This window comes from Canis lupus, chromosome 38, assembly GCF_011100685.1.
Source record: "Canis lupus familiaris isolate Mischka breed German Shepherd chromosome 38, alternate assembly UU_Cfam_GSD_1.0, whole genome shotgun sequence".
Classification (NCBI taxonomy): domain Eukaryota; kingdom Metazoa; phylum Chordata; class Mammalia; order Carnivora; family Canidae; genus Canis; species Canis lupus.
Window position 1 is genome coordinate 13,914,655 of NC_049259.1, and position 72,089 is coordinate 13,986,743.

A 72,089-nucleotide genomic window follows, 5' to 3' on the forward strand; every position below is an offset into this window, starting at 1 on the left:
AAAGATATAACAATCATAAATATATATGGTCCCTCAACCCAAGCACTGAAATGTATTAAGCAAATATTAACAGATCTTAAAGGAGAAATAGACAACAATAAAATAATTGTAGGGGACTTCAATATCCCACTATCAGCAATGGATAGATTGTCCAAACAGAAAATCAACAAGGAAATATTAGGATTGAAAAGCACTTCACGACAAATGGACCTAAGATATATATATATAGAGAGAGAGAGAGAACATTCCACCCAGCAGAGGAAAAACACACAAGTGCACATGGAACATTCTCTAGAATGGATTGTTTGATAAACCATAAAACAAATTTTAGCAAATTTAAGAAATCAATGATCTTTGACCAAATGATATGAAATTAGAAATTAATAAGAGGAAAGTAAAAAGATCCACAAATATGTGCATACTAAACAGCACATTTCTAAACAATTGGGTCAAAGAAGAAATCAAGAGGGAAATAAAAAATTATCTTAAAATTAATGAAAATTAAAATACAACATAACAAATATTGTGGGATGCAGGTAAAAATTGAAAGTTTATAGTAATGAACACATATATTAAGAAGTTAGAAAGATCAAATAGGAGCGCCTGGGTGGCTCAGCGGTTGAGCACTTGCCTTTGGCTCAGGTTGTGATCCCGGGATCCAGGATCGAGTCCTGCATTGGGCTCCCTGCGAGCAGCCTGTTTCTTCCTCTGCCTGTGTCTCTGCCTCTCTCATTCAGTCTGTGCCTCTCATGAATAGATACAGAAATCTTTAAAAAAAAAAAATCTCAAATAAGTAACCTAATTTTATGCCTCAAGGAACTAGAAGAAGAAAACAAATTAAGCCTAAAGCTAGCAGAAGGAAAAAAAAGAAGAAAGATGAATATCCTTCCATTAGGGACAACATGGATAGACTTTGAGCACATCATGCTGGACAAGATCATGACAACACAAGTACTGTATGAAATCACCTATACGTGGAATCTAAAAATGTTAAACCTGTAAGAAAACAGAGTGCAAGGATGGTTATGGGGGGATGGGGAGAGGTGGTAACAGTGATATTTTTTAAGGTGTTTGAAAATCATAACTAGTTGTAAATAAGCCATAGAGATTGTCAAAGGCATAGTATAGTGAATATAGATAATAATATTGTACTATGCCTATGTAATGTGATAAATACCACTACATTGATCATCATATGACAATGTATAATTATATAAAGTAACATACTGTATGCCTTAAACTTACACAATGTTACATGTCAAATTTATTTCAAAAAAACTCTTCACAAAGAAAATTCATGGTCCGGTTTCATTAGTGAATTCTTTCAAATGTTTTGGAAGGAATTAATAATAATTCTACACAAATTCTTTCAGAAATTAGAAGTCAAAAAGTGAACATGCCTCAGCTCATTATGAGGCCAGTATAACCCTAATACTAAAACCCTAATAAAGATATCTTAAGAAAATAAAATTACATGAATATAATAACATAAATATGTCTCCCATGAATATAAATGCAAAAAAGAATAAACTGCTGATATATGCAAAACTATAAAATTCAAAACATCATGTTGAATGAAAGATTTCAGGCAAGATATTCATTTTCTTTAATTCTTTTTTGTAATAAACCTAAGTAAAGGCAAAGCAAAATCTAAAGTGAGAGAAATTAGAACTGTGGTTTCTTATGGGGTGGGAAAAAGAAATGGAGATTGCTCAGGAAGAGGTATGAGAGAACTTTCTGCGATGCTGGGTATGTTCTCTATCTTGACTAAGGTGATGATTATACAGATGTATAGGTATAGAGATATATCATGGTAGATAGATAATAAAAATTCATCAAATCATATACTTAGCATCTGTGCATTTCCGTTTATGTGTATTTGGCCTCAGTTTCAAACATTTATATAGGCAAAATGATCAGAGTCTGGTGGTCAATTGCATATGGCATGCTTGAAGAGAAATGCAATTATGGTTGAGTAGAGATATTCAGGAAGAATAATGGCATTTGAAGCTTTTTCTTGCTTTGAAACTTTAAATTTCTCTACCTGGCATTGTGTCTACAATGGAAGGGATACAGGACCAAATAAGATATGGTCTTAAAGGAATTTAAAACTTCTAAGGGAGCCAGAAACATAGAGTTCTGATGTAGGCAACTGTAATCCATTCATCCTGTAATTGACATACAATCAAGTTCCACAGGAAATGGCGTAGGTTGTTGATATCCTGTGCTTCCAAATCTATTATTCTGGAAGCTTGCTGAAGTCCATCCACAATGGATTGCTCTTGCTTTTCAATGGCAAATACAGGAAGGGGTTTTTTGCCAAATAAAGACACGTACATGGAAAAATGATCACTGCCAAAGAAGGGGACACTAAAAGAACAAAGGGATGAAAATAGCACGGGGAAGCATTGCTTTATAATTCTACTACATACTGATTGATAGAACTGGCATTTTTCAAACCCTGTCACAACTGCATTATAAAGCCGTCACTGCACAGGATATTGATGAATACTTTCAAACATGCAAATAGCAAGAGAGATCATTTTTCACAAAGTTTTGGGTAATGAGAAGGACTTGAGGTCCAGGGAGAAAGAAAAGGGAAAGGTCAGCCTTGCACTCATTCAGAGTAAAGCCATGGCATCCTACTGGGCTTTGGAGGTTATGATGGCTTCCAGGAACTCTGCCAGTGTCCGACTTAGTGTGGGATAGTTATCCACATATTGCCCCTTTGGTTAATTGGAGAACACGTAGACTCTGGTTTAAAGAAAATTAACAATTTTATTCTGTAAAAATCTATTGATGAGTAGAATTGGCTTAAACACATTTGCATTCATGATAGCTTATAGTTTTCTCAAAAAAAAAAAAAAGGATGTATTTCAAGGAAGCTATATCTAGTATCCCATCAATATAGGTAGAGACATGAGAGGATGATATCATTTATTGGCCATTATTTTTGTATATAAAATTAAGGTAAATACAATATTAATTTTTAAGAACATAAATTAAGTCAATGAATTTATTTTGATATCCCCAAATATTGTTCCTTTTAAGTTGATTTTTTTTTAAAATAGTAGACCCAGAAGCAGAAAATAAGATACATATATAAATACATATGTATAAGTTTATATATATAAGTAATATATATACGTATGTACATTTGTATAAATTTCTCCATCATTATAAAATAATGCTCTTTATCTCTCTAAGTTTTTGTTGAGTTAATTTGAATTTTGGATGTAGATTTTAATAATTAGTTTTATGACCTATATATCGTTCAGGAATTATTTTTACATTTACATTTCACCATGTCTGGTGACAACCAATGTGAATGTAACCCCATGCAAATATGCACTGTATAGGTGCTGGGTTCATTACACATTTTACGGTTTCACTGCTCAACACTAGTGTTTATTTGTTTGGTTTTTTTTTTTTTTTTTTTTTTAATTTAAGATCCACTATGGGATCTTAATGATTTTATTTTTTTTTTAATTTTTATTTATTTATGATAGTCACACAGAGAGAGAGAGAGAGAGAGAGAGAGAGGCAGAGACACAGGCAGAGGGAGAAGCAGGCTCCATGCCCCGGGAGCCTGAAGTGGGATTCGATTCCGGGTCTCCAGGATCACGCCCTGGGCTGAAGGCAGGCGCCAAACCGCTGCGCCACCCAGGGATCCCGTTTGTTTGTTTTTTAAGCTAAGTCTTTTCCATTCTTAAGTTCCTTATTATGATTCATTTCTCAAACTTCTACAGTTTTCCTTTGAGATATAGTTTTTCCAGGAAAGTCTGAGAATGGTATACTTTTATTTGGTTCTTCCATGTCTGAAAATCTTTCTAGTGTTTTTTCATGTAAATGAAAAATGGGCAGTATATAGAATTCTTGAGTGATGGTGGCTTTTACCATCAAAGTTCTGGGAGGTATATTTTTTTCTTTGTATGAAATCTATTTTAATTATTTTCGTATTTTTTTTTACCACCTGAATATCCATTAGATGTGTTTGTTCTTTATCCTTTATATATAAACATCTCACCAGCTGACAAAAATGTAGTTCTTTTTTTGCTGCTTTCCTCTAACCCTTAAAACTTTCACGAACATTTATTTATTCAACAAATATTTCTTTTTTTTTTTAAGATTTTATTCATTTATTCAGAGACACACAGAGAGAGAGAGAGAGAGGCAGAGACACAGGCAGAGGGAGAAGCAGGCTCCATGCAGGGAGCCCGACATGGGACTCGATCCCGGGTCTCTAGGATCATGCCCTGGGCTGAAGGCAGCGCTAAACCACTGAGCCACACGGGGATTCCCTCAACAAATATTTCCTGAGAAATGTTATGAGTCGATCAGTGTTCTAAATTCTAAGGGCATAATAAAGAAAAGACAAAAAATTCTGCCTTCATGGAACTCACATTCTAGTGGGAGAGAAGTGAAACTAATAAACAAGTCCTAGATTGTGCTATTATGAAATTAACATTTTTTTTGTAGGTCAAAAAATGCTTTAATACCAGCTACTGCATATGGCTTGACCTATTAAATGGATGTTTGATAAGATGGTGCTAAGTGCTGCAGAGAGCGCTTACACTGGATAACGCGGGTAGGAGGACCTGGGAAAAAAGGTGGGCACAGGATTCTGTGGTTAATGGCCTCTGTATTCTGATGATCCAGGTCAAACCCATGACATGACCAGCAAGCCTTCCCCTGCCCTGACTGCTGCCTACTTTTTTCAGCCTCATTTCAAAATCATTCTCCACTTCTGCTCTAGTCATACTATCCATCCTACTCTGCCTTAAATATATCTATTCTTCCTCTCCTGCTCAGGTGTGTCTTTGACAATTTTTAAGTTTAATCTTCCATTAGCATTTTTTTCTATTTGGAATCCTGCTCTGATTATGTACTTTGAAAATCGATTTGAAACTCTAGTTCCTTCCAGTTCTGAGAACCATTCTTCTGGGTTTTATCTGTCTGGTAATTAACATGTGCCCTGATGGTTCTCAGTCTTGACTACAGATTTTATTCATTTAAAAGTTGTTTAAGAACATCAATCTCTGGTTCCATCCAGGTTAATTAATTAATTAAGTCAGAATGTCTAGAAGTAGAGTGCCGCTACCAATGTGCTGCTTAGAAACTATTCCAGGTGATGCGAATTTGCTTATAATCTTTGAGGAACTTTATAAAATCCCAGTCCCTGAACCCTGTCCCCTAGAAATCTGATTTTTTTAGTTCTGGATTCCAGACTGGGCATTGAGATGTTTTAATGTTCCCATGGTGATTCTACTGTGCAGCCAAAATTAGAGCAACTGGTTTGAGTGGAATTGTTATAGTTGAAGCCAACTGGGACCTGAAAGAATATGAAGAAAAAGAAGTAAAGGATTTGGTAGAGGGGAGGAGTAGAAGAAAGACATGAAATATAGATGGGGAAAATAATAATAATAATAAGGATAGTGAAATGGGAAGCATGCAGTGAGTATGAGGTGCTTTTCTAAGGACCTTGTATATATTCACTCATTTATTCCCCACAATAATGCTATTCAGTTCTCTAATTTATAGACAAGTCTAAGAACATATATATCAAGTATTTTGCTGGAGATCACAAATATCTAAATTAAGTGTAAGAGTCAATATTCAAATCCAACCTGGCTCCAGAATCCACCTTCCCCATCAGTAGTCTAGACTACTTTGCCTATAAGTGGCCTGGAATAGCTCCAAGGATGTTTTGCCAAATAAATAATTCAGGAAGAATTTTTAGTATAACACTAAAAATATTATTTTTAAATTTTTAGTATAACACTAAAAATATTATTTCATTGAAATTGACTTGTATTAAATTAAAATGGGAACAAAAGTACATTTACAATTACCTTTCTGTGTATGGTTTGTATCTAAGACAATCCAATATCACAGCTGACCTCCATGTTTAACCTAAAGAGGATTCTGAAAATGTCATCAAACCCAGAAACAACCTTTATTATGATCCAAGATTATGTTTTCCTTTTTTAAAAAAATATTTTATTTATTTATTCTTGAGAGACACACAGAGAGAGGCAGGGAAGCAGGGACACAGGTGAGGGAGAAGCAGGTCCATGCAGGGAGCCCAACACAGGACTAAATCCCAGGACTCCAGGATCATGCCCTGAGCCGAAGGCAGATGCTCAACCACTGAGCCACCCAGGCGTCCCTTTTTTTTTATTTTTTAAAAGATTTTCAAGATTATGTTTTCTAAAGGTGTCCTTGAAGACAGGGAAAGGGGTCCATGAGATATTTTTCGTATTTTTAAAACTCTAATGGAAATTGTATATGTACCTGGCTCATTTTGAGACAACAGAGGCCAATTATGACATTATATTTGCTTTTGCCTGGAGTTTAGAATTTAGAATACCAAAACTGTTATCTCTACTAATCAAAACTCTGGTTATCAAGTGTAAGCACAATTACTTAAAAATGGGAAAATGATTTCGTTATTACTGGCTGGTTCTGGAGACACAATCTTATACAACGTGGGTACACAGAGGAAATAATACAAGAGAATCTTCTTTGAAAAGGATAGACAGCAGTGATAAATTAATTTTTTACTAAAGAGAAATCACATTAGTGACAAAGCTATTCACAAACTTTGTTCTTATTTCCAGCTAGTTATTATAGTTTCTTTTTCTTCCATTTAGACATTAGTTACATTATAGGAGAGTTGGCAAAAATAGTCTTTAAGGAATTTCTGAGGATGTTTTCATTATAAAGGACAGAAAACAGAGCTCCATCTTGCTTAACCAAGAAAGAAATGTGATTGCTCGTGTTGCTGTGAAGTTCAGGGTCATGCAACTGTGCAACTGTGGCTGAGTCTGGGATATATGCACCCTCACACATTCTTCTCAGATTTGCTGTCTTCTGTGTTGGAGTCACTCTCAGGCAGGTTTCCTCATGTGGTGGCCAAGAGCTTCACTAACCACACTAAAGCCAACCGTTAGGGGAAAAAAGAGCATTTCATTCCTGCGTTCTGCAGTGACAGATTCCAAGAGAGTATGGATACGGCATTCCCAAGTCATAAACCTGGTTTCAGAGCCTGGTAGCAGAGTCAGCCCTACTTGATTCAAGGAGAGGCATTTTCCCAAAAAGATGCAAGGCTGGCCAGAAGGATATGTCTATTAAAAGGAAGAAACTATGGTTATATTAGATGATCTTAAAAGACCTTAAACATCAAGGTTAGTCTAGCCCTTTCCATTAACATTACATTCTGCAAAAAAATTTCCTGTTGACCAGAAGCATATGGAAGCTCAAATGGAAAGAGATTATAACTCAATAAAAGTTCTGTACATCTCGAGTCATATTACTTCAGCTAATTCCAAGTATATTTTTCTGCTCTTTAGTTTTAGAAAATGTATTCTATTTTTTTAAAATCCTTAATCATAGGAAATAAATAGGGTTGCTGGAGGGGAAGGGGGTGGGAGGATGAGGTAACTGGGTGATGGACGTTAGGAGGTCACGTTATGTAAGGAGCACTGGGTGTTATATAAGACTGATGAATCACTGACCTCTACCTCTGAAACTAATAATACACTATATGTTACTTAATTGAATTTAAATAAAAAGATAAATTGCAAAAAATAAAATTAAATTAAAAAATCAAAGTCTTTAAAATTTGAAAAATTGCTTTTGCATTTCACATTATGATCTAGATATTTATTATTCTTTATACAATAGAGGCTAAACTTTGAGATTCAAATATGACCTGTACTGAATCACTTGAACTTATGTATATGAAGATATACAAAGTACTGCTGAGCAACCAGGGTATTCAGACAATCATTTTTATCTGGGTTTAAGATAAGGTAGGTTGAATCTCACTTATTATCAGAGTAAGGTTTTATAAGATAAGACCAGAAACCATGTTGGATTTTGTGTTTCAGCAAGCCAAGTTGAAAAAAAATTGAGATTTAAATCCCACAGTGAGAATTTTTCAATACTTCTCGTTCTTCTGATTTTCTTGAAACTGAGTCTCCCCTGTTTGGAGGGTGTCTTTAACCTTCAAACTGTCCTTTCTCCAACAGCCCTACTCCTTTAGAAGATACATGTTGACTTAGAGAAATCTAATTTGTGTTTTGTTAATGTGTGCTGTCTCTACTTGCTATATTACATTAAACGAGAAATAGAGTTACCAAAAAAAAAAAAAATCATCTTACTTGAAATCATTCATAAGCTATCAACAAGGGAATCCATATGCCAATTTCCTTTTTGCTTTATAACCATCCACAGCACTAACTTGACCTTTACCTAAACAGGACTATAATTGCAGTTAAGATTATATAATTTACAATAACAACAAAAAATTACTTTGGAGGGACTGCTACTGGGCACAAATGTCTCACAGCCATTAAGTGTATCATTCATCTTGAGAAGAAAATTATTCTTATCCACATCGACATTTTTAACATAAACTGTAGTACTCTCTGTTGGCACCTTTTTACGTACCCATTAATCTCAATAGTAAAGCCTCAGTCTCACCCACCTAGTCTCTGAAGTTTGGATGTCACTACTGTGTACAATAAAAATTGTATATTCATGAACTCCATTTGTTTTATGTCCTTCTCTCTGTCAAAGCCTCCCAAGCAGCATATGCTTTGCTCTGTGGAGAATAAAATCAAATTTGTCTGTCTTGTCATATTGTCATCAAAGTGATAGTATCACAATTAGATTAACATTTTGTGAAGGAGCTGAAAGGAGGGAAATGAAATAGGAGCACATTATAATAAAATCCACTTAACCCTTTCAGTCACAAATCCCTTTTGCTCTAGCACCTGGAGGCAAAGGAGGCAATCAGACTCTAAAATAAGTGACACTGTCAAATTATTATGATCTATGTTGGAATCAAATAGGTCAGTTACTAGGCCTGCAAGGTACATTTTCATTTGAAAGGACCATTAAGATTTCGTGACAACAACAATGTTAAGAAGGAAGACACTTCCTGGGGTTCTTTAGACGAATCAGTTTGGGATTAAGTCAGCAAAAATTGGTCAGAGTGGTTGGTGACACTATTTGACCCTTTATATATTAGCACTCATTGAAGTCTTAGGCTCTAAAAAAAGAAACCTCACATCCTATAATGGCTAGGCCCTAGGAAATTTATTGAATTAAAATTTCTGTGTACATCATTGGAATAGTATATTTGTAATTCTGATAGCTTGAAAAAAAAAAAAAAAAAAAAACCATGAGTTTCAAACAGAAAATTTTATGAGCCAGAAGTGAGGCATGAACCAAGAATGGGTTGAAATTGGATAACCATTCTTAGGTCAGTTATTCTTCTCATAAATTTTTCCTTTTTTCCATTGTGTGAAGAACAAAAGAACTCACACATGCCAGGAAGGCATTAGTTGAAATGAAACCCACATCTAGTTTTTGCCTTTGCAGAGAAAAGATTGAACTAGACTTTCAAGACTGCCTAGACACAAGACTGCCTTCTTTAAGGGCTTCCCAGACAGACAGGAAAAACTATTGGCCCATTGCCCACAGACGGGTTGGATGAGAGCTTTCCAGTCCTTGGGGCTGCCACGAGCTTCACAGCCTGCAACTGATGTTGGAGCATTGTGATCTCCTCATGACCTTTTTCCAGAGGGAAGGCATACTCAGCGGGTTGAGTCATAGGTCTTGAAGTCCAGTCAAATCCCAGTCAGAGGTTTAAATGTCCCCGGCTCTGAGCCATCTCTTGCCTTTATCTTTTTTGACATCAGAGGATGCCCTGGTGGCTGAGTCAGTTAAGCACCCAATTCCTGATTTCAGCTCAGGTCATTATCTCAGGGTTGTGGGATTGAGCCCCCATTGGGTTCCCACTCAATGCAGAGTCTGCTTGAGATTCATTCCTCCTCCCTCTCCCTACCCCTCTGCTCCTCCCTGCCCTTCACCCACTCACACACTCTCTCTATATATAAAAAAAATAAATTATTATTATTATTTTTTAGATTTCATTTATGCATTCATGAGAAACACACACACACACAGAGAGAGAGGCAGAAACACAGGCAGAGGAAGAAGCAGGCTCCATGCAGGGAGCCTGATGTGGGACTTGATCCCGGGTCTCCAGGATCAGGCCCTGGGCCAAAGGCAGTGCTAAACTGCTTAGCCACCTGGGGAGCCGCAAAATAAATTAATTTAATTAAATTTTAAAAGCCATTTTTAACAAGTAATCTAGCACTAAATCAGGTATAATATGATATTGTTTTCTAATGAATCAATTGATCTTGCCCACCTCTCCAGCATCATTTCCTACCATGCTGTAAGTCACACTGGCTATTTCCCCTGTCAAAACAGTTGCCTCTCTCACACACTTCTGCCCTTTTACACACACCCCTACCTCTTCTTAACAGATCCTCCCCTTTCACCGTGATTCACATGTCTTCAAAACTAGCTCAAGTGTCAGATCCTTAAGGAAACCTCACATGAACATAGCTCTGAATTTTCGTGGTCCCTGTCATAATTTTCTGATAAAATTATGATGATTATCTATATTTCTTTAGACTATAAGAAATCCAAAGTAATAATTTATACTCATTTCTTTATCTCTAATATATAGGACATTCGCAGGCTCATAAAAGTACTCTTAAAAAATGAAAGAAAGAAAGAAAAAAGAGAAAGAAAAGAAAGAAAGACTTCATGAAAAATTTTGAAACATCTATGAAAGACAGTGATTATCTCTAATATGACATATTCACAGAGGAAAAGTCATATATGATGAAAAGTTATTTCAAGTTTCAACTGGGATTATTTATGTATATTAGGAGAGAATGATGGTGCACCTGTATTTGAGCAACATATGTGACTAGAACTCATTATTTTATTCTTGTGAGAATACGTTGGACCAAGTTCTAGTCCCACCAAATGATTTGTCACTGGCAAAACAAGCAAATTCAAATACTTTTGATTATTAGATCATTGATCCCTGGAAAGGAGTTTGTAGTAGCATGTGGAGTGGCATATGGAGCTTGGTCTTGGTTTTGAGTTCCTCATTATCTTAAATCAATTTATTGAATAATAATAGCAATAATAATATTTTAAATATTGAGAGTTTACTATAAACTTTTTGTGCATTAACTCATTCAATACTTAGAAGAAACTTTGGGTTAGATATTATTATTATCCCCATTTTATAGATGAGGAACTGGGTTGCAATGTGCCTAATGACATACTGATTTTATTTTGAGATTACATAAAGGTGAAATAAGGAGTTATCTATTGGATCATAAAAGCAGGCTTTCAACAGAGCTCAGTAGACTGGAATAATGGATGAAAAATGCAATTACTACAGTATGAGGAGTCTTTGACAGAAGTTTGCTTGTAAAAAAAAAAAGAAAGAAAGAAAGAAGAAACGAAAGCTTTATTAAAGGCTTACAAAAGATCCCAAATAATGGTGCGGTACAACAATAGGGACATTTTCATAAGCTTATTTACTGACTCTTCTTAAGTCTCTGTCACTGCCAATAAAAGCCAGGTAAATTTTCAATATCACTCCTTCTTGGAGATGGAACTCAATAATTTGACACCAGATGCATCAGAAATTTCTGCACACAGAATTACTGAAGCCAATCCAAGTATTATTACAACATTTCATTACCATATTCCAGGATAACCTGCCAATTTCACCTCTTGTCCTTCAACTTTGTCATTTATCATCCTTAATGATGCAGTTTCCCAGTCTTGGAAAGAGCAGCTGCTAGGTACCTATAGGATACCCTCCTCAGTTAATTCTTCTCAGGTGGTGTCTCCTCACTCAAAGTGTCTTAGGGAACTGAGGCAATTTACAGATACCCAGGTTCAATACCACTTTAGTATCATCATTGAGATCATTTAGACAGGAGTATTTGGAACTTTTAGGCACATTTTGTATGGAAAATTGTAGCAATTCTCTACTTCATTTCTTATGAGTAGAAATAGTCTATAAAATAAGCAATTTAGAATAAACTGTACATGTATAACCAATTATTTTTAAAATATGATCCTTCTCACTTATCCCTCTACATGATCTACTGAGTCCTCCAAAAGCCTTATAATAACAAAAAAAAAAGCAGTAAACTTATAACCCACAACTAATTTATGGATTAGGCATGTCTTAAAGTAGTGGCCTTGAGGTAGAGGTCTCAAGCATAGAAGTCTCAAGGTAGAGGTAGAGGTCTCAAGGGTAAGTGGTGAAACAGGGAAAATATAATAACCCTTTTGGAACCATTCTTCAAATTTATTTGAAAAAAATATGATAAAATAATAAATTTTTGCTTTGGCTGTGAAATTATTTATTATTTATAAAACATGTCTCTGATATCTTTTTAATGCAAGTTATTGTTGTATTTCTAAATATAAAAGATTGACTAACTCTTTAAATGATTTTATAAGTAGTATTCTGTATTTTTAAAAATCTTCTCAACTAATTAACCTATAGCAAAATTGCTCTCCTAAGAACTGAATGAAACATTCAACTAAATGAACAATACTATTGTTCTTTCCCCCCCCACCCCAATATTTATCAAAAGGGACTCAAATATCTGTTGTAAGCTGTAACATATTAAGTCAATTATAATATTTAAATAATATTTTAGATATTATAATAACCATACTATCTAAAGGAAATATATCTATATAGATACATATTTATAGATATAAATATACCTAAAGGACTGCTATTGTTTCTTCTTGTATTTTTTTCATAGTTTGTGATTTTCAGGGAATTTATCCATTTTATCCAAGTTGACTAAATTATTGGCATAAAGTTATTTATAATACTCCAATAAAAAAATTAACAGATGTAGAGATAGTACTTCTAGAATGACTCTGTGAGGAGCTTTGTCAATCTTTTCTTTAGTAAAACAATTTAGTCTGTAAAAATTATATTTTTTAAATATTCAAAGTTCTGGAAATTGACCTAAAAGCATACAGTAAACAGAGAAACATTATTCAAAAAATCTGCTATAGCTCAGTAAAAATAAGGGTCTAGTGCATTTGAGTTATGAGCTGTCACCCAGCTCTATTTTGGAAGCTTTCCTTAGATTTTAGTCTATATGGCTTTGGTTTAGCCCTGAGAGGAGCTGAGTACAATGTTTCTCAATCTCCGCACCCACCCTGTAACTATGTATTGCAAAAGCTCTATTTTCAATGGACATAATCCAGAGCCCTGGGCTCCCTTTCTTCACCTACCTTTTAGAACAGATTCTCCATGCTAGCTTCAGTATGCCAGTCAGCAATTGGGGCCAGATTGTTCCCTACCCCATGTTCCTTATCCCAGGAGAGGTAGACTGGGAAGCTCCAGAGCTCCTCCTAAGGAGACTGATTTTATTTAAAATAGAATGTAGAGAATTCCATGCCTTAAGGGAAAGTCAATGGAGATCTTGGTGGAGACCAATTAAGAGGATTCTGGTAGCTCAGTGAAACAAGCAAATCACAGTGCAGCTAGAAATTTAGAAGAGAAATAGCAAAAATATAGCCCTCCTGGGATCACAGTCAACTCTGTGCTCTGGAAGCCTACGTGCATGTTCTAGGCTGCATTCATATAGGACCAATGAGAGAAGGACATGGGACAGGGCTGAAAGCATTCCCCAAGCCACATACAAACTCATTAGCAAAGGGCAGAAGCCTTACAGGCTCAAGAGACTTCTGTACAATCTCTGACCAACCACTGGCTGAACAATAAGTTACTCCAACCCAGGAACATTAGAAAGTTAGGCTTAAAAATAAATCACACCCATCCCTGGCAGCCTGGAAGATTGTATGCATGCCCAAGGCTATACTCTCTCAGGAGTGACTAGAGACAGCACCTCAGAGCTATTAGTTTCTGGATGAATGCAGAGCACAGTCATGAACTTCCTGAATTGTGAAAGCAGTCTGCTAGACATCCAATGGTCAAAGGCAAAAATATTACTGGTTAAGGAGATATAAGAATAAACTTTGACTAATAATGACTTATGCTGACCTGAGGTGATCCCTACAATACTAAAAAATAAAACAAAGGGAAAAAATCTGAATAAGGACATTATAAGAACTGGACACTGTAGGGAAAATAGACGTAATGACAGTAGTCCAATCATCAAAAAAAACAAAACAAAACAAACAAAAAAAAAAAACCGAGTCAAACAAAGAATAATCAGCTCCCAGAGGATAAAATCAGTATCTAGAATTGCTACAATATATTACATAAAATGTTCAGTTTCAACCAAAAAAAAAAAAAAAAAGAAAATGCAAAGAAACAGGAAAGTATGATTCATAACAACATTGGTTTAATGATTGTAACAAATGTACCTTACAAATGTTATATGTTACTAATAGAGGAAACTCATGCTGTCTGAAATTTTTCTGTAAATCTTAAACTGTTCAAAAATAAAGTTTACTGAAAATCAAGTGGACTATGGAGCTAAAAAATACCATAACCTACATAAAAAAATCACTGGGGGGGGGGGGCCTCAACAGTAGATTAGAGTTGGTATAAAAAAAAGGATCAAGAAGCTTATAGATCAATAGTGATGGATTATATAACCTGAAACAGAAACAAAAAAGAGTAGAGAGAAATGAATACTCAATAGGAATTGTGGTATATCATTAACTGTAGAAACATGTACATAATAAAAGTACCAGAAGAGAGACAAAAATGGCACTTAACATCTAAAAAATGGTTGAGAACTTCCCAAATTTGATGAAAAAACTAATCTATATGTTCAAGAAACTAATCAAGCTCTAAGTAAGATAAACTAAAGAACAAAAACAAAACAAAAAAACAATCCATATGTGGCTACCTCGTAGCCAACATGTTGAAAGACAAAGACAAAGAGACAATCTTAAAAGCAGCAAGGGAAAAGTGACTTATCATATACAAAGAAACTGCACTAAGATTAACAGCTGACTTCTCACCAGAAAGCCAAAAGAGAGTGAGAAAACATACTAAAAGTGTTGAAAGGAACGAATAACCTGTCAACCTAGAATACTATGTCTAGCAAAACTACCTTTCAAAGGGTAAAATAAAGACATTCCCAGAAAATAAAAACTGAAAGAATCCATTGATAGGATGGGTGCCATAAAAGAAATATTGAAGGAAGTTCTTCAGGCTGAAAAGAAGTGACATTAAGCAGTAATTCAAATCCACATGAAAAACAAACAACAATAAAGAATGCTGATAAGGATAATTATGTACGTAATGACACAGAACAGGATAATTACATATTTACTTTTTTCTTCACTTAACTTATACACGTATCCTTGCAATCGCCTTTATTCTCCTAGTATATAAAAGAGAGAAATTATATGGGAAAATAATGATAACAATATATTGTTGAGTTTGTAACATATATATTATATATGTAAATATGTATAGTACATGTATACAATTGTATAACATATCATATATGTTAATATATTATACCATATATATTACATACATATGCAACATATTTAAAAAGAATATACAAAAAAGAAAAAAAAAAGAAAGAAAGAAAGCGGTATCCCTTCTTTCATTCCCAGTAATGGTAATTCATGTTCTCTATCTTTTCTGTTTCCTTAAAAACTCTGGCTAGAGGTTTATTAATCTTTTTAAAAAAACAACTTCTTACTGTTGATTTTCTCCTTGTCTTCAATTTTATTGATCTTCATTCTTATCTTTATTATTTTATTTCTTCTACTTACTTTGGGCTTAAATTGAACTTTTCTTAGCTTCTTCAGGTGGCAGCTTAGATAACTCATTTTGTAACTTTTCCAAGATCTAATATAAGCTTTTTAAAGTAATAAATTTCTGCTAAGCATTTCTTAAGATGTTACCTAAAGTTTGATATGTTGTGGTTTTATTTTTGCTCAGTAAGATATTTTTTTAATTTCTCTTGTGATTTCTTCTTTGTTTTATTGATTATTTAGAACTGTTGTGTGTTAACTTTCAGTGATGGGATTATTATGGTTAAAGCTACTTCACCATTATATGAACCTGAGATTTTCATAGTTGTCTTAAAATGTATTTTAAACATTAAAATTGTAAAACATTATACAGTTTTATATGTGGAAACAGGACCAAGTCTTATGACATTATTAAAATGACCTAGAAAGGATACTTCATATTGAACATAGCCTTGAAAGGGACTCAACTAAAACTTGTAAACCAGGAATAGGTCATGGCAGCCTCTTGATTGGCTGAATTTGGTCAAAGTGAGTGAATTTTGAAGTGATATAGACCTAGATTGAAACCGTAACCCTAAAATTCACTAGCTGTGCAAATTTGAATAAGTTCATATTTCATAGCATCTATATCCTAACCTGAAAAATGAAGATAATACTTATCCAATAGAAGTATACAAATTAAATTAATAAATGTATGCAAAGCCACTATTACAGTTATATAATACATGGTGTTAGTGCCCTTCCCTACTATCCAGTATAGTGACCAGTAACTACCACCACCACCACCACCACCACCACAAACTCCTCAGAAAAAGAAGCTGCAAAAACTTTCATGTAATTCAAGGAATTTTCATGTAATTTCATGTAGCAAAGAATGTTAACCCCAAGGTTAGAATTCATCTATTTCAACTTTTACATTTCACTGGTGAGAAAACAAATACACAAATTCACTCTTTAAGTGACTAGAAACCTTAACACAGGAATATTTCTGAGTTCCCAAGGCCAAATACAGTGGATCATAGTATGTTCTGAATAAGCATTTATTAAATAGCAGAATGAATGAATGTGTGCATGTATGAATGGCCATGGATCATATTTACCATGTTCAAGCGGCCCTAAAATGCCATGCATTGTAAGACACATCATTATCTTATGCATCTCTGATAAAGAAGAAACACTATCAACTAAACTATATATGGCACAGAGTCTCAGAGGCATCCTGATTTCACAGATATTAAAATTTGACCAAATGTATCTTTTAGAATCTATGAAATAAAGGGTAGATCAGTGATAGACAGAAACCCAGGTCTCCTGATTCCCAGTCTTTTTTTTGAACAACACAACACTATCTCATTCATTCAATAGAGATATTCAAAAATCATTCCCTTAGGCATTCCTGTAAAGATTTTTCTATTCAAATGAAAATAAGCTTAACTTTAAACCCTTGATGAGATCATATCTAGACATATTTTTTTCAAATGATTTGCAGACCAAAAAGAACAAAAACAAATGCAAAAATTTTATGGATGTAGAAGACAAGATAGGCATTTATAAAAACAAAAGGAATCAGAAGGATACAGTCTGAAGAGAGTTGATAACATCAGGTAAAGGGAAATTGGGAAACTATAAAGAAAATTATCTGCCAACTTAATTTTTCTCCTGGTTGCCCTTGGTTACCATAACTTTTGCTTATTACAAATTCTAGAGCTATGGGAAATTTTTCTTCTTTTTTTGTTTTTTTTTCTTTTAGTTTTTATTGTGGAAAATTTCAAACATACAAAAATGAAAATAATAATATAATGAACTCCTATGTACCCATTACTCTACAATGATTATCAACTCATGATTCACTTACACCCCTGCCCTACCCTTTTGTTCTTCTGAAGCAAATCTCAGACATTATTTCATCTGTAAATATTTCAGTATGTGCCTCTTGGGGAAAATTTTCTTGATAAAAATTATTCAATAGACTAGAGAAATTTGCTCTAAAAGCAGAATCCCTTCTTTTCTTGTTGTTGAAGATTACATGTCATCCATTTTCTTAACTATAGTCCAAAAATATATCCACAGTTTTATGGATGCATAAAGGAATGTTTACAGCAGCAATCATTACAAAATGCTGGCTATAGACTAACATGAAAATATTGCTTAAATGAGAGAGAAATCAAAGTAATGTAAAAAAGTATTTTAGAGGAAAATTTGTATGTATACATCAGAAAAATGGAATTGTATTTATTCATTCAATCTAAAATCAACTTTTATGAAAAACTCAAAAGAGGAACAACACTAGGTAGTAAACAATCAAATGTAGTTAAATCTCAGTCATTGTCTGGGAAGCTCATTCAGTTAGGTGAGCCAGACATGTGGACAAAGAACACATGTTCTAGAACACAAGTTCTCAGAACATAAGAGGGAGGAGTAAGAGTAGACTTTGCCCCCAAGGTGTAATTGAAGCAGAAAGGGAACCATTAATTCTGTATTCCTAGGAACTGGAGTGAAGATTGGTAAGTTTGAGAAAAGCTACAGTCAGGAGGCTATATTCTAGATGCCTCTTGGAAGATGACTAAGCATTGATCAAATGGTCTGGTTTTCAGTTTAAAGTCTGCAGATAAAAAGATGGAAAGTAGAGCATCTGTCTTGTAATGCATACCTTACAATTTTTCTTTACTTTTTACTCCCTTGCTATTATTTGTATTCTTTCCTCTTCCTAGAAGATGTTCAAGTGCTTCAGAAAATCTCCTTGCTTTTCTACTAAGTGCTCAGACTATAACTCCATCTGGGTCCTTGGACTCATTGACCTTCTTATAAAGTAAGACTCTGCCAAGATGCTCTAATAGCTACTGTCATCGCATGGCTCCTCTTGCTTGTATCTCAGTTTCTAGAATCTTGTCTCTGGTATGAACCACTAACTCGATCTGCACCTGAAGTGTTCAAGGACATGCTGTTGACACAGCGGTGTCTAGAAGCCAGATAGACGGCTTCAGGCCAGAGAGATGCTGTGGAAAATTGTCCACATCTACCTAAATGAGAAGTGACAACTAGCCCTGGATTTATAATGTAAGGCTCTTCAGTTTGGAACATCCGAACCTAACTGGAAAAAACAACCACACGGACTGAGTTTTTCTGTTTCTTTGTTTTGCTTTGGGGCACCCTCCTTTAGAAAAATGTCTCTTTATTTTAAAGGAAAATATTTCTGATGTTCAAATGATTAATCAAAAGCAGTTATTCCAATGTAAAGTCCAAAGTGACCTGAATGTAGCCCATGGTTAGTGTTTGTGCTGAAGAAATAGGAGGGTACAAAGACTCTGAAGTATGTTTCCCTCCCACCGAAGCTGTGTATAGCTTTTTGGTCCAGAGAATTTATGTTGTGGGAAAAGTTGGCTATTACCAATCTATAGGACACATTTTAAAATTATTATCTCTTAGTTGATGCTAAAGGTTGGCTATCTTAGAGATAAGATATGACTTTGGTATTAGCCATGTATTATGACTACTGGTAGACCTATAATTAGTTTCCAAACCCTGCCTTCAAAGTGTTTGTGAGAATCCCTCAGATGCGGCAAATAATAATAATACAAGTTTTATTTATACTTATATATAAATTTTAGAAAGGCAATGAAGCTTTACTGATCTTTAATATAGGGATTGACACTGCCTACACCTTTGGTCCTTAGGTGACATATAAAACCTGAAGTAGCCTGACACAGAGGGGAAGAGCTATAACACGGAAGAGTTGACAGCGGAGCCCCACCATCTCCACTTACCAGCTACAATATGCTATAGTTTACACACTACAGGATATTACCAATGTGGTTACTTTTATAAAAATCAGTCCACTTAATAACAAAAAATAAAATTAAACACTTTACTTGCACATTTTATATTGTACAAAATCAAAAACACTTAAGAACATCAAGTATGAAAAGTCATCCTGTCAGTCATGATTCTCACCTCTAGTATTTGTCTTAGAGCTGATTCGAGGTACCAACTTGTTATGGACCCTTCCAGAGATCTACTATGTGTACGCATTAAGCTGGCATAACTGCACCACCACCACCCCTTCTACAGTAGAAGTAGTGGCAGCCCATGTATATTTTGAACCTTAATTTTTTTTTCCACTGGCTATGTCATGGAGACAGTTCCTATAAGCACATAGAATTTTTAGTGTTTTTTTTTTTTATGGCTGCCCAGTATTTCTTTTTATAGCTATGCCATGATCGATTTATCAGTCTCCAAATAATAGATATTTATGTTGTGTCTATCTATTGCTATTGCAAATAAAGCTGCATTGCATAACTCCTTTGTATGTCATTTTAAACACCGTGTGAGTGTAACTGTTAGATAAATTCTTAAGAGGTTGAATATCTGGACCAAAAAGTGTGTGCATTTGCAATTTTGAAAGATACTGCCAAATTAACTTCATAAATGTTGTACCAATTTACACTCCCACCAGCAATATATGAGCATGTCTGTTCCCCATAGTCCTGCCAACAATAAATATCTTTGCATAATTGGAGTTTGGGATTGAAAAATGAGTATCATGATTTAGTAAGATGAGCCAAGAATGAACTTCTTCCATTTGGATCTATCTTTCTTTGTAAGGTAACTGTTTTCCAGCAATGACATTCCTTAAAACTCTGTGCTAAAATAAAGACCTTAAAACCACACCTTCAAATACTATATTACAAAGTATTGAACAACAAATTTTAAAACTAATGAAGCATAGTCAATCACAGTTTATGTTATACGGTGCTTTTATAGCATCAATAAATAAAATTATAGTTAAATATTATTGATTTCATCTTTATCTTAACCCTTGTAAAACTCTGTTTTTGTAGGTTTTATATGCACACACACACCATATACATATGTCTTATGATAAACACACTGTTAGTATATTAGAGTGTTTTATAATTTTTGAGTAAAAATTTGTAGGTATACATTTTTGCTGATGGAGTCCAGGATGAAAACATTTTGAAGACCACTGGTCTATATCATCTAAACTACCTGGTACTCATAAAATAAAGGATGTTTAAAATTAACAAGTATTTAAAATATGTAACTTTTTCCTCTGTTTAACCTCTTTCCACGGGCAACACAATTCAGTCTGGGAATCTGGGTACTAGTCTATTGCCTATGATCTGTAAGACTCCACCCAGAGTGACCTTCATGTATCACCAGATTGCCAGAAGAAAAATATTTTTTCTCTTCTCAAAGAGGATTAGAATGAAAAATCTACATTCTTCACTCTTCCCTAAAATAACAAGTAGAGAAAAGAAGGCTGACCCTCTTCATCTGCATGATACACTCTAGAAGGGATTGGTGATCTCTCTGCTGAAAGCCTTCCTGCATTGCTCCCACCACAGGCATTTCTCTGAAAAGATAAGAAAGTCTTCCAACAGCTGCTCCTGGAGTCTGGCTCTGGCCGGGGCTTCCTTCCCCAGCAGCAAATATTACCCCTCTTGGCAGCAGTTCCCGATTACAGCTCCTACCAGGAACTAGTCTTTCTTCTCCTTGAACAGCTCATGGACTTCCTCAGTTTCTGGACTCCTAAGTACAACCTCTGAGGAGCAGCTCGGAGAATTGACTGCTAAAGGCAACTCTTTGGGGTTACAGCTATTTTAGAAGATTTTTTCCTGACTTTTTTAAATTTGGAAAACAAAGAAAATGATTTAAAAAACGTAAATTAACCATAATAAAAATTTTTAAATTAAGTATAATATTACAATTCAGAGATAACTGCTATTAACATTTTACCACGACTCCTTCCAGTCTTTTCTCCATATAAAACATAGTATTTTGTATACGGGGATACTATAGCATACATAGTTTTGCATTCTAATTTTTTGCTGTTAGTGGAATGCCATGAAAATTCCCATGCCATTAAAAGCACTTTCAAAATCCCATTTAACTAACCCACCATTGTTGGAAGTTTGGGTGGTTTTCGGTCTTGCACTCTAATTGAATATAGTGAACTCATATGATGAGTCTTGGCTAACAATCCTAAATTCAAATTTTGGGTTCTGTCCTTCAGAAGAATTCCTGAAAGTAACCATACTCTATGGATATCTCTTGGGCCACACTCACTCTCCACATTCCCACTAAGAGGTCTGTCCCAGCACACCACATTGATTCACAGCATAGTCACTGCTAATTTAATAGGGGAAAATGGCAAGTTGATGATGCTATAATTTGTATTTCTTTAATCACTAGCTAGATTAAAAAGCTTTTGTATATTTTTCTTAAATAATTATTGTATAATAAGCAGAATCATAATTGTATAATAAACAGAAATTCACTGTAGGATATTTGTTAAAAAGAAAAGTATAAATAAAAATCATTGTAAATTGCACAACTGAGAGAGATCATGGTCTCTCTCCCCATGGTATTAGGGACACCTGGGTGACTCAGTGGTTGGGTGTCTGCCTTTGGCTCAGGGTGAGTCCAGGGATCGGGTCCCACATCTGGCTCCATGGATGGACCCTGCTTCTCCCTCTACCTATGTCTCTGCCTCTCTCTCTGTGTCTCAATGAATAGACAAAATCATAAATAAATAAATGAATAAATAAATAAATAAATAAATAACATCTTATTTCAATGAGAATTTATATGTATTTACATAACTGGATCACAGAGTATATATAATTTAGGAACCTGTTTTTTATTTTCAACATTTTTTCTGTTAAAAATAATTTGAAAATATAACTTGAAAAAGTTTTATTTATTCACTTTAGAGAGAGAAAGAGCAAGAGGGAGAACATGAGTGGGGGAAGGGCAGAGGGAGAGGGAGAAGCAGATTCCCTGTTGAGACTGAGCAGAACTCGATCCCAGGACCGAGATCCTGACCTGACCTAAAGGCAGATGCTTAATGCTGACTGAGCCACCCAGGTGCCCCTGAAAATATAACTTTAAATAGTATATAACTTTCTGTCCATTGAGTATACAAGAGTTTATTTAAGCATTAACTTTTGTTAAGCATCTAGTTAGGATTTTTATTACAAATAATGGTATTTTTGTATTTATTTAGCATTTGTTTGATTACAAATAAAGTTAAATTCCAAAATGCTTACTGGCTGTTGTACTTTTGCTTCTGTGGGTCATTAGCTAGCTTACATCCTTTTGTTCATTTTATAACTGGAATTAATGTTTGATTTATTTGTAACAGCTTTTTTAAAAAGATTTTATTTATTTATTTGTGAGAGAGAGCATGAGTGTGGGGGGTGGACAGAGGGAGAGGGACAAGCAGACATTCCACTGAGTAGGGAGCCTGATGTGGGGCTTAATCCCAAAATCTGGGATCATGACCTGAGCCAAAGGGAAACACTAAACCAATTGAGCCACCCAGGAAATCCTGTAATAGTTTTTTAGAGATTAAAGATATTAATCCCTTCCATTTTGGTTGTTTCACTTTTATTTCCATTCCTTTAACATGGTAAAGCTGTGTCTTTCTGTTTCTCCCCTCCTTTAATACAAGCTAAAGATGTGAAAGGTGTGCTACTATATCTTCTCAGAAAACTGTTCAGACCTCTCTAGTTCCAAGCCAGGCTAACCCTTCATATCATATTTCTCTGCCTTTTTTTTCTATTCCTGAATTTCATCTCACTCTCCCCTTTCTCTCTCTCTCTCTTTTTTTTAAAGATTTTATTTATTTATTCATGAGAGACACACAGAGAGAGGCAGAGACACAAGCAGAGGGAGAAGCAGGCTCCCTGTGGGGAGCTCGATGTGGGACTCAATCCTGGGACTTCAGGATCACCACCTGAGCCAAGGCAGGCACTCAACCACTGAGCCACCCAGGGTCCCTCACTCTCCCCTTTCTTAAAGGTAAACCTTGATGGTCTCTACCATTATATTCCAAGCCATAGAACTCCATCCTAGAAACCATTACTTCCTCTGAGTATCATTTTCAATTATCTAGAGAGTCACTGGCCAATTGAAATATCATACAAGCCATATATTCAATGTTAAATTTCCTACTAGGCATCTTTTAAAAGTAAAAAGAAACAGGTTAGATTGATTTTAATAATATATCTTGTTTAATCCAATAAATGGATCATGTCAACGTGTACTCAACATCAAAATTATTGACTTATTTTACAACCTTTTTAAAACACTAAGTCTTCAAAATCTGATGTGTACTTGACAATTTGATAGTCTCAATTTGGATTATCAGCATTTCAAGTGTTCAAAAGCTACATATGGCTAATAGCTACTGTACTAAATGATGCAGATCTAGAGGGCTTACTAAAAATCCTAAATTCATCATGAGACTCATGTGCAGCTATATTTTCATGTGAGTATTCTGGTTATCCTGGATTCCAACCCAGATTGAAAAACTATCTCCTCAGTGACCACATGCTACACCATTTAAAAAGTAAGTAACAGTAAGAACAGGATGTTGCTCTTTCTTTTTTTTTCTCATCTCCTCTCCTGTGCAATCATTTCCTTTCTCTCCATCCAAATCCTTTAAATTTCATGTTTCCATAATACTATTGCTTTGTGTTGGTAACAGGCAGCCCTGGGCCGGGGACAGTAAGTTAGTCACTGAGACTCAAGGAAGAGAACCCTCAGTGAAAAACATGGGACAAAACAATACTTTCCTTCCTTGGTGGCTTAAAACCTATCCCCCCCCCCCCCAATATGTACCCCTTTTTCAATTCCCAAAGCATAATAGATACAATTTTATTTTTAACCAATATTTGTGGAAAACCCTACAGTTTCTGATTGGTACTTATTTTAGGGTTTTAAGCGTTAGTAAACACTGAATATATGCCTTCCATATAGCTAAGGTTATATGCCTTTGAAAAGGAACATGCAAATGTGGCTTTTGCTGCCATTGTTTTAAAATGAATAGAAAGCTTTCAGTAAACTTTTACATTACTCTGCAACATGTTTTGTTAGAAAAGCCTGTGGTAGTATCTAAAATTGTGTAAATCATCAGTTTTTAATCTGGCAGGAAGTAGATAGTGGCCCATTAAACTTTCGTAATTAAATTTTCCCTGTACTCCCCCATAGAACCATTATCTGAGTTTTCTAATTAACACAAGAGGAGGGAGTCAATTCAGATTGATGGGATCTAGAGCCATCCCCTTTCATTTTAATGACCTTTAATAAACTTTTATGACTATTGATATTGATAATTATAATACACCCTTTAATTCTGCAATGTGATTCTAAGGACCTTTTCAAAAATTGCAAAATTCACCTTTAAAGCTAAAGTAGACGGAATTATTATATTCCCAGATGCTGTGCATTTAAGGCAGTGACTTTAAGTGAGCTGAAGGGTAGATAAGCATCATGTAAATGTCTTTTCTTTTCCTTGATTCACAGTGCAGGACCTCAGTCCTGACATTGCCTCCTAATTTCAGAACACAGCTCCCCTCCAAGAAAGGCAATCAGGCTGAATTGGAAGTTATTTCATGATAAATAATCCACAGGGAGTGAGGTGGAGTTTGCTAAATTTGTTTTATTTTCAATTGGAAAAGGATTGAGACCAGGAGGTCAAGAGGCCCAAGAGGATCAGTCATTAGGCAAGCTAGGCTGGTTTCCCAAAATGTTTTCATGACATTTTGCCAGAGTTTTACATAATCTTACATCCTCTCAGAGCTGCCACGCCTGTCATTGAAACCGGCCCTTCTATGTGAGAAAAAGAATTTGACGACATGGACATAGAAGTGGAGAACACTTCCATTATGACTCATCATTGGCTTGGGAAGCTAGAGGACAAAAAAGATAAGCTACTGGGGTCATGTGTATAGTACACATGGAGGTAGGATTTAGCTAATGCTGTCACTCACCCAGCTACGCTGTCCACAAAATCATGGTTGGACTCCTGGTGCCTTGTTTGATGAAATCAGAGGTTGTAAAGTTGAGATCTATCAATCTTATGGTGTTTAGGGAAGACTGAATGTGATAGTGTCATAATTTCCACATCTATAAAGTCCAGATTAAAATATGTTATTCCATAAGAATGCTGTGAGGATTACATGATATGGGGTACATAACATGCTTAGCATAGTGTCTGTTTCAACAAATGCTTCATCTCATTTTTATTAGAAATATTGTTTTCACAGTCCCTTGCTTGCTCATTATTTTTTTTCTTTTTTGTATCTTACCTGGTTTCTTCTTTTCAAAGTTCAGGTGTTTAGTATTTTGGTATCCTAATATATGCAAAAAATACATATTAAAAATAAAAGTCTAGACTTACCTGAGAGAGGAAATAGAAGGGCATACTCAAGATCACAAATATAATCATCGTATGCAAAGATTTTACAATCTAGCTGCTGCAGTAACCTAAGGAGGAGGTTGTACCATCCTATACTTGTATAATGCAGAAGGCAGGTAAAAGAAAGGAAAAATGTGAAAGATGTTCAAACAGCAATGAGCATGATTAGGTTTCTTTCTAAACTTAGTTTCTAAGAACAATAGACATGTCATAAGAACACTTGGTGGGGAGAAGCTCCATTTCATAACATGTTGGACTACCTAGAACCAAACATACCCTCTCACTGAAAACAATTAGAAAAGTGTGTGGGCCTGGAATAGGAGGAATGTGTAAAGCAATAGTTTTGGGAGAGTGCAGAGCTCCATTAGAGAAAGGAAATGAATAAAGTAAGCCACCCCACTGCCCAAGTTCCTGTCTGGATATTCTTGCAAGGCAGTGAGGAGGTCCCAAAGAGAGTATGGCAGTAAACTCAGTTTACTTATCTGAGTTTTGGAAGACTGAGATGACTGGAGGAGGAAGACAGCTGCGTGGAGAACAAGCTCCAGAAATATTCCTAGGGGTCCCGTGAATCTGTTGCTGAATACCAAGTACACATGCGTAAGGTGAAAGTCCATGAGGCCAGGCAAACAGCAGCTCAAGAGCTGTATAATAAGCTGTTCCTGCAGCTCATGCAGGGCTGAGGGACACCTTCGTTGGAGACCACAAAGATGTTGCATTTCATTAGCGGTGTTAAACTAGTCCTAGAATAAAGGACATTCTATATCAGGGATTGACAAGAATGGTCTAAGGGCCAAATCCAGTCCACAACCTTTTCTCACAGGGACCCCCAGCTAAAGCATAGTTTGTTTAAAAAGTTGCAAAAAGAAGAAAAGAGAGGAGGAGAAGGAGGTTATAGCATATATAGATATTGGATGAGATATGCAAAGCTTAAAATATTTACTATCTAGCTCTTCATAGGAGAAGTGTACTGATCTTGCTCTTGATCTACCATAAGAAGTCTAAAACATAGCCTTTGTAATAGTCAAACTGACCTTCAGTTAATTTATTTTTTTTAAGATTTTATTGTTAAGTAATCTCTACATTCCATGTGAGGCTTGAATTTACAACCCTGAGATCAAGAGCTCTATGCTCTACCAACTGAGCCAGGTAGGTCCCACAAGAAATAGTTAGTTGATCCTCAGTTAATTTAACTTCCAATCAGAACAGAACCCAACTTACACTAATAGATACAATAAAATCTAGCACTTAACGCTTACAGTTCACAAATCTCCAGCATCCAATAGGGACGTTATTACAAGTTATATACAAGGAAGCCATAAAATTCTGCCCATAACCAGAGGAAAAATTGCTCAATGAAAATTGACTCAAAAATGACAAAAATGATAGGACAAACAGACAAGAACTTTAAGCAACTACTGTGAATCTGCTCAATGACTTAAAAGAGAACATTGTGGCAATGAGGAGAGAAATAAGGGATATATAAATGAACCAAATAGAATTTCCAAAAATGAAACATAAAGTATACTATATGAGCTGTTTCTTGTGTGGGATTAATAGTTAATTATATTTTATAGAAAAAAGGATTAATGAATGTTTATACATATCAATAGAAATTACCCAAACTGGAGCATAGAAGAAAAGAAGTTTAAAAAAAATGAACAGAACTTCTGGGACTTATAAAACATATAAAACAGATGAACATATGTGTAATTAGAATCCCAGAAAAGAAGGATGAAGTGAAAAATTAGGTAGGAAAATAATGGTTAGAATGTTCTAAATGTGATAAAAACTGTAAACTTGATGATTCAAGAACCTTAACAGGCCCCAAGCAAGATAAACACAAAGAAACCACACTAAGACATATTGTAACAATTGTAGATACAAGATGTTGTGCATTTGTCAAAAGCCACTGAACTTTCTAGCCCAGGGAGGAAATATTAACATAACACATACACTTGCTAAAAAATCACTTAGGAGGTTTAGAAAAGAGCAAGATGAAATGCACAATGTGACAGGACAATCTAGCTGTGTTACAAATGTATAAAATAACCTCAATGAAGGGGTGGGAGGAAAAAGGCTGACCTTAGTAAATGTAGAAAAAAAGTCTTTAAGATTAAAAAAGGGGATGCCTGGGTAGCTTAGTGGTTGAGCGTCTGTCTTCAGCTCAGGTTGTGATCCCGGGATCCTGGGATCGAGTCCTGCATCGGGCTCCCCACAGGGAGCCTGTTTCTCCCTCTGCCTATGTCTCTGCCTCTCTCTCTGCATCTCTCTCTGCATCTCTCATGAATAAATAAAAGCTTAAAAAAGAAAGACTAAAAAGAAATTGCATGTAAGCACTGTACTCTGGTTGATAAAGTTGTACACAAGATATTAATCTTAACAATTCTGGTCCTTCTATATGTGTATGATGACACTGAATGCCAGTAAATGGAGAATAGAGGGAGTCAGGTTTCTCATGACTGGAGTGAAACTTTATAAAACAGAAAGAAGAGGAGGCTACAGTGATCCATGTGGTGATGGATTAGAGTTGGAGATATCACAGAATGAGCCTGAGGCATCTTGTAGTATCAGAAAGAAGGTGTTTGGGACAATAAAACAATACTCACAATGATGGGGATATGTCATGGAGGAGAAGGATTTGGGCAGCAACATAGCCATCAACAAATAAGCTCTTCGAAAAATAGAGGAGGAATTCTTCCTAAATTATTTTGTCAGATAGTATTATTCCAAAACCAAAAGCAGACAGAGATATCACAAGAAAAGGAAATTACAGACCAAATCCCTCATGAGTACAGATGCAAAAATTCATAACTAGATAGTATTCAATCAAATCAAGCAATATGGAAAAGGTAGTTGTAGTTGGTTTGTATTGCATTGCTTCAACTTAACTAAGTTGGAACAACTTTTTCCAGAATTCTTGTCCTTCCATAACTTTAAATTAGCATTGGCTCAAAGAAACATTTTGCATGAGATTTGGAAGCAAAGTGGAGCTGCCACAATTCTGCTGTGACTCATGGAGGGCAGACATGGGCTTACTGGGCACTGCTGCAGGGTACACGCACTGCTGGTGATCTGCTAGCTCACTTTGTTGGCTTGGGGCAGTTGCTGTTCTCTCAGCCCCTTCAACTCCCATGGGATCACCTCTGAACTTTTTTGAATCCAAGGCCAGAATATGCAGCTCCAGAAGAAGCAGCTGAGCCCAAAGCTTTTCCAGTCCCTCCAGATCTCCTCCTTCAGGTTGTTTGAATCTTTGGCCAACACGTGCAATTTCTAGGGCAGTTGCCAAACCCAGGACTCTTCCAGCTCACACTGAATCTCTTCCTTCAGGTTCTCCAACACTTGGGCCAGTCCCAGCACCAAAGATAGAAGTAATAACTATACACAAAATGTTTAACTAGTCCCTCAAAATTACATAAAGTTAAATTCTTATAATAAATTTCATAATCTGTGATTTACCGTAGTTCTTTTCCTCTGATCACACCCTGAATGATACAATAATATATCCTGAATAATTTGAATTTATCCCAGGAATGTAAGGTTTGTTTAAGATTTAAAAATCTACAGTGTAATTTACCATGTTAATGGATAAGTGTGAAACTGTATGATTATGTCAATAAACAGAAACAAATTTGATAAAATTTAAGTCTTTTATAATAAAAAAATATAAAAGGAAACTGGCTATTTAAAAGGAAGTTCCTCAACCTGATAAACAGCATTTATAAAAAATTTATAGCTAACATCATATTTAAATGATGAAAAGCTGAATTCCTTTTCTCTATTAGAAGGAAAGCAACAATGTCCAATTCCATCACTTTTATTTAACATTGCACTGGAAGTCCTCGCCAGTGCAATCAAGCAAGAGAAAGATAAAAAAGCATATAATATGAAAAAAGAAGTAAGAATAGTTTTTATTCATTGATGACATGACCATGTAAATAGAAAATCATAAGGAATACTCAAAACAGATTCTAGAACTAATAAGTAAATTTAGCAAGGTTACAGAATGTAAGATCAATAAACAAAAATCAATTGTGGAATAGCATCAAACCTTGAAACAAATAGTGATTAATTTAATAAATTATATGCAACACTTACACATTGAAAATTCTCTCAAAATATTGCTGAGGTAAGTAAAAAAAAAAAAAAAAAAAAAAAGACCTAAGTAAATGGAAAGACTTCCTATGTTCATTGACAAAGACCGTGTTCATCATTCATTTTTCAAAGGCTTCCTATGATTGGAAGATTCAACATTGTGAGCATATTAATTCTTCCTAAATTAATCTACAGACTAAGGCAATCTCAGACAAATTCTCCATAGGATTTTTGGAAAATTGACACAGTAATCTAACATGTATGACAAAGAGGCAGAGAACCTAGAATAGTCACGTAATTTTAAAAATAAAGGAACAAGGTTGGAGGACTTACACCACCCTGATTTCAAGTCTTATTATAAAGTTGCATTAATCAAAATATGAGATATTTGTGTATGAATGAATGTATGAATGAATGATTCTACTCTAGAAAGAGTAGAATCCAGAAATAGATCCACATATATATGGGAAATTGATGTATGACAAAGGTACCAAGATGATTTGTCTTTTCAACAAATGGTGCTGCCTATCCACTTGCAAAAAATCAACATCAATCTTTTCTTTATACCACACACTGAAATTAACTCAAAATGTGTCATATACATAAACATAAAATGTCTAAAAGAACACGTACCAGAAACATTTTTTTAACCTTGAAGTAGGCCAAAATTTTGGATAGGCTACACAAAAGTCAGAAACTATAAAAGAAAAAAATTATAAAATGGATTTCATCCAAAGTTGAAATTTTGATGTTCAAACATCCCATTAAAAAAAATAGAAAACCTCTAACTGCAAGAAAATATTCTGATAAAAGACTAAAATCCAGATTTTGTATTAACCTGTGTCTGAGTAGTCACTGGTATCTGGAATTTACGTAGAACTCCTAACTCAATACTAGGAAGACAAAAACCTAGTTCTGAAAAAATTAACTCAATGATGGGAAGGCTGTGAATGTGTGTATATGTGTGTGTGGGGGGGGGGTGTATGGAAATCTCTGCACTTTCCTCTCAACTCTGCTGTGAACCTAAAGTGTTTTTAAAAATAAAGTCTATTAAAAATAATAATAGCTAAATACTATAAAAATTAACAGAAGATTAAGAATTAAGAATCTTCACAGAAGAAGATATGTGAAATGCCCACAATCCCATGTAAAGATAATCAGTATTATTAGCCATCAGTAGTCATTAAACATGTTCAAAGGAACTTAAGCTTTAATAGCCCCAAACTAGAAATGACTGAAATGTCCATCAACAGGTGAAACTATACGGAATTATGGAACATCCATACAAAGAAATATTACTCAGCAATAATGGACATGAATGATACATAAAACCTCATGGATGAATATAAAAATATTATACTCAAAAAAGGAAGCCTGAAATGAGACTACATACTGTATACCTTTATTTACATAAGGTTCTGGAAAATAAAAATGCAGTATATAATGGCAGAAGATAGAACTATGGTTGCCTGGGGCCAGGGTTGGAAGAGGAGGCTGATTACAAAGGAAAAGCAGGATGATCTTGGGGTTATTCAGTATCTCAACTACAGTAGTAGTTATAGGTGTGGATGCTTTTTGTCATAATGAATCAAACTACACACTATACCTCAATAAAGTTGATTTTTAATAATTATTATTTGCATTTGAGGAGTAAGACATTAAAGTGCTTGCTCGAAATGTTTTCTTCTGCCATTACACTAGTACAAATGTCCACCATCTCGCCAAAAGCCTCAATACCTCAGTCTAATATTTCTGATAGAGAATGATGCATTCTGGATTGTAAATACATCTTAAAATCTAGAATATTGATAAAATGCTATTGCTAGATCTGGTTGTCTCAATCGACCTGAGTTGTACAGTTTCCCCAACTGGGCTATAGGTGTACCTGGACAAGCTTGGCACATACTATAGAGGCATTAATTTTACTGGGAAGTAAGTAATTTAAAATAATATTTTTTTCCATGAACCACAAATAACTTGTGAATTTGAATGTAAAGTAAACATGATGTTTTTAGATAGAAAAAGAAATCTCTAGTTCATCATTGTCTAGGTCGAGATTATTATGTTTATGGCATAAATGCCAGAGGAGACTGTTAAAAGGCCAAATTTCCAGGTCTAGATGTAGAATTTGAAAAGGAGAAGGACAGTCCAGGAAAGAAATAAAATAACACTAGGATAAGATATTGCTACAGAATGGAAATATAAAAAGCTCTAAACGTGAAGTATTTACTAGAGTACAATTTTAGAGAGAAATATATAAGAATGATTCAATACGTTTTTGTTGTGGTGGCAATGATGTTTAGATTTAGTTTTGTGCCAAAAGTTTTAATCTAATATTTGATACATATAAAAGAACATATATCAGAATATAGCTAAGAAATGAAACAAAAAATCACGAACACCCATAAATCTACTACCCAATTTAAAAACTGTACATTATATTTACATGCCACCCTCACCTACCATGGCTATCATTATCTGATGTAAATTTGGCACATATAATTCTTCTAATTTTGTTTTTCAGTACTTGGGAATTATTTCTTTACAATTTTATGCTTGTATTTCCATCAGTTATGTTTATCTCTAGACAAATTCATTGCTAAAGCTTCAGTTGTCTTCATGTTTCCTGGAAACATGGAAATATCATCAAACTGTATGAATCTCCTATGAAATCATTTTTTTCCACACTATTATTTTTCTAAAATTCATTGACATTACTGCATCGAGAAATTTTATTAAAATTTCCCTCAGTGGGAACAACAGGACAGTAATTCTTTTTTTTTTTTTTTAAAGTAGGCTCCACACCCAGCATGGAACCCAAGGTGAGGACCTGAACTTAGGACCCTGAGATCAAGACCTGAGCCAAAAACAAGAGTTGGACACTTAACTAACTGAGCCACCCAGGCACCCCTACAGGACAGTAATTCTAGTGATGACAAAGTGAAAAAATCAATAAATTCTCTCCCCCCAAATGCAATTATAAAACCAAACAAAATTTGCCCCAAACTACCATTTTGGGGTTCTGGAAATTGACCAATAGCAAACAATGAACTTAGAAGCATGTATTCATGAAAAAGGCTGAACTTAAGGTAAGATTAGTGAGAATATAAGGAAATTCTTGCCTGGGGCTGCTCCCAGCTCCATTGGTGCTGTCATGGTAGCAGGACAATATTGTCTGTGAAGTCAGCTGCTTTGCCAATGAGTGCGGAGAGTAACTTTTTCTAGAGCAGAAGGAGGGGAGTCCACATCCCATAGTATTGTCAGTAAAGGTGTGAAACTGAATTGAAAACAAAGCACTGCAGATTTGTTAGACTGAAGTTGAACTCTGATCTGGGGTAAGCAAAAGACTGGTGGATGAGCCATAAACTTGACAGTAAATCTTGCAATGAGAGAACCATAGTGTGGCTTAATATGCTATCCATACATCTCTGGCTAAATAAGAGTCTGTATACTTGTGCAGAGAAGATCTGAGAGGTCTTAATCCCTCCATAACTCTCTGGCTGACTGTGAGCTTGTGTCTACATGCAGGCAGCTCCACAAGGGCCTGGCAGAAAGTAAAAGCTAGAGAAGACTTAAAAACTTCTTAAGCTTTGCATTTACTTCCCAACCCACACATAAATGTATCAGCAAAAGGGGAAGACTTTCCAGAGAGTTGTACTTGAATACAACCTCTGATGAATGATTTTCTGGTCATTATATTATGGAAACACAGGCCAACCTTTAGGATGTCAGGCTTAAGAGCAAATATTTTTAAAAAGAAATTAGTAGAGAAATAAGCTGCCACACACTATATAGAGAAAGGTTCCACAGAGGAGACAAGTATAGGCAAGTTATAAAAAAGCTAATCAAAATTGGGGTACCTGGGTAGCACAGTTAGTTAAGTGTTCAACTCTTGGTTTTGGCTCAAGTCATGATCCCAGCATCATGAGATCAAGTCCTGATTCAGGCTTTGTGCTCAGCACAGGGTCTGCTGGAGATTGTCTTTCTTTCTCTCTCTCCCTCTGCCCCACCCCTCTCTCTCTAAAATAAATAAATCTTAAAAAAAAAAAAAAACTAACCAAAACTAAACAGAAAACAGCAACAACAGAAATCTTCCTGGAAAAATATCAGAATCAAAAAGTGCTACAGTATATTATCTAAAATGTCCAAACTTTAACAAAATTTATGCAGAATATTATGACAGTGATTCATCTCATTAAAGAAATCTCAGTAAAGAAATAGAATCTAAAAAAAGAATGAAATGGAAATTATACCACTGAAAATTACAATGACTGAAAAGAAATCCTCACCAACTTGAGATGATAGAATAAACAGTAAACTTGAAAGCAAAGCCAGAGAAATTATATCATCTAAAGAACAGAGAAAAAAAGATTGAAGAAAATTGAACAGAGCAAGAGAGACAAATTGGAGCAATATCAAGCATACCAAAATACATATAGTAGAAGTCTAAGAAGTAGTGGAAAGAGAGACAAAAAAGGAAGGAGATGACATATCTAAATAAATAAATAAACAAACAAATAAACAAATAAAAGGGCTAAGATCTTCCCAAATTTGATGAAAATATTAAATAATAGCCAATAATGATTCAAATACAAATAGAAAATTAGAGCAGAAAGGGAAGACTAATGCTCCAGGTAAAGGGAAACATTTTGATTAACACTCAACTGCTTTTCAGAAGAAGCCCCAGAAGTAAGTGAAATGATATATACACAGTGCTGTAAGAAAAATCACTGCCAACCAAGAACTCTATATCCAGCAAAGATATCTCTCAAATAGTAAAGAAGAGAAATTCTCATCTTAATAAAGAATGAGAGAATTCACTGTTAGCAGACTTGTCTTACAAAGAATACTGAAGGAAGTTCTTCATGCTGAAAGAAAATTATACTGGGTGGTAATGTCAAGAAAAATAAATAAATGATAAAAGGATGATGAACAAATAAAGTTGTCATAATGTGTAGATGAACTGACCATGTATAGAGAAAAACTTCAAAAATTCAACATACAAATACCAGAATTATTAAATAAACTTAGGCAGGTAATTAGATTAAACGTCTATAATCAAAAATCAATTGCATATCATGGTGTAGCAAGTATTTAGAAAAATGAAATTTTAAAAATATGTAATTTACAATGATACCACAAAAACAAAACACCTACTAATAAATCTAATGAAAATGTGCAGTATCTCAGAGAAAACCACAGAACACTTCTGAGAGAAATTAAGTAAGATCTAAATACATGGAGAAATATACCATGATCATGGTTTGAAAGATTCAATATTATAAAAATGCTGGTTCTCCCCCAAGTTAGTGTATGGAAAATGCAACTAAAATTTGAAAAATGCGGATTTTTTTGTGTAAATGAAAGATAGATTCTAAAACTTCTAAAAAAAATACGAAGGATCAATATCAGCCATAATAATCTCAAAAAACAAAAACAAAATTGGAGAACTTACACAACCTTTAGGTTTATAAAATCTACAATAATTGGGACACTGTGGTATTGGTATAAGAACAGGAAAAATGACAGATAGAATAAAGCCGAATATAAAAACACATTTACATATGGAAGGACTGGCAACATTCAGTGCAGCAGAGAAAGGACAGTCAGATGGATGTCCGTACAGAAAAAATCTTGACCCTTCACCTTGTAAAAAATATGAAAATCAACTCCGGACGAATTCCTTAAATGTAAAAAGCAAACCCACAAAGCTTCTAGAATTTAATACAGAAAAACTTTTGCAGGGGAAAAAAAAAAAAAAGAAAAACTTTTGCAGGACCTGTGGATAGGCAAAAATTTCTCAAGCAGGAGACAAAAGCAATAGCTGAAAAGGAAAAACATTGAAAAATTAGGCTTTTTGATTTTAAGAACTGATATTCATCAAGATACCACTAAACAAATGAATGAAAAAACAAACAATGGAAGAACTTAAATCCAGAATACAAATCAATCCTTACACATCAAGATAAATATAGACATTCCAATAACAAAAGATTTAAACTAGGCATTTCTTAGTATATCCAATGGCCAATAAAAGCGTAAAAAAGATATTTAACATTATTAATCATCAGAGAAATGCAAATTAAATGCCAATGAGATACTTCTTTATATATTCCAGAGTGAGTAATTTTAAAAACAAACAAAAAAACAGTACCAGGTATTAAGAAGAATGTGAGCAACAAGCTCTCAAACATACTGGTGAGAATTTAAATTAGTGTGATCACTTAGCAAAACTGTTAAGCATCATCCCCTATAACTAAACACATGTATCCCTAAGGGAAGATTCCACTTTTAGCTGTATACCTACCAGAAATGAGTTCAAAGCAGTACTATCCATAATCGCTCCAAACAAGAAACTACCCAAATGTCTACCAATAAAAGTACAAAGAGGGATGCCTGGGTGGCTCAGTGGTTGAGCGTCTGCATTTGGCTCAGGGTGTGATCCTTGGTCTGGGGATTGAGTTCCATGTCGGGCTCCCTGTATGGAGCCTGTTTCTCCCTCTGCCTGTGTCTCTGCCTCTCTCTCTCTGTGTCTATCATGAATAAATAAATAAAATAAATAAAAGTACAAATAAATTAATTACATTATACTTATAGAGTAGAATATATACTAGCAAAAATGAAAGATTGCTATACGTAAAACAAGGCAAATCTCATAAACATAAAATTAAGCAGAAGAAACAAGATGAAAAAATATATATTGTATGATTATATGAAGTGCATACAAGGCAAAATAGGATAAAAGAGGTTTATGATGGTGGTTTACTTTGAAGAGCATAATGATTGGGAGAAGTTTGAGGGGGGCTTCTGTGGTGCTAGTTATTCCATTTTTTAATTTAAGTAGTGATCAGACAAGTGAATTTACTTTCCAAAACATTCATTAAACTGTCACATAAGGAAAGTTCGTTTTTCTGTAGGACTTTATATTTTAATTAACTTTTTGAGCTTTTGTTATGAAATTATTTAAAAGTTCATTACAAATACATTAAACAAAGGGAATGGGACTTAAGAAAGAGAAAATATCTAAGAGAAATTTTTGAACTTTTAGCTCAATGTAATTTTTTTAAGATTTAATGTATTTATTCATGAGACACACACACACAGACAGACAGACAGAGAGAGAGAGAGAGAGAGATTGAGGCACAGACACAGGCAGAGGGAGAAGCAGGCTTCATTCCATGCAGGGAGCCTGAGGTGGGACTCGATCCCGAACCCCAGTCTCCAGGACCACACCCTGGGCTGAAGGCAGCGTTAACCGCTCAGCTGCCCCCCTCCCGCCCTAGCTCAATGTAATTCTTATGTCATTGTTGAGAAAAATCAGCACTGCCAAGAAGCAGTCCCAAGTTAAAATTATCCAAGTTAAATTCATAGATTTGAAATCTAAAGCATTGTAGATATTTTTTCTTTATCTTTTGATTCAAAAAGGACATGTGGTAAACCATTGTCACAACCAAAGAAGGAATCTAGTTATGTTTTTGCTGTCTACAAACTTCATGAAGTCATCTGCTCCCTGAGACTTGAGAAGAATTTTAGTTAACTATTATCTATCTTTATTTCATATGATCTATGAGGTTCTATCTCTGCACCAGTTTCCTAAAGCAACTCAAATTTTTTATCTCATGAATATGGAGCTTTGAAGTCTCACTGGGTTAAAATCAAAGTATTGATAAGTCTGCATTCCCTTTAGAGAGACGGAGCGCAGGGGAATGAAGGAATGCAAGGAACAACACGTTTCCTTACCTTACAATTTCTAGCTTCTAGAAACCCATATCCCTTGGCTTGTGGTCCCCTTTCATCTTTGAATCCCATAATGCCATCACTCCTCATCCATGCCTCTCCTTCCAACTGTATGTTTTGTCCTCGGACTCTCCTGTCTCTCTTTCCCTTAGAAAAGGGCCTGCACTGATAATCCAGGATCTTCTCCCCATTTCACAATCTTTAATTGCATCTGCAATGTTCCTTTTGCCATGTAAGATCACATATTCACAAATTTCAGGGATTAGGAATTACATGGAAGCTTTTGGGAGCCATTATTCCATTTACCACAGTGTCTATAGGCACATAGACTACATTCAAAGAGCTTTGAAGACATTTCATCCGATTGTTGCTATTATTTGATCTCCTTTTTTTTCAAGTGTGCCTCAACATAAAGAAATAATTAATGCAAATTATCCAGTAACGTGGACTTAAAAAAAAATCACAACTGTTGACCTAAAGTCAACGTTGATAAAATCATTACATTTATTCAACCCTGCACTCATTTATTTTGCAATAAAATGCAAAGCACTCAACTTTGCATTTTATTTTGCATGGGGATGTGTATTATGAGTGTGTGTGTGTGTGTGTGTGTGAGAGAGAGAGAGAGAGAGAGAGAGAGAGATTCTCTACTTTAACTCAATGTAAAAAACAAAAATGTTCATTTAAAAATATAAATTAATTTTCTGATGGGAAAAAAACCTATTATTCTACATCTGTACTTTAAATTTTATTAACTTAATTATAAAATGTAACTATTTTCCATGTCACTAGAAATACTTAAATGAGATTAAAATCATGATCAAGTAGAAGCTTTGTACAGTTTTTACCTTTTGTTTTCAATTGCTGACAATTGAATTTCTGTTAAATTTTTTTCGTTAAAATTAGGAACTGAAACACAAAACACATACCTCATTCTTAAGAAATCTCATTCTCATGTTCCTATTCTTTGGACATCCTTCTTCAGTTCAAATTATGATTTGTGTCTCATAGATTAAATAAAACCTATTTCACATGTGTATTTTTGAATCCATTTATATGATATACTTTAATACATTCTATGTTCAAAAACAATCTTCAGTAAACATGAGGGAGATAATATACCCTTGTTCCCCAATCCTCCAACCTAAAATAGGCCATCTACACAGATTATTTTATCTCATAACATTTCCTTCATAGCACTCACTACAACTTGAAATTACTGTTTTCCCCCATGTTTATTTGTATCCATCTTCCCAATGCAAACTCTATGAGGACAGGAATGACTATATTCAATTTCTATAAACATGGCACACTTGGAATATACTAGTATCTCAAGAGGTTTGAAATGAATTAGTGGATAAACTAAATACATGTGTACATGTGCTTGTGTTGTGCTTTGAAGGTGGCCTACCCCTAACAGTGAATTTATAACTTCAGCAGAGAAAATGTTAAGGTTCTTTTCATGTTCTGTCATCAATTCTAATCATTTGGGTTTTTTGAGCTTATCAATCTTTCCTAGAGTCATTAGTGTCTGTGAACAAGTGATAATGTACTTGTATTTTCCCAATTTAGCAAACTACATAAGCATATATATTTTGAATGATTCCATTCTGATATCTCCAAATGTTCATGCATGGAGGCATAGAAATTAACCTAAAATAATATTATTTGGGAGGTATGTGTCCTTATACTCATTTTGTTGAGAAGTTTTATCATATATGGATATTGAATTTTATCAGATGCTTTTTCTGCATCTACTGAGATAATCATATGATTTTTATCCTTCACTTTGTTAGTGTGGTACATCACATTGCCGGATTTGTGAATGTTGAACCATCCTTGCATCCTGGGAATAAATCCCAATTAATCATGGTGTACGATCCTTTTACTGTATTGTTGAATTCAGTGTGCTAATATTTTTTTAAGAATTTTTTCATCTTTGTTTATCAAGGATATTGACGTGTCATTCTCTTTTCTTGTGATGTCCTCATCTGGAAGAGTTTGAGAAAAAATTGGTATTCATTCTTTAAATGTTAGAATTAAATTGAATTAGAATTAAATGATAGAATTCATCAGTGAAGCCATATGGTCCTGGACTTTTGTTTGTTGGGAGGTTTTTGATTACTGATTCAATCTCTTTATAGTAATCCACTGTTAACTTCAATCATTTTATACATATGTGTGTGTTTATATATTTATATGTTTATATGTGAGTATATATAATTTATGACATATATATGTATATATATATAATCTATGAGATTGAAATGTAAACAGGAAGTCAGGTCTTGAATTTCTGCTTTAACTTTTTGCATGATGTTTGTGCTTCTACTTTGGGTTTTAGGTATAAGGCCAAATCGCTTTAAATTTTTATTTATCCTAATATTTTCCTTAGAGAAATTTTTGATTTTTCATTTATGATTCTTGTATCTCCTCTTTAGAAGAAATCCCCAATTAATTGTAGTAATAAAACGAGAGTAACTTTTGCTGTTGTTGACTTGGAGGCTGCCTTCCACCAAGTGTGTGTCTATCATGCAACCACTGAATACAGTACCTATGCCCAACCCAGCCCACTTACGGTAGGTTTCTAAGTAACATTACTTCTGCTTTTCTAGCGGGAACTTGAGGAGTCCCATCCCTCATTGGGATTATTAAAGGAAAAGCTGAGAAACTGAGAGGATCATACTAGTTCTCTATCACAAGCAATCCATCTAGAATAGTGCTTTACAATACCTTCTTTAAGAACTTAGGGCCTCCTCCCTATTTTCTGGCATGTCCTTTCAAATCCTTTTGACAGCCATATTCATTAAAGAAGAAGACATATGTGCAGACTTATTCAATTTTCCCTTTTAGTATAATTTCATTAGATGTGTGGTCCCCATTTCATTTCACATGATACTCACCTTCTTGCTTCTTTAGATAATTGTCTGTTTCTATAACGATTTTGCTTTTATTTCTGTTGATGACTTTCAGACATAATGGGTTGATGTCTTCTTTAATGAGCACAATGATTATAAACCTTTATTAAAGCAGAGATTTGTATGTCTTCTACTGACAGTAGAGCTAATTGCTTTTACAATTATGATTTTATGAGAAATACATTTTTAAAAAAATTGTTGGTATCCTAAGTTGAAGTCTTTTTTTTTTAAATTTTTTTTTTAATTTTTATTTATTCATGATAGGCACACAGTGAGAGAGAGAGAGGCAGAGACACAGGCAGAGGGAGAAGCAGGCTCCATGCACCGGGAGCCTGACGTGGGATTCGATCCCGGATCTCCAGGATCGCGCCCTGGGCCAAAGGCAGGTGCCAAACCGCTGCGCCACCCAGGGATCCCGTAAGTTGAAGTCTTCCACAGAAAAAAAAGGAATCCTCTTCAAGGCTGCTGCTGAGTTACTCTTCTCTGTTTCAGCAGTATGTCTAGATTTCTCAGCACATCTCTTTAGGAGGTGGGGCCTGCCCATTGATGCAGACTCATCTCTCAACCTGCACTTTGCAGGCAATCTATACCTGCCTTAATGTACACCTCTGATGTTGTGGACAGAGGCTGAATTTTTCCACATCTATGCCTCTTCTCATGCTGCTTCTTTCACCTCCTTCTCTGGATGGGAGTCTCCTAAAGTATTAACTTCTTCCTGATATGGTGTTAAAAGTATAGCTCCCTGCCTCTGACCCTCAGAGCACCCTGTGTGTACCCATGAGGCTGCATTTATCATGTAATCTTGGCATGATCTTGCTACTTCTCACGTTATGACTTGAGACCCTGAGCTTCTGGGGCTGTGTTTTTAAATCCCTTGTCATCACAGAGCCTGCAGACAACCCTCCTTGTGTTTGTTGAATGAAGCAAGCAAGAAAGTAAAACATCAAGAACATGGCAAAACCAAGTGTATTTATTTGGTGTTTTAGTAGATCTGATTTCCTGCAACTTGTCTACTCTAGTGAGATGAATTGCAAGAGCCTGAACTTACAGGTTCCTGCTGTTCCTGTTTAGCCTTCTTAATGCATCATGGCTGATTGGACACACAGAAACTCTCAATTAGTCTTGTTTTGTCATGGTGCACACAGCTCTATCCAGAAATGATAACAAAACTCCACACAGCTGCCTGATATTGCAGAAGTAGAGGTATCATATCTGACCCCATAATTTTAACAATTTTAACATTGTTACCATTTGAAGGACTCTACTCCTGGCATAACACATATTAGGAAGCCTCCAGTAAGTACTATGGGAGGGGCCGAGGCCTCTGTGTGCTGATTACTTGTAATTGTGCTTTACTAGGTAGAAACTAGAAAGGAGAATCCAAGCTATGGTGGCCAGAAGTGAAAGAGACAAAATGGAAAAGCCAAGACAAAGTCCTTCAGAAATAACTAGGTTTACCTCTTTATTAGCATCAACCAAAAAAAACAGAAAATACTGTCCTTTGTAACACTGAGTTACTCACCTGAAATGCCTCAGTAGGCTCATTTCTAGCCCTGAAGGAAACTGAAAACCACACAAACCAAAACAAAAATCTTGCCTTCCCTAAGTAGTATTTCTTCGGAAAAACTTCAGAATTAAGAATTCAATGTGGAATGAGTGGCAAAGGCCGTGACAATTTCTAAAGCATTTAATTGACTCTTCTACAGTTTTTCCACTGAGAATTAAATTTATGTAAGATGGAGTTGAAGGGTTTTTGAAGATTATCGAACTTCCAAGAGGCACACAACTGAAGCTTACAATGAGGACTTAAAAAAAAAAAAAACAAAAAATGACACACACATGTGCACACATATGTGCATATGCACATGCAGGAATGTTTACAACCTCCTGAAATAGAGAAAGATGTCTCCGGCATAGTACGATTAAAAGAAAAATTTTATTAAATTAAAAATGAAATGCTATTATTGAAACAGTATTGGGATATTTACTAATGCTTGCAAATAATTTTATGAACAATATAAGAAATGCTGTGAAATTACTCTTTAAAGCCACCTATAATATACTTTCATTTATATATATATATTTTTTCATTTATGCCCCTCTAAATTAGGGTTTAAGTCATTAGTTAAATCAATAGCAAAAGGAAGAAAATGGATACTGGAAAGAAGGCTTTGTGTTTCCATCACCTTCCCTTCAAGAGTCTAGGCATTTTTGTCGTTAGAGCTGATGCTTAGATGTGAAATTGTTTTTACTGAGTTATTGATGACTGTATCTATACAGAGCCTAAGTCAAATTATAGTGTATTATGGAAGCAATAGCTTCCTTCAATTTTTTGCATTATTGTGCTATAAGAGCCACCTAAGCCCATTACCAAGCTGCCATGAATATTGTGTCTAGACTATAAGTCATCCAGGTTTTAACCAAATTAAGTCTCCACTGCATGACTCAGATTTAGTATCTTCAGAACATAGCAATGTAATCTGTAACCATGGAATTATTATAAGAAAAAACTGAAACACAGTGCCTTATACACAATGGGCATTCAATAAATATTTGTTGAATTGCAGATATGCCCTGGGCCTACTACAAATCTCTTCTATTTTTCTCCTATAAATGAATTAAGAACCACTAATCTATAACACTTTTATCATGCCATCAGCCTTGATATATGAAATGATGTTCCTGAGGAGAATTTGGAACTCCTATTAGACAGAATAGAATAGACTAACACACCTCTTCTGAATGAACAATGCATGCTTTTAATCTACCCCAGTAGGCAATCAGTTTCTTACTGGTAATCAGTACACGTTAAGTGTTCTTAAAACTGACTTCACTGGCAAGAACCACTGAAGAATATTCACAAATGGTTAAAAGAATAAACATTTTTAAACAATAATGGCAAGAGTGAATTCCATTGGTATTCAGGAAGTGTATCATACTTTAAAAGCAGAAACAATTAATGTATTTTTGAAGCCTAAGCAATGAGTTCAACTTTCAGTAAATGTCGAAATTTTTACTTGGCAAGAATTCTCAGATTTCTCAAGCCAGCAGGATGTTTTGTACCATGAACTTCTAGAGGAATTATCTTCTCTCCACGAATGCTTAACCTCAGATAAACCAAACCATTTAACTTACACGGTGTTCTATGAAGAGATAAACTCCCACCTGCAATCCATCTCCACTAAGAAGATAAAGAAGGAAATGGATTTGAATAAAAGCATAAAGAAAAAGAGATTAGGCAACTGAAGTTTCTATATGGGTTATTCTACTTAATGTGATTACTCAAGATTTCTGGAAGGATTTAAGAAGGAAATCTGTCCTATTTTCCTGGACGGACACAAGGGGGCCCTGCCCAAAGGTGGAAGTGAGAACACACTTTATTTTCACAGTAATGAAAATTTTGGAATTTAGATGGAGTTCGGATTTGTAATTTTCTCCACAGTTTATCAATTAATTGTATGTTAAACAATGAGACTCTCACAGTTTTTAGCAAGGCAGAGATCACCAATGTGTCTAATCACACAAACATATATATTATATATATATTTTAAAAATATATATATTTTTTAATTTGATGGGTATAAACTTACAACCATAATGTCTGAGAGAATCCCAGGGACACAAGCCAGAAAGGAACATAAATTTGGAACATAAATTTTCTTTTTTGGAATAACCACTCATATTTGTGGACATTTTTTTCTCATTTTTTCAAAGTTCCCATATGTACTAGGATCTTCTGTTTCAAACTCAGCAGCTCAGAAAATGGAACAAGTTCTTCCCCTGAGATTGCTGTTCAATTTCCTAAATTCTAACACTTCTAACATTTACCAGCCTCAATCACACAGTAGCAAAGTCAAGATCTTTTTCTGGAAGGCGAGTGTGCAGGACCACCGAGTACTCTGCCTGGGTGTGCGAAGGGTTAAATGCAAAACAGGAGAATTAAAGCCGAACACTAAAAGCAGTAAGTGTTTTACTTCTATCTCATTTGGGACCTCCTAAGGGAAGAAACTAGTGAGCTATGCAGACTTAAGGGGAAATAAAAAAAGAAATTGTCCCAATGCTATTCAGTAATCAATTGGAGAAAAAAAAAATCAGTCAGTATCAGGTAATAAAATATGGAATTAGGGTAGAGCACTTGCCTGAGGATATATACTGTAGTAAAGGTTATTTTTCATGATTTATAAGGGTTTTTAAAGAAGCTTGCGGAATGCCACCGGAGAAATGAAGACTTCAGAAAGCTATACATTGTTCTGCAAGTGCTTTCATAATACTTGTTTATGTTTTAAGGTGGGGGGTAGGGGTGGGGGGGTACAGTGAGGTGGAACGGTTATTGACCAGATTGATCATGGGAACAAATCTGCCGGTGGTAACCTTGTTTAATGATATGTTGCTGGGCTCAGCACCTGGCTGAGGCTGTGATTCCTCACCGGCTGGGGCCGCATGATGGATCGCGGCAGGAAGCTGATGGTGCAATCACTCACCGGCCGTCACTGCCACCGCACCGCCTGACACCTGTCCCTGCTGGACGTGCGGCCTGGCCGCCCTGCCCACTGGGACACGCCAGGGCCGCTCTCTCGGCCCTGCACCTTCCCTGGTAGGGCATTTCTTTCCACTTTGGGTTGATGATTTTTTCCCCCAAATAACCTGCCCCCCATCACACACACACACACACACACACCCCTTAGGCCTCTCATTTCCTTCCTCACACCCAAAGCTCATGAGGGTGCATTTTACCTGTGGCCAAACAGAAGATCAAGCAAGGCCTTTAAATCTGCATGTGGATTTCCTAAAGCTCCGAAGCTTCGGGAAATAGGAATCTTCAAAGAGAAAAGATAAAATCCTATTGGATCGTATTTTTCTATGGCTACTAAATGCAGCGGTGGGGTAAAATGATGCTGAGGTCCTTTGCGAGGGTGTCACACGGACCCGGAGCATCATGCTGGGAACTCCTCTGAGCTCGGGATCTGTGCTTTTCATCTTTGCATATCCAGCAGCTCACACATAACTGCTCCAAAAAATGGGTATGTGGTATGTGAAATTTGTTTCAGAAAGAACAAAATACCATCAGTGAATATTTTTACCCTGTGACTCGCTCAACTCAGTCAATCTGGAGCTCCCTGTTGCTGATCTCATTAAATCTAAACTGCTCTCTCCTGCACCAGCTAACCCCAAACACCAAACTTCATTCCTGCACTCTCCAACACGAAGGCTTGGTGCAGTCAGGGATGCTTCGTTGTTCCCATTGTCCATGCTTGTTCTTAACCTCCTGCTTGCCTTGCCTTTCCCCCTGCTTGGACTATTTTCTCCTTTCTCTCCACTTACCAGCCTTTCCAGAGCCGGCCCGGGGCCAGCTCTTATAAGAAGTATTTATTCCTCGATGACTCCAGCCTTAGTCACCTGTTATAGTAGACATCTGTTGTCTGCATCCTCATCTTTCTTTCCCTCCATCCTAAGTCCCACATGCTGTTTGGCAAGGCTTGTCTGGCAGGGCTCCGTCCTCAGCTCTAAAAGTGGGATCTGGGGACGCCCGGGTGGCTCAGCGGTTGAGCATCTGGCTCGGGGTGTGATCCCAGGGTCCTGGGATTGAGTCCCACATCAGGCTCCCCGCATGGAGCCTGCTTCTCCCTCTGCCTGTGTCTCTGTCTCTTTCTGTGTCTCTCGTGAATAAATAATTAACATTATTTAGTCAGGCAGGGGCAGGCAGACAGAAACTAAGGTTTTGCTAAAGTGCTGGGACAAAGATGTACTCTTTTCCCACACACAGACATGTAGGAAGAAGGGCTTCTGGAAAACACCCTGGGGCTGCGAGCAAGTTAGGCTTAGGATAAAGCTGACATTGCTGGAGGTAAGGTAGAGAAGCAGGACATTTGGTGATCACTGAGATCCTCAGGCCTTTCTGAGGCCAGCCCAAAGGCTATGCAGCTGAGCATTCTCCTGTGGGCTTCCATCAGTTTCTCAAGGATTCTGTTACTTGCAACCGAACACCATCTTCCTTGAACTCAGTTTGCATTTAGGATCAACAGAACCCTGCTTGTTTTGGCTTTCCTGTTCTTTGAATAAGCAACTATCCTCTCTTCAACAAAGCGAAAGATTCTCGAGGGTACCACAGACCCCTTTGGGCCTTCTTGTCTCTTCCCGACACCTTGCACTGTGCTGGTGTAGAACAGACGCTTAACACACACTCACGGTTTAATTCCTGAACGACAAACTCATCATCTCTTCAGGTGGTGGTACCTCATGCTTTACAGCTTGCCAGCTCCACTGGACTGCAGTACAGAAGTTACTGTCATCTCCAGTATCAAGAAGGAGATTTATAGGCAAAAAAAAAAAAAAAAAAAAAAGTGATTAAGGGCTCTCCAAGCAGATTCTCACCATACTTCTGGTCAACATACACATATTGACCAAAGCTAAGTTACGTTGCCTACTCTCTTATGGGCATTTCAATCTTGACTCAATAGCTAAAGTATTTCCCCAAAATGCCACTTGTTCTTTTTGCCAAGCAACTATCACCACTCAGACTATTTTATTTCTCCACTGTTCCCGCCTCTCTCCTACCTCCTTTGTGATCCAGGGTGAGAGGTGATCTACACAAGAGAAACAGGCTGGTAAAAGACCTTCACAAACTATGGCTGGCCAGTCAGAGACTTTAGGGCTACACAGACAGTCATCAAAAAGAGAACACCCGAACAACTACTGCATTTAGATAGGACTACTCTACACATTTGTGCTTCATGCTAGTAAAATATAGGAAAGTTTATACATTATGCATATAAGAAAGTTCGTACATTAACTCGCTTCTAAAGACTTCAACTTGAGCACATTATAATAGTCCATGAACCTAATTTAGACAGGGGTTCCCAATTTCTAAGCCTTTCTAATCAGTCTCACTTCTTTTTTTTTTTTTAATTTTATTGGAGAGAGCGAGACAGAGAGAACAAGAGAGAACATGAGCAGAGAGGAGAAGGAGAAGCAAGCTCCCCACTGAACAAGGAGCCCGATGCGGGGCTCGATTTCAGGACCCTGGGATCATGACCTGAGCCAAAGGCAGACGCTTAACCGGCTGAGCCACTCAGGTGCCCCAGTCTCACTTCTTATATAAGAAATACCTTCTGAAAAAAAAAAAAAAAGAAATACCTTCTGATATAGAAGTTTAAAGTATAAATATTGGGGGGGGATACATTTCTGAGAAAGACCGAAACAGCTTGTGACACTTGGAGGTAGGGTTCTCAAACTTCATTGTACATGTGAGTTATCGGTGCGCTTGTTAAAATAGAGATACCTGTGCTCCCCGTTGAAGAATCTGGTTTGGGGGCTCCAGCTGGTGGGACGTGAGGTGATGCTCGTACTGCAGACTCACACTTTGTGTAGCACCGTGCTGAATCCCACTGTGCCAGGATGCCCTCAGAACAGTTGCAAGTTTACATGTTTTCAATTTTTCTGCCATCTAAGGCAAGTAGATGATACAATGATACAACTGAAAAATCACATTCCCACCTAGGTGCCTTTCACTTTATTCCATTTCTCTACACAATTTAGAATTGCAGCTCTGGTGATTTTTCTGAATTACTCTTTAGCTGGAAAGAAAATAGTAGGACTAACACTCTGAGTTTATGCATTGAGCGGAATGGACACCTATACCCTGACCTGGTTACATGTTAGTATTTGTCTTTTTCTCAGACAGGCACTTGAGCCCTATCTGTTTTGTACTTCTCTATATTACTAATTATATTGCACTTGAGAAATATTCCTAGGTATGTTAACACAAGTACTAACACATCCTTTTGCCAGTCTTCATAAATTTACATGAGCACGCTATGCGCACAGTACCGCATAGTGAAGAACCAGGAGCTCTAAGATACGAAACAAAAAGTAGCCGCATTAAGATCACCTGGGAGAGAAAAAAAAAAAGATCACCTGGGAGTAAAAGGTATGTAGAAAAGCAAGAACTGTGGCTTTGCAACAGAGAGCTCGGTTGTGGTACGGTTTCCTTAGCTTACTCAACTAGCTTCAAGATTTATTTTTAAAGGCATTGTCCCAGCTTGCAACGAAAAGGTGCTGCAGGGGAACTGAACCTGATAACCACGTTCTGCATCCCACAGGCAAGCAGACACTGAAAGAAAAAATGGAACTACATTATTCAAGCCAATCAAAATCAATTTTTAAGCTCCAGATCTTTATATGACTTGTTTTCTTCCTTTACTCCCACCAGAGTGGCATAACGGTATTATTCTTTAAAGAATGCCAGTATGTGCGCGTGTGTGTGTGTGTGCGTGTGTGTGTGTTTTCAGAGAAAACCAGAAATGTATAGACACTTTGATTCATTGAGCAATACCTCCTGTTATTCAGAAGAAAACTCTCCACTTCTCTTCCTTGAGGTGGTCTTCACCACAACCTGCAGGGAGGACGATGAAAATGTTCCCCTGCTACAGCTTCCGGCTCTTTGGCTGACTCACCTAGTGGCCACAGCAGCAGCTTCGAGTCTGCTTTTGAGCATATCATATATTTATAAAGTCAGAAAGAGGTTCATTTGTCCACTGTGTGGTATCTCATTTTGGCTTCTCAATTTTCGGGTCTATGTCTCTACTTAAATAAGATTGTCAGAAACCCAGTGTGAAAAAGACAGACCCATATTCACGTCCAATGCCAAAATTTCCTTCATTTTCTCACAAAGTTGCTGTTTCACTTAATTATAACCATTTTTCAATCTGTATCCATTTTATTTGTAAGTCATAAATGGATTTCAAAACATGAACTGGTTTGAACAGTGAACTGAAACTCACCGGTATTTGAGAAAACAGCATGTTTCTCTCTAGGTATACACACAAGTTATTTCTTCTTGAATAAGAACCTTAACATAGTGATACTGTAATATAAGGAAGAGAACATTTTTCATTTTAAAATAATAAATGACCTACTAAAGGCACATTCTGCATCATGAGCACTTTATAACTACTGGTCTTGCACGATGGTTAACATAAAACAATAGAGTTAACTATGAATCCAGTACAGCCTAGTGTTAATTACAAAAAAAAAAAAAAAAAGAAATTATATGCATTTTAAAGTTACTTCTTTATATTTTAGCATGTTAAAATGGACATCCTCATAGGTATAATATTAAAGGTCCTCCAAATAATACTTAAAATCCTTGGGGCAGTGGATGGCAAGGGTTGCTGTTTTTTAGCATTTCTCCAAATGAAACTAATGTACAATTTTTTTAAAAAGACAGTAGTTGACAATGTTTGTAGTTACATACATTATATCCATATATATATAGCAATCTACACATTTACTCAGCATTATGCTTATTTAAATAATGTCCATTAACTTTCTAGTCATTGAAATCTTACTAGAAAACATTTAAGACTTTATGCCTCTTTTCTTTTTTTATGCCTCTTTTCATTCCAATTTTTACAAAAATAAGAAAATGGCAATATAAATTACCTTTTATCAATATAGCTTCATAAATGTTGTTACATAAACATTTACCCCAAATGACTGATATTTGGGCCATCAGATTTTTAAACTGCTGTATTATGCCAGATTGTTGCTATATATAATAAGGAAAATACAAAAACAAAAATTCTTTATAGGTGCAGGCCTCTTTTCTAGAAAGAAATTTATCTGCTAAAGTATATATATATATATATACTTATAATTTGCCGGCTAAGAAAAATACACTAAGGATAAATTGATGCTTGAGAACATAATTTAGTTGGCAAATTTTTAGGAGAAATTTAATATTGTTTGCTATCATTTTGAAATTCAGATGTGTTGATAATATTCTGGTGTCCAGAAACGTGAACATTTTAAAGGCCATTTCATTCTCCACTCCTGTGTTATCATTTTAATCAATATATCAAGCTGCATAAAAATCACAAGGAAAAATATTAAAGCATTGCAGTAGGTGCACGAACATCTGTGGACATCATTGAAAACCACTTAATAATCCCAATGAAAGAAGTTTTACATTTTAAAATCTGAGACCTCCTTATGCAAATCATTTTGCCTTTAGCCATTTCAAAAAGAAATGAAGGACCTAGAGGATTTTACAGTTTTACATAACACTGGTGAGATGGTTGTCAACTTTGATCTTACATTAATTAGTTAAGATCTTGACTGATCATAGCAAAAGCAAACTAAAAAATCTGGTCCCCAGTTAAAATGAAATACAGCTACGACCTATAATGATGAAAATTTCTGCTTTATCTGTGATATTCTCCAATATTTGGCATATTATTGAAGGGCATATGATAACATAATTCATTGTCTAGTAAAGTGATTCACATGATCTAAGTACATTTTTAAACCTTATTATATAGACATCAATCTCAATATTAGGTTGTTGTATACTTAAGCCATTGGGGGTATAAATCAAACCTGTTTGGGGCTTTTTTGTGTGTAAAGACTAAGATTTGGAGAAATAGCTTTATACACTTTAACACAATCATGGGAAATTAGGTTGTAGCTGTACTTCTATAATGTGTCAATTTAAATAAAACGAAATGCATTGTGTTACAATTCGGGGTTTTGCTTTGTTTCTTCCCCCAGCATAAAGTTTATGCTAAGATAAAGCTTAAGCCTATATTTGACTTTTAGAAAATATGACCTTTCTAGTATATACGAAGAACTAAAATTTAAAACTCACTAAACAGCCAATCCCTGCAAAGAATTTCCTTTTCCCTACAGGTAGCATGAAATGGAGCCCAAATGACAGGACCCCATCTGAGCCTCCCCAGCTCCCCCAGTCTGCACAAACCCACTCTATCAATCATGGCAGGATAATGCATAGTGGTTGCACCTGTGACAGGAAATGATTGAGTGCTGAACACAGGGCCGGCTTCGCCTGTCGCTTTGTGCATTTGTATTTCTCCAGGGCCGGTTTGAGAATTTTCAGAACTTGGGGGCGGGGAAGGAGGGATTCCCATTGTATTTTGAAAAAGAAATAATAATGCATTTTGATGATGAAGACATAACACAAAAGAGAAATTAGGCAGCACAATGGCCCGGTCCGCTCAGGTGTGCGAGAGCACCGGTGCAGCACACGATGCAATATTATTAAGCTGTAATTTAGTTTAGATAAGTAGAGGATGCTGACCATGGCCATTCTTTGGGAGATGTCTTACTCACCCAGTCGCAAAACAGACGTTTGTTCCCTTACGATCACATAAAAGAGAAAGAACAAAAGGTCAAGGCTCACCTATTGTCCAAAAAGACTGTATAATATAACCTAATTTAGGATAGCAGAGAAAAAAAATTTTTTTTTCACTTTTCAAGCTCTTCTGCAGTTTTATTTTTTATTTTGGAAAACTGATTTAATGTCATAATCTTGTTATTTAAACGGTTTGAGTAGGTGCCGTAACGTTAAGAATTTGAAATTACAGTACGTACAGTTTGGATACATTTCTGCTAACTCCAGCCATTTATTGAAAACGTACATGTGGTGGAAATATATTTTCAAGTGCCTATTTTACAACATTCAATATTTCAGTTGATCCATCTGCGTAGCACCAGGCATATTTTCTATCACGCAAATAGAAAATACTGATAATGTATTGGGTCCATTGTTCACGTAATTCGAGTTTGGGTTTCTCCAAAGGACTAAATGAACACTTTTGTTGCAGATAATAAGCGCACCTGTTAAAGGATGTTGGAGGGCAGGGAATAACCAAAAAGTTAAAAAAAAAAAAGGCCACCCCACTAAGGGAAAACTCTCCCCACCATAGGGCAGGAGGGAAAATCAGAACAATAAAGACGCCAAATCTGGATGCGTGGACTCAGTTTCCCCTGTTGGAGGGTACACGTGCGTCCCAAGGGCCTTTCTCTGCAGCGCAGGACCTCGCCCCGCGCTGACGCTTGTAAGACGTCTTGTGGCCGAGGGAAGACTGCCCGGGGCTTGTCGTTTCCTAGTGGCATCCTTGCCTCCTGCCTTCCCCCAAATGCGGGCGAACAGGATCCCAGGGAAAAGCGGGGACCGCTGCAGGGCTCGCGGCTCCCGGGGCGCGGGCTCCCCCGTCCCGTCCGGCTCATTGTCTCCAGGCCGGGGAACCCTCTTCGCGGCGCCGCCCGTCTTGGTGGACGCAGCCGGAGGGAGCAAAGTTGCATGGCGGGGACACACGGAGGCCGCTGATTAGGAAAGGGGCGGCGGGGCCAGTGACTCGCTCCGGGGTTCCCGGGCCGCTCGCAGCCCAGCGGGTGGAGGCGGGGGCGGCACCGAGTACCGCGCGGGGCGCTCCGGGCCCCGACGCGATTCGCCCCACGGCTGCTGCGGCCAGATGTGCGCGCCCCTGGCGGGGGAGGGGGAGGGGGGACGGGAGGTCTGGCGGGCCCCAAGCGGGGGCAAGGCGGGCTGCTCGCTCCTCCCCCGCCGCTCGCGCACAGTCCCCGGCAGGGGGCCCGGGGGCGAGCCCCGGACGGTCCCGGCGCTCCGGGTGAGGGTCCCCCCATCCCCGCCGCCCGGAGGCCGCAGCTCCCGCCCGCCCCCGACCCGGGGAGGGGGGTGTCCCCTGCACCTCTGCACCCCTGCACTCATGCACCCCTGCACTCTGCACCCCTGCAGCCCTTACACCCTGCAGCACTTACACCTTGCACCCCTTGCACCCTGCACCCCTTACACCCTGCACCCTTGCACTCTGCACCCCTTACACCTTGCACCCCTGTACTCTGCACCCCTGCACCGCTGCAGCCCTTACACCCTGCACCCCTGCATTCTGCACCCCTGCACTCTGCACCCCTTGCACCCTGCACCTTGCACGCCGCCCCAGCTCCGCAGCGCAGGTGGTCTGCGGGCTCCCCGGCTGCCCGGCCTTGCAGGTGCTGGGGGCCGGGGTCGGTGGTGCAGCCGCGCGCCCCTGCCCGCGTCTTTGGGGGGCTCCCCTCCACCCCCGGCGGGGGGCCCGGGAAGGCGGGGGCGCCTGGGACCCGCTCCTGGAGGGGGCCGCGCTGTCCCGCGCACCCCGTCGCCGCGCAGCGCCCGCCACCTCCGCGCGCCCCGGGGTCCCCGCTCCGCGCCCCACGGCCCGGGAGCCTGCCTTCGATCGCACGGTCACACATAAATCACGAGGTTCAAAGAAACCTCGCCTGCCCCCCACTCCTCGGCCAGGAAGGGAGGCCGCGGAGACAAAAGGCGGAAAGGAGACGCCGAGCCACTCCTCGGTGGGCGCCCCCCTCGGCGGCGGGGGCGCGCGGGGCGCGGGGAGCCGAGCGCGGAAGGACGGACATCTGGGGATCCGACCAGATGCTGAAGCTTTGTCTTGTCCTTCAAAGTTCGGCTGCCCTTGAAGTGATTTGTCAGGCGGCCCACGGGTGACAGGGAGGATGCTCGGAGGGGGCGGGGCGGGGCGGGGGGGGCGCCCGGTGACCCCCGGCGCCCGAGGAGAAGGAGAGACGGGCCGCGCGGGGCCGGGGAGGGGGCTGCTTGCAGGGAGAACGCGGAGACGGCGGCGAGCAGGAGGGGACGCGCTGCAGGGGGAGGCAGGGGGCCGGGGAGGGGAAGGCGGGAGTGGGGCGAAGAGCAGAGCAGGCGGGCCGGGGCAGCACGGAGGCAGCCAGCCAGGCTTCTAGCAAAGGGTGCACATCCCCTAGTTTAGGAAAAGTGGCTTTGAGCTACCCCCCCCCCCCTCCTGTTCTTTCCTTTTTGCCCGCCAACCGCTGAACTGATTAGACTGTAATTAAGGCCATAAAGCCCTCAGATTATCCACCTGTTTATTCACTAAAGTCGGGGTCTCATCAAGCAAATTAGCTGCTTCCAGGCTACACATTGGGCCTCGAGCTTGCCTGATTAATGAAGTTTATTGGGAGCTGTTAAAAGCATTAACTGGAGAAAATCTCAGCAATTCGTCATATTTAAGGGATGGAAATTAAATCTTGCTATGCAAATGAGAAAAAAAAATTTTAAAACCATCTTTAGGGGTTACTATCTGCATATTATTTTTCCTCTAAAACTCTGGCCAGGATATAGGCATCAGAACACAAAGCATTATTTGGACTTCAGGTTATGGGGCATATTCACTGCCCTCCTTCCTTGGCATTATGATGCGGAGTGAAACAGAAAACAGCAGAACACAACTGTTCCCAAGGCAAAGAGATTTTTGAAGACCCCCAACCGCAAAGCCAAGCTCCGGGAGAAACCCCAACTTTTAAATTAAAGTTAATGTGTCCATCCACAGAAGGAGATTTGGGAGTGGTCTTTCAGGGGGTTTAACGTTTGGTTTGTGGGAAGTCGACAGATAACTCTTCTAAACTGGCCACAGGAAATGTTTCTGTACCCAGTGTTTGTAATCATAACCAGCGCGGTTCTTTGGATGTGTCTGGGAAGATGGGATTAAGAAAATAAACCAGGGAAGCAGGAAAAATAGAATCAAGTGGAAAGAGGAAATGTAGTGCAAATTGAGAACATAATCCAGAATTTGTAAAGTACAGGTTTACTTTAGGCGGTGCTTGGTGATATCTGTTGCCAGACAAATGTTTATTAATGGTTGTAATTATAGAAGTGAAGGGAGAGTGATTTCAGGATATTAGTGATTTTGAAAAGGGAGAAATCCTCTCTACAAGAGTAACAAAAGTCCATGTATAGATGTCTTCCATTTCAACAAGATATTAAAAATAAAAGTGTGCGATGGATACATTTTTTAGTTAACATAAAGCTTGTTGTAATGCAAATCTGTCAAGATTTATCTTTACATTTTCTCTATTTTTTTTTTCCAGAGACATTTTAAGTCTTGGTGCAGTTTGAAATGTTTGCTTGACTAGTACATTATATGTTTGTTTAAGGATAATGTTGTGTGTTTTATAATTCCAGCAAAACGTGATATATTAGAGTATATAAAATTTGAAAATATGAGATAAAAGGGACAGCCAAGGCTAATAGAAAATTAGACATTTTTAAGAATATTTATCTCATCATAATAGTCACCTCTTAATGGATTCAGTCCTAAAATAATAGATTTTTATACTTATTCTTACTAATATTGTCCTTCAAAATTGATCTTCCAGATAATTCTAAATTTTTTATTTTAAAAGCTTAAAGTGTTGAAGTTTATTATTTTTTTGCTCCATAATGAAGTCATTTATAGTCAGCTAAAGAAAGTAATGATTTATATTGATATTTCTGTTTTAAAGGTTCAAAAAATTCCAGTGTATATATCCCTCCCCTTTGGTGGATAGAATATATATAGCTTTATGAAACCAAAAACATATAAATGTAAATTTGAAGTCTAGAAAATTCAATAATGCTCAAAAGCATAGGTAACCTTGAAATATAGTCTTCATTTGTCTTAATCTTTAAAAATCTTTAAATTGTTTACTGTCTTCCCAAAATTCCAATATATTCTAAATATGAACCACAAAAACCTCTTTTGTTTTTGCTAATACTATGTATTACATCATTTGCCTTATAACATGATTATTTTGTAACAAATTAATTAGACCTTTTTATTTAATATTGAAAATGAAATAATCATTTAAAATAGCTTTGGTTAATGACTAAAAATTCTTGATAAATGTATCTGATACTGCCTATTGAATTCTTTAGAATGCATTTTATACTTATATACTAATTATTTAATATACTTATATACTAATTCATTAGTATATAACTAATATTAATCAGCATATAACTAATTATTAAGGGGTTGTTTGGGGAAAAAGCATATATGTAATACATTTTTGCTAATGCAAGTACAGGTTTAAACAAGACTCAGTACTCTAGAATTCTGAAGTAAGTTAAAGTACAATTATGATTTGTACTGAAAATTGGTCATTTATTAAGACAGCTTTATTTTTAATATCTGACTTAAATATATGAATGAGAGGAGAGAGACAAGTAAATTCTCTGAAGGTAATTAAAAAAAAACATCTTGCTACCGACAAAATTTTAGAAAATATTTTGTCTCACATTTTTAAGATCAAAAAATTTGTAAATGATATTATACTGATCCCGGAGTACTTGTCATCATGGTATCATGTGTATAACAGTTCATTTAAAATATGCATAGTTTTGTACAAGGATAATTTGCCTTTAGAGTGTACAGTCATAGAGAGTGGGCTTCTGAGCTACTAACTAATGGGTATCAATTATTATCATTTGTATTTCTGATCTCTAGAGTGGTGTGGATAAAGAAGGTCAAAATGGTCCCTGATGAAAAGAAACTTTTAAAACGTTTGGAAAAGTTAATGAATTAGATTTCCCTGCACTTGAAGATATTAGGATTGGGAGATCAAGACTCCCATCAGCCAAATCAAGAATATTCACAGTTGACAGGAAAACTCAAAGTTTCTTTTTTTCCCCACCAGAGAAATGCCCTCCCAAGCTAGTGGTGGTGATTCACAGGAGCGATTATATTAGCTTAAAGAGTAGGTTTCAGAAGCAATAAACTTTAAGTACACTCAGCCTAATTTCTGTTGTATTTATTTTGTGTAGCTCTTCTTAAGTGCTTGAGAATGCTTCTTGTAAAAATATCCCTTTCATTTTATAAAACATGTTTTCTGCTGTGGATAAAATTACGATGTTCATAAGCCATAATTATTGTTTTTTATCTCTGCAACAATAACGAAAGTTCAATGAAATGAACAAAACTGGAAGAGATGTGCAACACTCCCCTTCTTCCCTTTATAGCCTTTAAGTGATTTATGAAATAAAAATGCTACTTCGGTTTGCCTTTAATAACCAATATTTCTTTCACCAATTAGTCTCTGTCCTCTTACATATTCAAACCATTAGGATATAAAAGAAGCTCTCTCCATGTGTTCTTTAAGACCTACTTGTTTTCTTTTATCGAGGCCTCCAAAAAATGGACAGTGTTCTGATGCATAGATTATGTGATCAATTGGTTTTAAGTATATATTTGTTTTTTATAGAATAGTATACGAAATAAAGAAATATGGAATACACCTTTAAGGAGAAGCCAGCATGTCCATAATATTCAGCAAGTACATTTTAAAATGCCACATTTCATAATTTGGAGTTCTTAGAACTGAGAGCTTCTCCATAGACACTGACTTAAATGTTAGAATTGACAGTTGAAAACTGTGTTTTAGTTCCTTCAGTCCTGTAAAATTACTAATGGAAAAATAAGTGCAGGAAGATAATAAAGTTGATAATATTTTCATTCTCAACTATGCTAATATTGCTCAAATGAAGTATGTTTCATTATTTTATATTTCTAGGGCAACCTTTTGAGTCTAGAAAGGTCAGTACCGGGTTTTTATTTTGATACATGATATGACCTAATTCTTTCATTTGTTGCAGAAATCCAAAGGGGGTAGAGGGTGCCTTTCTCTTTCCTTCTTTTCCTTTCATTCTTTCTTCCTTCTTTTCTACTTTCCTTCTTTCATTCTGTCTTCCTTTCTTTCTTTCTTTGATGTAAATCTAAATTGCAACAGCTAAAATGCCTTCCCATAATTGTAATGAGATCAGTGGGTTTTAAGTATGAAATGAATCAATTATTGTAAGCAGAGCCTCTGCGTAAATCACTGAATGCCAAACCAACCTCAGGATTATAAAATGAATCTTTGACAAGTATTCAAGGTTTCAGCATAGTCTCAATAATGAGGATTAAGTACTTACTATCAAGTGAAAGCAAAGTTTTATTCACTTACTAAGGAATATGTGCATATTCATTAAAAGAGGTCAGATTGAATGAGGCTTTAAAAAAAAGGGCATCTAGTAGCAGCATTAAAGGTAAAAAATTGATGATAAATATGCCTAGTTTATGGTAAAAAGGGGAGGATTCCAAGAGCATATTTCATGAAATGGCTGTATGTTTGTGATTGAGAAATAGCTATAGAAACAATGAAAAATAACAAGTGGCTTTTATATTTTCGTTTGTATCAAACTTTAAAAATTAAAAAGAAAATCTAAAGATTATCATAAAAGAAATCAGGACTACCCATTGTCAGTTTTGCAGTTCTTGGAACATGGTATCTTTGACTGGCAAGAACAATGGAATGTAAAGTTGTACCAGAACTGAAGACAGAGAGAAACATTAACTTCATTATTTTTGATACCCTGTCAAGAGCAGTGTTTCCCAGCAGGGTAGGGAGATCCCGCTCAAATAAGATAATTCTCTTGTGCACACATTCCGACAGTCTCTTTTCGTTTTCTTTCCTTTCATTTCAGATAACTGTCTTTTGTTAATTTGCTGTAACTAGTTGTGTAGTAACTTTATAATTTACCATTGTAAATGGCAACCCAGAAACAAACTATAGTGGCATATTTATGTGTCCTTAACAATTTACTAACATACTTTAATGCTTATGCTTACTATAGCATTTATGTGTCTTAAAAAAAAAAACATTTTGAATGATCCAAACAGAATATATTTTTTCTGTATTATCCTGTTCCAATTACACACTTATTGAAAGTATTTAGGTTCTATATTCCATAATATCGGATAGTAATTAAATTTAAATTCTAAATGACATATAAAAACTGTAGTACCAAAGTTTTGATTATTTTTACATTTTGTTTCTTATACTATATTTCTAGTTAAGCATTTCTGGCATTATATAGAGAAAAGATGTGATTTAAAAAAAAAACATGGAATGAAGTTTTATACTAGATCATTTCAATATCACAACAATTTATAACTTGCCCACAGGATAAATGCATATTTTAGTAACTTTTAGTCATTTGGCCATTGTATATACAACATACAAAGAAAGTATAGTATTCTGATGTTTAATTTTTGCCAGTTAAAATGCTAGATATGCTAAATTATGCTTATTTCTCTAGTGAGAAAATTAGGAATTTTGGCATAGATGTTGATATTTGTGAGAAAATAACACCTTTGTAATAGTTACATTTTATGTGAAAAAACATAGTACTTAAATAGCATTTTCCCACTCCGTTGTTGTTATTGTTTTATCAAAAACAAACTGTATTTCGATATTCTTAAAATTTAGTTTTCCATTTTTCTATATTTTGCTTCAAGAACAGAATCTCATTGCTTTGGCACTTATGTATGTCATTTTAATTTTAAGGCTAAGAGATCTAGCATTGATGTGCATGTATAAATGTAGATACTGCAAAATAAATACAAAACTCACAAGAGTGAATTGAAGAGGAATACTTACATAGAAACTGCCTGAAACAGCTATAATCAGTATCTGCAAATTCATATTCAAAGACAAGTTTTTAAGTCGTGTGCAGAAGTTGAAAGAGAGATGATTTCGGAATAGTGAACATTTACAAATAAAAAGATAACGGTGAGTCCTATGCAATGAAGGAATTTAAATCTGCAGTGAAAGTCTGACATCTGGTGGTAAGAAGGAGGAGCGTCAGGAAAGAAGGAAGCTATTGTAAAGCACCTCCTGGCTGTTAGAGGACAAAAAAAGCAAATTAAAAACGAAAAGAAATCCTTTTATTTTTTCTTTTAGACATTTTACAGGTCAATTCACCTCCTCCTAATGATTTTACTGGAATTCCTGTTTTATGTTTATATTTCTTAAATACTGTTTGTATTAAAGATATTTTTTTTCAAGAGGATCAAATATTGTTCAGCAGTTGTTTCCAAAACAATAATGATCATGTATTTAGAAATAGTTTAATACTTGTAAAATTGATTTATAGAAAGTTAACTTTGCATCTTTAGAATCAAAATGATACCTTCCTAAATTTTCCCAGTGAGCAAATGAAACATTAAAAATTCACAGAGAAATTTGGTTATTTTAAACAAAGATCAAGAGTGATAACAAAAGGATATTAAGCCTTCAATAGAAAGGTAATCCTAGTTCCTAGTACACATTAAAAAGATTATTCACAGGACAAAGCTATTGATAAGTAATACCCTCTGTGCCCAGAATACCATTTTTTAAATTAAAATAGTCCAAAAGAATCACCAGGTTGATACAAAAAACTAACACCCACTACAATGGAATATGTTTTACTGTATGAAATTAATTTCTCCTCAATTATGCAAAAATAATTACAATAACAATTTAAAAATAAAATTAGTAATACTAATATTTCATAAAGTAGATTTTTTAAGGTCTTTCATCTCATCATTTTATTATGTCCCTCAAATAATTTTTTAAAAACAGTACCATACCAGAATAACACAAAGCTTTTATTTTGACTGTTACATTTCAAAAACCCAAACTAGGAATTAATGCAGCATTCGGTATCTGCTTCTGCCTATTTAAAATGGAATGAGGTAGCAGGAGAGGAAAGCTTTTGCGTAATTTATATTCCTTAAAATATTTGACCAAACAGTGTGAACATTGTTAGTGGTTTTCAAACCATATCCTGGTAATTGCTTCAAACCCCCATTTTGCTCAATGTACGAAAGCAAAGTTTTGTTCTACACTGATTGTTTTTGTTTTGCCTTTTTGATGTCTTCTTCCAAGAGGCAGTTGAATGCTCAGAAGAGGGAATATTGCTGATACATGGAAAGATCCCTGTCACAGTAGCATATCATAAGCCCTTCTGTACTGGCAAAGAAGCAACAATCTCATGAGATCAGTGTGTGCTTGTTCCGAGTTTCCCCAGGGCTTTAAATTAAATTAGCCTATAGGGTAGATGGTCATACAAGGTTGGTCACTGGCCTTCCTCATTTGTGCCATTTGCACAGTGCAGGAGATTGAATTCCTAGTCGATTGTGAATTTGCTGGATGAACTTTCAGGAAGATATTTGGTGTATTCAGGAACACAGGAAGGACCCCCCACACCCTGCAATCAAAGGCACAAAATCCTTTCTATTAATTTATTCGTGAAAAGTTGAAATTCCCACAAATTGAAGAGCGTCTTGAAAGAATTTTTAAAAGTGAGAAACATTTTTACCAACAACACAAAACATTGCTCTGTTCTTATAGCACAGGTCATTTTAGGAATGCTCATCAAATACTAGAAACCTGGGTGCTTTTTTTTTCCTTTAGAAATATTTCTTTGTATTCTATATTAAATAATTACTGTTAGCAATTATGTTATGTATCAACACTCTCTCTCCAAGTGTTCTGAAGATAGGAATTCCTTCTTAACAGAGAGTTGGGAATAAGTAATCCAATTAATTTCAAAGCATTTTAGAATAAAAACAACGCAATATGTCCATTGATAAATGTTGGTATTCACTTTCCTCATAAAAACACCCGAATTTTATTTTTCATAAAAATTAATATATTTTTGTTCCAGAATACATTTTTATATTTTTTTATAAATTTATTTTTTTTTGGTGTTCAATTTTCCAACATATAGAATAACACCCAGTGCTCATCCCGTCAAGTGCCCCCCTCAGTGCCCATCACCCAGTCACCCCCACACCCACCCCACCTCCTCTTCTACCACCTCTAGTTTGTTTCCCAGAGTTAGGAGTCTTTCATGTTCTGTCTCCCTTCCAGAATACATTTTTAAAAAATATTTATTTATTTGTTTGAGAGAGAGAGAGAATGAGAAAGGGGGTCGGGGAGAAAGGAGCAGAGGGAAAGGGAGAGAATCTCCAGCAGACTCCCTTTCTGACCTGAAGCTCCATCTCATGACCCTGAGATGATGACCTGAGCCGAAATTAAGAGTGAGAGGCCCAACCGACTGAGCCACCCAGGCACCACCCCCCAATATACTTTCTGAAGGGTCTTCAAATGAGAATGAGGAGTCTATCTTCACTCCTAACACCCTAGCTACCTACGACAATATGAGTTCTCTCCTTAGTTGCCCAAGTCCAAGGAAAAAGGATGATATCAATTTCTGCTGGCCTTTAATTTCTCACTGGCTGGCACATAGTAGGATTTCAATGATTTTTTAAAATGAATAAATAAATAATAAATAAATGCAAGATACTTTCCCTCCCCCCCCAATATCAGTTATTTCCTCCTAAAAGAGAACATAAAATTCCAATACACAGCTATCCATGTTTGAGAGAAAACAATAAGATAAATTATTACAATAAACAGTCAACGTTAAGCGTGAAGTCTTTGGAGATTCTTTTCTTTGGACCAAAAAAATGAAAGAGATGAGAATCAAAAATCACAAAGCTTCACAATTAAGCAATCCTCTGGGTCCATGTTGTAGAAGTAGGTACGTGAAATAGATAACGTTTTAGCCGCTAATATCTGCATTGATAATGTTTATACAGTGAGATGCCATCTGCTACATGAACATTTGCACATATTAATGGGCCCTGAGCTTGCAATAATATATTTTACATGCAGAAGCATGTCAGAAATTTGTAACAGATCAAATATGTGTGCCTGTAATAGACATTCCATTATCATGTTAACCATAATTTGAACATTTGGTTTTCTGATGATTTTACTGTAAAATTATATATTTTTAGAGCCCTCTTAATTTCCACATCTTTCCAAATCACTCCTGACATTATTTTTCCCTTTGATTATATCCTATGATATTTACTCCCTATGCTTCTCATTTACCATCCACGACCCTATTTTACTATTTAACTATTTCATTAATGACATAGTCGTCTTTCCTAAATGGTTGTAAGTTATCCAGATGATGCTGTGTGTCTGCCCTCTGTGGCATCCCCATAATATAGAAAACCAGGGTTTTCAGAGACAGTGTTAACTTTTGAAGTGCCAGCAATAACTATATCCTGGATATTTGTTTTTATAGAAAAGCTACTAAAATGTAATACAGATTGTGTGAGACATAAATGTTTTCTTGTTTGCTGGCTCATCTAATGCTATCTGGCCCTGACCCTAGTCATTCCTTGTAAGTTAACCTAGCTTTTTTTTTTTTCTTCATAGCACTAACCACTATCTAAAACTAAATTATCAGGAATTTTTTTTTTTTTTTACTTATTAAGCAACTCCTTCAGTAGATCTTTCCTTTATTTTAATATTTTGTTTAATTATTGGACAGATTTAATTATTGGAGAGAGAGGGGCGGGGAGAGAGCAAGAGAGAAAGAGAGAGAGAAAGCATGAGCAAGGAGGAAGGGTAGAGGGAGAGGGAGAAACAAACTCCTTGCTGAGCAGGGAGCTGATGCAGGACTTGATCTCAGGACCTGAACCAAAGGCAGACACTTAACTGACTGAGCCACCAGGGGCCCCACTTCAATAGATTCTAAGTTCCATGAGGACAGGGACTTTTCTTCCTTAATTAAGGCTGTATCCTCAATGGCAAGGGCTATGTCTGCCTATACTAGGTGCTTAGTAAGTGTTAATTTTTCTTATCCACTCTATTGAGAATTGACACCTTACTAGGATTAGATTCTTAGTGTTAGACGAAATTTAGGGTTTGTTCAATCTCACTGTCCACCCAGGACAAGAATTCATTCTATAATATCGCTAAGTTATACTCATGTGGTTTCTGCTTATATTTTCATTACCAGAGGCTCATCACATATTAAGGCAACCTGAGCCATTATTGCCAAGCTTGTGTTTGTAAAAAGATCTTTCTTGTAATGATGTGAAACCTGTTTTGCTGATACATCCACACCAGATCTAGTTTTGCTCTATGGAACTATAGAAACAGGGTGATTTCTACATAACTCCTCTTCCACTATGGACACACACACACACACACACACACACACACTTATTTTCCTCTGAACAAACAACTAACATTGTTCGTTCATTCTGCGAGGTGTGCCAGACAGGAACAAACCCTGTTTTCATGTCCATGTAGTCAAATGGGAGAGACAGATAATTAAACACATTATGTTCATAACACATGTTAAACACAATGCTTGAGTAGGAACTACAAGATCAAAAAGAACCAAAGTAAATCTGGACCCAAAGAGAGGTGGCCCCAGGTTGTGCTGATTCAAACAGATGTACAGTGTAATACCTTCCTGCATCTCCCCCTAAGATATATGTTACTTAGAAACATTTCTGAAATTGGATTTGTGGTTTTTTTCTAGATATGGTAATAAAGCAAGTATGGCTTCAACAGAGTCACATGATTAGAGGAAATTCTACCAAAAAGAGCACATTATATTTGGCTTAGTTACATACAAGATGGGATGTTACCATCACCTAGAATTTCATTTTGTTCTAATTTTTCTATGGTATTTTGAAAGATTGAATTGGCTTTCTAAACAGGGTTTCATATTTTTCCTCGTAAAATAAAGTGTGATTCTCATGAAGAATCTTGTGTGTTTCTAGAAATTGCTTATTTATTTATTATTTATTTATTTATTTATTTACTTATTTACTTATTTTAAGGATTTTATTAATTTATTCGTGAGAGACACAGAGAGGGAGAGAGAGGGAGAGACACAGGCAGAGGGAGAAGCAGGCTCCATGCAGGGAGCCCGACATGGGACTTGATCCCGAATCTCCAGGGTCAGGCCCTGGGCTGAAGGCGGCGCTAAACCACTGAGCCACGGGGGCTGCCTTATTTATTTATTTATTTATTTATTTATTTATTTATTTATTTATAAGAGAAAGAGGGAGTGAGTGGGGTGAGAGCCAAAGGGAGAGAATCCCCAGCAGACTCAGCACTGAGTACCAAGCCTGCCCAATGGGGGGCTCAATCTCATGACTATTGAGACCATGACCATGAAACCAAGAGTCGGACATTCAACCAACTTAAGCCACCTACACACTTCAAACTTGCTTATTTCTAATATATACTTCTAATTTACTATAATTTTTTCTTTTTAAACATTTAGATCATTAATCAAATGCCTAACTTCGTCAAATAATGTATGTCATCGACCATATCATATGAAGTTGTTGATCCTAAAATTTTGAATGCAGATGCTTGGATGTTATGATATATGCTTATAACCAGACTTAATCAGGGTGAAAATTTTTTGCAGGGTGAAAATTAACTGCTGTTATAAATATTTGCTTTAAAAAATCTTTCCCTCACATTTGTTGCTTACTTCCAGTCTTAACATTTTTGGTTTTAACTATGCGTGATAATTCTTGTTACTGATACTGAAACATACTCTTTTCACAAACTCACATTTCTTTCACCATTATTCTCTTGTAGTCTTTCACTTTCTGAGCTTAGTCTGACCCTTGTTATGAAGTCCAAGTGATCCTGGAGCAGCAGAGAAAGAAAAAACGACTTCCTTAATTCACCAACTGGTGATATTTGTAGTACAGTGATATCTATCATTATGTTTTACTATAATTTGCTAAATGCTATTGAATTTAATAAAATATGTATCACATTAGTATAATCTCTTAAAAATCAGCATTCACATCTTTATTAAATCTAGCAAGAGATTTTATTATTAAGTCTGTAATGGTTGATGGCCAAATAAAGATCTGTTAAACTCTTTTAATTAAATGTATTACTCTAAAAATGTGGTAAATCCTGATATAAAATAACATGTTCAGCAGTAAATGATAGAAACCTTAATTCAAATTGGCTTATCCAAGAAGGATATTTATTATCTCAAGAAACCCAGAAGTCACAGATCTGCAAGGATTGCTTGCGCTCTACTCCTTGTAATCTCTTGGGTCTGTCTCATTAGTGGGTTGACTTCATCCCACACTATATCGCCAGATGGCTCAAGCCATTACATCCAGACACAGCAAAGTCTAGAAAGGGCAAGATCTTCCAGTGAATTCTTAGTTTGAATGAAAAACCCTTTCATTCAACAATTATTTATTTAGCATCTGATAAATACCAGGCCAATAGCCTAAGGGTTTGAAATCCTTGAAGTGCTCCTAGCAAAACAGACCTCACCTTCTATTTCACTGGACGGAAGTGGGTCACATGGCACCCTGGAGCTGATCAACGGACAAAGATATAAGATCATGATGACTGACTGATATTCAATCCAAGGTATTTCAGGGAAAACATCACTCTTCCCTAAATCATGTAAGAAAGGGATAATCAGTTGAACAAACTGGGGCTTTGCTACCACGCATCCAGTGGAGGAAAGGATATTCAGTAAGCAACGAACAGTGTCTGTCAAGAGCACTTATGAGAATATATCGTTATTCAATTTGTGAAGACTGTACTATAATGTAGAAGCATCTTGGTACATGTTAGATGAAATAATCAGATTTTTTTTAAGTATATATAAAGTTATCAGAACTATATTTTAAAAAATCTTGGCATATTCAATGACTAAATAGCAACACTAACATGCTGGCAAGATGTGGCCTGTAATTTGGGTGCTAGAACTATTGGTATATTTGCATGTTCTATTTATGTTTCCACTTTTCCCCTAAATCTTCTTTGATGAGCCTGTGCCTCTTTAAGTAGTTCTTTAAATAATAAATAATTTCTTGTGAACTGTGTCCACTTACATTATCTATTACCTAATCTCGATCAAATAAAACAAATTTATGAAGCCCAGAGTTTCCCAGCCTCAGATCTTGGTAATGACATTGTTTTTATTTTTTTCTGCTACTTCCAGCACAACCAAGGGACAAGCAATTTTCAATAGAAAAATAGAAAAATCTGTTTCAAGAGGGAAAGAACTCCCTTGCCAAGAATCTGTAGGTCAATGATCAGGAATTTGTGATATTTTAGAGTTTGAATATTTACCAAAGATGATTGTAAATTCACTAAATACAAAAACAGGCCAACAAGCAGAACTCACTACCGTATTTGTTCCAATTAGCTGGAATTATTGACATTTTATGTTTTAAAGATCAACAATAAACTGTTTTATGCTAAAAATAAAAAATAAACAAAATAAATTCACTAAATACATACTTTTACCACTCTACTTGGTTTTGGGTAACGTTAACCTATCTTCTGTTTGAACTAATTAATTATTCACTGAAAAATCTGTTTTTACAGTATTAAGAGAAATAAGAATCTTTTCTTCAGGCATCTATATTATGATATCCCTGGAGCCTACTAACATTAGGCCTAGAAGTAAATCAAATACAGTCCATATATCTTTCTTTTCCTTTACTCTTTCATTTCCATTTTCATGGAGACTCATGTCTGAGCGGCTAATTATGACCACCCAGGCTGTTGGAAGACACACATTCTCTTGGGAAGGAAGACTCTGTGGTGGAAAGGAAGCAAGCTTGCTCCCTACCACTGTGAGTAGGATAATTCACGAGATGCACTCAGTAAGAAGTGTTTGCAAGCTTAGGAAAAAAAGATATCATAATTTCTCAGTTGCACAAACATACCTATATTCATTAGCAGAGCTCAACGAAAGACCTTGAATAAGTAGTTATGGGAGATGGAACATGCAGTGACTTGCTTTTTGAAGGTGACCACCTATGACACAAACTCTCACAACAAACATAAATTGATAAGCACTTGCTTGTATCTGAAGGACGGAAGCCCACATCGAGTTGTAGAGATATGCTAGCCGTTGACCTCTCAAACTGTTTGCAGGAACACAGTGAGCACTGCTTTTTCCTATCAGTTTGACACCTAAACAGCTCAGAGCTGGTAGGATTCTTCATCAATCACCTTGATCACAATGGCTGTATGGACAGGGAATTTAGGAGAGCTGATCTGCTCTGTCACTTTGGGCTATGGGAAGAACATTGTTCTTTTTTTTTTCTTTCTTACTTTTCTTTAGGCTATCTCATCCATCAACTGAACTGCACCACAATTGAGACCTAAAACTAAAAAAACACATATAATGACACTTGGCTAAATGATTGGGCTCTGCTAAACCCACAAGGAATCAGGTTAACCATTCTGTTTGATTTAAAGATCAGTCCCCTGGTTGCTAGATACTCACGTAAACAAATGAATGTTTGGCATCATGCATCATCTAGCTATAGGCTCTGGTGTTGCAAAAGATTTTAATATCCAATGTAACAGGATACATTTTCAAAATTAAATCAAAGGCTGTGAAACATTTGAATGAATATCATTCTGAATAAATCAAAAAGTAGTTTGTCAGAAAAGAAGAAGTGGATGTGGAATATCATAGTTCTCGTTAGGAAGTTTCCAAATGTGGAACAGATCCAGGAGTTTGTGGCCTATAGGCTCAAGAATGAGCAGTGGGTAGACGTGTCAGCCCACGATGTAGTGAGGTACCATGAGAAACCCATAGAGCAGAGCCGCAGCGGTTCCTAGAGACAGCTGGGGAGTCTCTGAGCTCTGATACCTTGGAGGTCACATCTCCCTCTGAATTTAAAGGTGCCTTATTTTGTCTTTTACATCAGTGAATATGATTAAACTCCTGCTGTTGTGTTAAATTTCCAAGATTGTAAAAAGTCAGGGGAATTAAAAAGGTCACTGCAGTATTTTATTTCAACTAGCAAATCTGTGGAATAATGTTATAGGAGGACATAGGAAATTGCTTGGAAAGAGAACCTGTATCCAAATTCTGGGAAACCTAAGTGGGAAGACCAAGGTGGGGAAGAAAAGATCCTTTTAGGTGGGTAAGTCCAAAATGAGACTCCTGGCCGTGTGGTATTAAACAGTCAAGAAAACTAGGTGGTCATTTTATTAGCGACAAGAGGCTAGATTCTGGTAACTTAACATAAAGATGTGCCGGCTCTGAGTTCCAGTCTCCATCTTTTTGTGAACACCTGAGGTTATTGATGAATTAGATTAGAAATGTTGATTCTATACCCTAAAGCCGTAGAATAGCAACACAATATAACCTTTCCTATTTTAGTAAAATATTACCATGTTACACAGCTAGAAGTAAAAATTCAGTTGTACATATAAAATTAAGAAAGAGTGAAATCAGCATAAATAGAATATATACATGAATGAACAAATCCGTTGAGGACAAAATGTAAAACATGTTGCTTAAATCTATAAGATGAAAAAAATTTCATGTGATTGATAATAAAAATAACCGCAATGCATGTTAATGAATATGTGTTCTGAGTTCTGTTCTGCGTCCCATTAGTATTATGATACTTGGTGAAATTTTGAAATTCAAGTTGTTTCAAGGACCAATCCTTCAAGGCATCCAAAAGGACTGCCTCTAGTTTAACCTAATTTAGTGTCTGCACAACATGAAACATCAACATGGGACATCTTCAAAATAAGCCAATACTCATAAAATACATTTTCAAAATTCTATAATTCTTTGGGCACCTGGATGGCTCAGTGGTTGAACGTCTGCCATAACATTGTTATGGAAACAGTTTGATGACATTCATGTTAGTAATTTGTGGACTTCTTCATTTTTTAATCCTTTTTTTAAATCATAACATCAAACTATTGACTATTAAAGAATATATATTAATTTTACTGTTTACTATGGTTTGGATGAACCACAAGAGCCATAAGCCAAGGTGACTGATTCTAAACCAAGCTGACCTGAGCCTTATCACAATCATGTGCAATATGTGCTCCCAAGAGACAAAGCCCTCAATATTGCCCATTTTGTCCCAGTGTCACCTCATAACCAAGGGACAACAAAAGTAAACAGGAACTATTATTTGATTAAAATGGTAAATAATTTTACGATCTACCAAAAAAACAAAAATTAGAGCTGAGTGTTGCCTTTGATTTTTCTGAGACCTGACCTTGAGAGGACCTGAGTGCAGGTGGCTTATGTAGGAAGTGATCCTAGGAAGCATGAGTGAGGCAGCAAGGCGAGTCACGTAACTGGAAGAGCCCATCCAGGCTACCCTATTAGCAATCACTCTGGGCAACTGGGCTCCATCTCACGGGGACCCTCTGCAGCACCACGTAGGACATGTTAGAATAGGCCTCAGGACTGTCCCTCCCAAAGAAGGAAAGCTCGAGCATTTATCCACAGGTTCCTGTCCAACAAAAGTTGTGAATTTCTCAGGGATTGAGAATTCTTCTGTGCTTTTAAGATACGCTCGCATGTGCGAGGCAGGCCTTGAAGGAAGCTTTAAGGCAGAAAAAAATCAGAGACAGCCTGCAGCGGAGGCAGTGTCTACGCACATGGGAAAGGTTAATCGTGAAGTCAGAAGTAGGCTGGGAGATGTGCAACCGGGCCCAGGTGTGCTCTTTGAATTATTTTTCTAATCTACCCTCAGCCTCACCTATTGACCTTTGTTTAAGAGAACGTAGATTTGTCTGAAGACAAAGAATAGATAACTCTGAAGTCCTCTGGACTGTGTAGGAGTTTAAACCAGAATTGTGACCTTATTGTTCCAACTATCCAACCAACTAACTTAACCGGTGTGCAGTTGTAAGGGTTCTTTAATAGCTTTATTGGGGAATAATTGACATATAGTAAATTGTGAATAAAGTGCATGATTTGATATTTTGACCACCACAATCAAGACCATGGACATACCCATTACTTTCAATTTGCTTATTGTTTCTAGATGTTATAATGAATTGTCTTCCATTTTTTTTATAATAACAGCTGTTATTGTTATTATTATGGAGGGATGAGTAGACACATGAAATGACTATTAACTTCCTTTCCCAGTAAAACTTCTATTTATGAATAGAAGAGATCAAGTGGACTTTGGCATCAGGCAGCTCTGGTTTGAATACTGATTCCTTCTCCCAAATACTAGCTGTGTGGCCTTGGGCCAGCCACTTAAATATGTTTTGTTTCTGTATCTGCAAAACACAGATTATGAATCCTATCTCAGAGTGTGAGGATTAATTAGAATGTGAAGCCCCTAGAGCTGCATCCACCACCTAGTAGATGCTCAGTAAATGATTCCATTTTCCCACCTTAGTATGACTTCAAGGTTTGAAATGTGTGCCATTGGAGAGTTATTCAATTTAAAATCTGATTATGTAATGCTTTGAGCTCTTTAAGGAGATAAAAATACTTCCATGCCCTAATAATAGAATATTGAATCCCATGATAATGCTTTTCTTCCCTGTCTTCTCCCTTAGCATGTGCCCAGACAGTGATATATACCCCCAAACGGTCAATTGTTCTAACAATACTGTTTAGATACAATCTTTCCTTGTTAGAGTGGGATGGACCCAGTTCATGCTCACATGAGTTCTGGGCACTTGATCTGGTTCATTATAATTTTGCTTGTCATTCAATAAGGTTCTCTACAGAGGCATTTTTGTCTATAAAATATAGCAGCGCTTACCACACTTGTCATCAGATGAATCTGGGATGCTATTTTTTAAAAACACAGATTACTAGAGTCTAGTGCAGACTAACTGACTTAGAATCTCTCAAGGTGGGAGCCAGGAATCAGTATTTCTAAGACCCTCACCAGAAGATGGCGATGCATTGACCAATGGAAACCAGCCCTGGAGGACATCACACTGGAAGGTTCCTGGAATGCTGGAGAGTGTAGAAAACCTGTATTTGGTTCTGTTTGGTTTTGTTTTTGTGATGAATGAGTTGTACACCTTTATGCAATGTGGACATTGGAGACAGGATGTTTAAGCAATGCTTTTGATTGTGTGACCTAAATAATCAGTCTCATTCACCCTAATGCTGGCATATTCAACCCCCAGGGACTTGGGTGACATTCTTGGGCAGGCACAAACCACTAGTAAGGAATTAACTCTCTTTCTTGGATTTTGGGCTCCTGTTAAAGCTGATATAATTGGGAGACCAAGCTTCATTTAACAATATCAGCAGATGTACTTTCTAAGTTTTGCAATTCGATCTTTGTCCAAATATTCCAGGACTTAGTGGGTATCTGTGGCGTACTCAATCCGTTTGAACACCTACCTAATCCACACCTTATGAGGTCTAACAGGATGTATAATACGAACTGGTGTTTTCTACCAGAAGCACACCT

General features: G+C 36.4%; 2 long non-coding RNA genes across 2 annotated transcripts in view; one reads left to right on the forward strand and one right to left on the reverse strand.

The window, feature by feature from the left end:
* The window catches only part of LOC111094593, an 83,308-nt gene extending 57,297 nt beyond the window's left edge, over positions 1–26,011 (reverse strand). Inside the window, exons 1-2 of the long non-coding RNA XR_005385524.1 lie at positions 25,820–26,011; positions 25,410–25,545 (exon numbers count right to left, since the gene is read on the reverse strand). This is a non-coding gene — a long non-coding RNA (uncharacterized LOC111094593). The remainder of the gene's footprint in view (positions 1–25,409; positions 25,546–25,819) is intronic.
* Positions 26,012–33,140: 7,129 nt separating this feature from the next.
* On the forward strand, positions 33,141–40,899 carry LOC111094592. The gene is made up of 3 exons (XR_005385525.1): positions 33,141–33,264; positions 40,108–40,245; positions 40,849–40,899. It is a non-coding gene; the product is annotated as an uncharacterized LOC111094592 (long non-coding RNA).
* The last annotated feature ends 31,190 nt before the right edge of the window (positions 40,900–72,089 follow it).